The sequence below is a fragment of the Vulpes vulpes genome, unplaced genomic scaffold, assembly GCF_048418805.1.
Source record: "Vulpes vulpes isolate BD-2025 unplaced genomic scaffold, VulVul3 Bu000000683, whole genome shotgun sequence".
Taxonomy (NCBI): Eukaryota; Metazoa; Chordata; class Mammalia; order Carnivora; family Canidae; genus Vulpes; species Vulpes vulpes.
Window position 1 is genome coordinate 121,527 of NW_027325689.1, and position 72,089 is coordinate 193,615.

At 30.4% G+C, this 72,089-nt stretch overlaps 1 protein-coding gene across 6 annotated transcripts; it reads left to right on the top strand.

The window, feature by feature from the left end:
* The first annotated feature begins 6,531 nt into the window (after nucleotides 1-6,531).
* On the top strand, nucleotides 6,532-17,372 carry LOC140596635 (small ribosomal subunit protein uS11). Of its 6 annotated transcripts, XM_072745152.1 has the most exons (4): nucleotides 7,138-7,604; nucleotides 8,092-8,282; nucleotides 8,448-8,573; nucleotides 16,447-17,372. In XM_072745152.1, the coding sequence occupies exons 3-4, from the start codon at nucleotides 8,518-8,520 to the stop codon at nucleotides 16,910-16,912; spliced, it is 522 nt and encodes a 173-aa protein (XP_072601253.1). In that variant the 5' UTR covers nucleotides 7,138-7,604; nucleotides 8,092-8,282; nucleotides 8,448-8,517; the 3' UTR covers nucleotides 16,913-17,372. The 6 variants fall into 6 exon arrangements, with proteins under 6 accessions (XP_072601256.1, XP_072601253.1, XP_072601255.1 ...); XM_072745154.1 differs by lacking the exon at nucleotides 8,448-8,573; XM_072745151.1 differs by lacking the exon at nucleotides 7,138-7,604 and having other exon boundaries at nucleotides 7,974-8,282.
* The last annotated feature ends 54,717 nt before the right edge of the window (nucleotides 17,373-72,089 follow it).

Genomic DNA, 72,089 nt, shown 5'->3' on the forward strand with positions numbered 1-72,089 from the left:
TGCTGCCTTATTCCTAGCACCTAACACCATACCTGATCTGATATATGGTAGATGCTCATTGATAGTTGTTGAATGAGAGATCATTTTTGGAGAAGTGTTCTTGTATTAATTCTTGTTCGCAAAGCTAATGGAAAAGAAACTATCAGGTTAAAAACTGTTTGCTCCTAATAATTATTTTCATCAAATGAAAACACTTCCAGTCATGAGATCAACACAAGAAAGCATTTCATAGAATAAAACATGCAGCCATAAATATATGGAAAAGTTATAGTCATTGTTTATACACATACTAAAAAAATAACTCTATATTGAGTAGTATGTAACCTAAAATTAGAGAAAATAGCTGACATTTTGCTCAACGAATTATTACTTGCAATAGCCCCAATTGGGGAAACATCTATATTTTCTCATATTCTTAGGGCTTTTGACGTGTGTTGCTAAGTTGCCTATTCACCTATTGATATGTCTACAAGCACCTTACCACATATATTCCCGGAACAACTGTAAATTATTGTGCATTAAAAAATCATTTTCAGTTATGACAGCCTAGTGAACGATATCTGGTTATCAGTTGATCACAATTAACATTGGACTACATAAATGCAATTATTGATTACTTGTATTTCCTCCTTTGAAAGTTTCTAGGCATAACAGCTTTTTTCAGTTTCTCTATTACTATTTTTTCAAATGACCATTTTATCTCTTTTTTGTTTAAGGATATCAGATTTTTATTTCACTATTTTTTGGAAAATTATATTCTCTCACATTTTTTTTGCCTAAGTCTTTTGTTTTGAAATTTTATGATTTTTGACATGCAGAAATCTTATATTTATTTAAGCTAATCTTTATATATGGATATATATACACATATATATTCACACCCTTCAAAAATAATTTGTGCATATTATAATTCTTCAAAATATATCTTTGAGTAATATCTTATTTTAAAATATATTTTGAGACACATACATTATCTACATTTTGCAGTAGGAATTTAATCTCTCCAGCATCATTATTGAAACAAATTGATCCTCTACCTACAGGTGTCAACAGCTGAATATTTGCTTCACTTGCATTTCTTCTGAGGCCTTCTTTGGTGTTCCATTGATTCATTTTTTTGAGAATGTATAGTGCATTGCTCTTACTCATTTTTATTTTTCTGATGTTAGAGATAAAAATATTCAATTGTCATTTGTTAAATAAATCATTACATTCAATGGTTCAAAAATGTTTCAAACTAATTGAGAAGCTGTACATTTAGAATTGTTACTTCCACCCAATCCTCACTCATCTTGAGACCACTACATTACTATGTTTTTGTTATTATATTACTTTTTCTTCACACAAATAAAGCAAACAGGAATATGTACTTATATTTCTTCCTCTTACAAAAAGTTGACAATCTATAGAGAGTGTTCTTCAGGTAACGTAGCATTATAGCCTGCAATTTTTCTGTATCTGTGTGTTTAAACCGCAGTTTATTTAACTTGTTTTTATTTGTGGAAGCTTTAATAGTTTCTAGTCTTCTGCTGTTACAAATGATGTAACAGAGAAACACTTTACAAATGGACTTTATTATTGTGCAGATGTATCTTTACTATAAAACATGCAAGGTAGTACTCATATGTCAAAATTTTCATTACTTAGTCTAACGTATTCATGGTTTTACGTCAGAAAATTTGGAGAGCTGGTATTGGGAGGGCAAGTCTTCTTTATCCTGAGAAAATCTGGCCTTAGCTGCGGCTAAGTTAGAGGAAAATAAAGCATGGAGAATTTACTACAGTTCTGAACTGCCTCTGCTTACAAATGATACATGGCACCTCTTATTATAATCTGTTGGCTGGAATCAAGAACATGCCCACCAACCCAACACTAAAGAAGTAGGTTGAGAAACATTTCAAAGTACATGGAAAATGCAAAATTACTTTCTGTACAATGGTTAAACCAAATAGAACCAAATAGTCCTTTGCTTATTTCTTCCCACACATTCTGCCAAACAGAAGCAAATCTCTATCCAGTAATTGTACCCAATGAGAATCTCATGTATTTTTCAAACTACTAGCATAAAACAGGCACACTCAAGAGGTAACTGGAAAAAGTCTAATGAGAGAGAGTTACACAAGGTGGTATTTATACAGGAGTTGGGATGATTAAGGGAAATGTAAAGAACGGTGAAGCGCCTGCCCTGAACATGAAGCAGCAGCAAGCAATCAATGCGTCTTTTACCCCTTAGACGTGAAGGGATAAAGAAGGGAACGGCTATCAGAACGCTCTTAGAAGTACAGTTGTGTAATGCATGACCAGAAGCTGTGGACAGTAGTAGAGAAATACACATGTTTAAAAACAAAACAATACAAAAACACCACCACCAACAATAAAAAACACACAAACCCTCAAACGAGCAGAGAGAAACACAGAGAAATAAGAAACCTGAGTCAGAGACACAGGTAGAGGGAGAATCAGGCTCCATGCAGGGAGCCTGATGTGGCACTCGATGTCGGGTCTCCAGGATCAGGCCCTGGGCCGAAGGTGGTGCTAAACCACTGAGCCACCTGGGCTGCCCTAAGTATTTCAATTTTGAGACTGTTAATGTAAATGTTATTGTGGGTCTTTTTTTTCCAATTTTTTATGTAAATTACAGTTAACCATTCAATATTAGTTTCAGGTTCAGAACCTAGTGATTCATCACTTACATACAATACCCCATGCTCATCAAAAGTGGTCTCCTTAATACCCATCCCCCATGTAATGCATCCCCTGCTCACCTGGGAAGAGTGATCATCAGTTCCTTCTATGTAGCTAAGTGTCTTTTTCCTGGTTTGCCTCTCTTTTACCCCCTGTTCATCTGTTCTGCTTCTTAAGTTCCATATATGAGTGCAATCATAAGGCATTTATCTTACTTGACTGACTTACTTTGCTTAGCATAATACTCCATAGCTCCATCCACGTTGTTGCAAATGGAAAGATTTCATTCTTTTTATGGCTGAGTAATATCCCATTTATTTATATATACACATTTGCTTATCTATTCATCAGTCGATGGCATTTGGGCTCTTTCCATAATTTGGCTATTGTTGATAGTGTTGCTATAAACACTGGGGTGAATGTATCCCTTCGAATTAGTATTTTTATATCCTTTGGGTTAATACACAGTAGTGCAATTCCTTGATCATAAGGTAGTTCTATTTTTAACTTTTTCAGGAAATTCTGTACTATTTTTCAGAGTGGCTATACCGGTTTTCATTTCCACCAACAGTGTGAGAGGTTTCCCCTTAAAATACAACATCCATTCATAATAAAAACCCTCAGCAAAGTAGGGATAGAGGGAATCTATATCAATATCACAAAGGTCATATGTGAAAAACCCGCAGCTAATATCATTGTCTGTGGGGAAAACAGAGCTTTTCCTCTATGGTTAAAAACAAGACAGTGTGGTCCACTCTCACCCATTGTTATTTAACATAGCAGTGGAAGTCCTACCCTCAACAGTCAGACAGCAAAAAGAAATAAAACACATCCAAATTGGCAAGGGAGAAATCAAACTTTCACTATTTACAGATGACATCATACTCTATACGGAAAACCTAAAAGACTCTACCAAAAAGTTGCTAGAACTGGCACGCAAGTTCGGTACAGTCACAGGGTAGAAAATCAATATACAGATATCTGTTGCATTTCTATACATCAATAGTGAAACAGCAGAAAGAGGAATTAAAGAATTGATTCATTTACAGTTGCACTCAAATCCATAAGATATTTGGAGTAAACTCAACGAAAGAGGTGAAAGTCCTGTATTCTGAAAACTATAATATACTGATGAAAGAAACTAAAGAGGATGCAAAGAAATGGAAAAACATTCCATGCTCATGGATCAAAAGAACATATATTGTTAACATATCTATACTACTGAAAGCAATCTACATATTTAATACAATTCCTATCAAAATACCACCAGGATTTTTCACAGTGCTAGAACACACAATCCTAAAATTTGTATGGAACTAGAAGAGACCTTGAATAGCGAAAGCAATCTTGAAAAAGAAAAACAAAGCTGCAGGCATCACAATTCTGGACTTCAAGCTGTATTACAGAGCTGTAGTGATTAAGACAGTGTGGTACTGGCACAAAAACAGACCAAAATCAGTGGAACAGAGTAGAGAACCCGGAAATGGATTCTGACAACTATATGGTCAGCTGATCAACAAAGCAGGAAAGAATACCCACTGGAAAAAAAGTCACTTTAACAAAAAATAGTGCTGGGAAAACTGGACAGCAACATGCAGAAGAATGAAACTGGACCACTTTCTTACGTTCAAATGGATTAAAGATCTAAATGTGAGATCTGAAACCATCAAAATCCAAGAGGAGAACACAGGCAGCAACCTTTTTGACACCAATTGTAGCAACTTCTTATTACATATGTCTCCTGAAGGGAAAGAAAAACAAAAATAGACTATTGGGATTCATCAATGTAAAAAGCTTTTGCACAGTGAAGGAAACAATCAACAAAACTAAAAGGCAACCTTGTAGAATAGGAGAAGATATTTGTTAATGACATATCTGATAAAGGGTTAGTATCCAAAATCTATAAAGAACTTATCAAACTCAACACCCAAAAAATGAATCATCCAGTTAAGAAATGAGGAGAAGACATGAATGGACATTTTTCCAAAGAAGACATAGAGATGGCTAACAGACTCAACATCAATGAAAACATGCTCAACATCAATCATCAGGGAATTACAAATCAAAAGTACAAAAGATCTCATTTCACACCTGTCAGAATGGCTAAAATTAACAACATAGGAGACAAGTGTTGGCTAGGCATTGTGTTTTTAATTTCAAATTCCACTTGTTCATTGCTGGCATGTAGGAAATCAGTTGACCTTTGTATATTAACCTGTCATTCTGTAGCCTCGCTATACTCATTTAATAGTTCCAGAAATATTTTTGTTGAATTTTCAGACTTCTACATAGATAGGTGTGGAGTGAAGAGAAATTAAGAAAAATGGAGTGCTTTGGCATGTTTCAAAATGGTTTCTCTTCCCCTTCCCTGCTGTAAGCCCCAGGGAATTTTTTTAATAGTATTTATTGTGGGAATCTGATGGAGCTCCTAGAAGTGAGTCTAACAGTATTGTGGGAGTTTCTTCTATGACTAGATCCCCTTGGAGTTTTTAATCCCCAGAGTTGCTTGCTCTGAGACTCCAGAAATTCAAGTTTTCAAGTACAAGTACAGTTCAAATTTTCATCTCAGGCCTGGTTCCTACAGGTGTTTCCGCTTGTGAGTGTCTGCTCCAGGTAAGCTATGACTCCCTCCTGTTATTCATTCACCTTTCTATATATCCAATCTTGGGATCAGTGATTTTTCCTGTGTCTTCCCCCTCTTAAAGATCTGAGAAGAGTTGATTTTTAAGTCTATTCAGCTTGTTTACTTGTTGTTAGGACAGAGAGTTGACTTCTCAGCTTCCTATGTGCAGAACTGTAAATCACAGTTCCAGTAATGAAAATGTTCTAAAATCGTGGAGATGGTTGTACATATCTCTGAATAGGAAAAGACCAATGAATTGTACATTTTAAATGGGTGAATAGTGTGGTATGTGAGATATGGCTCAACAAAGTTGTTAAAAAATATTTGGATTCTAAACAATATAAATGTTTTGTATGCCTGTGTCCCTGAGGTGTTATACCAGTCTTTCTAGAGAATATGTGCAAACGTTGTGATTTATGGTGAACACCTGTTCTCCTGGGTTTCTGGAGCCTCAGAAACTGGTCTTGTAGGCAATGGCTATATACCTACGTGGTGGACCACCAATAAAAGCCTTGGTGTTGTAGGCTCAGGTGACCTCACTGGTAGACAATACTTCAAACAGGTTTCCTCATCTTGTTGCTAGGGAAATTAACCATGTCCTCTACTGAGGGAGAACTTTCGGGAGCTTACATCTGGATTCCTTCAGACTTTGCCCCATGTACTATTTTCCTTTAATCATTTTGCTTTATAAAAAATCACTTTGCTTTTTGTCCATTTGCTGTAATAAGCCATAATTATGTGTACAAGAACTTCTGAGCCCTGTGGGTTCTAGCAAATCACTGAATCTGGTGATAGTCTTGGAAACCTCTGACATAGCTGCTTCGGGAAAGTCTTATGTAGAGATCAGCAGCCCTCTTCCTTATCTGGAACACGTAGGAGCAAAGATTGTAAAGATGTGAAAAGGGAGTGTGTAGAAAACTCATGCCTATCTTTAATCCTCACTTGAAAGTGACACAGAGATTGGGAATTATAGGGTTCCTCACTGCTGGACAGGGCATCTTGGCAACGTAAGGTAAAATATGAACTCTGGTGAGTGATGCTGCAGGCAGGCAGGTGCGCCGCTCCCTACACTTAGCCTCCCCCCGCCCCCTGCCCTCTCTCCCTTTGCTGCTGAGAGCGTTGGAGAATGTGCTGCAGCTGGTGCGTGGGCAGGTGCAGCCACCATCTGCTCTCGGAGTCCGCATGCGCACAAGCACCTCGCACCCAGGATCTGGCCCAGGCCCCACGGATCCCAGAACCTGCCGGGGACGTGGCTAACCCCGCCCCCTCGCGGTGGCGATTGGCTGAACCGTTCCTGAGGGCGAGGCGCGGTCAAGGCGGGCGAGGGTCTCCCCTGTGAAGTCGGGGCGAGACGTGTCCAAGGAGGTGAGACCGTGGGAGGGGTGTGGGCGGGGGTCGGGTCCTCCCTGCCCCAAGGGTCCTTGAGAAGCCAGTTGGTTTCTCCCGGCGCTTGTCTCCTCCCACCGCCTCCTCTCATTGGCCAGGCCCGGGAGGCGGGTGCGCTCCCATTGGCCGGGGGCTGTGTCTGTCCCTGCCAGGGTGGGGGCGGGGTCTCCGCCGCGCTGAGCTTGCCCTTGGGTCTGGCGCTGGGTAGAGCTGCTGCCGCCGCCGCCGCCGCCGCCGCCGGTGCCTCTGCTGCTGCTGCAGCTCGAGCATCCGGGAGCCGCCGCCGCCGGTGCCTCTGCTGCTGCTGCTGCTGCAGCTCGAGCATCCGGGAGCCGCCGCCGCCAGCGCTGCGTCCACCGCCGCCGCCTCCCCTGCCAGGACCCCGAGACACCCCGAGCGCGAGCGGCGGCTGCTGCTTGCCTGCGCCCCCTCTGCCCCCCCTCCCTTCCGTGACCTGCCCACCCCTGCAGCCCTCGCCTGCACCTTCTCCAACACCCCGGATTCCTGCACCACCTGCTCGGGCAGCCCCGGCGGGCTCTGGGACTTGCGGTGCGAGCCGAGGGGAAGGCGAGCTCCGACCCGGTGCCTGCCTGACGGGCTGTCGCGGCTGCACCACCACCAGCAGCAGCAGCAGCAGCAGGAGACACTCTTCCGCCCACCGCAACCCCATTCTGCGGGTGCGTCGCAGCTGCCGCTTCTGCTGCCTCCAGTCCGGGTCCGAGGGTTCGAGCACCGCAGCGGGGACCGAGGGTCCAGCCAGGAGGACGCCGGCGGCCCCTGCACTCTGGGGCCCCCGTCACCAGCATCTTCTCGCCCCCTCGTTCCTTCCCAGCCCCTTAGAGAAGGGACCGTGACCTGGAGACGCGGCGCCGTCCTCCGCTTCTACAGCGTCTGCGGGCTCCTCTACCAGGTCATCCCCGCCCCGCCGAGGGAGCATCAGCTTCACGCCCTTCCCCATCACGCCCACTGCACCCCGCATTTCCACTCTGCCCCTTCCAGTCCCCTAGTCCCCGGCGATGTGCACCCCCCCCCCTACTCCCCGGTGCGGCAGGGGCGGCGGCAGTTGGCTCCAGCCCTCGGGTCTCCGGCCCTGGCTCAGCCTTGCGCTCCCAGCAGGCAGCCCCGTGCGCGGCCCCTTCCGCCTCTTCACCCACCTGAGCTGCCTCCATACCTCACTCAGTCCCCGCCAGCAGCACCCCCCACCCCTCCCGCCTTCCGGCGGGCACTTGGCGCCTTCTCTGAACATCACACCCTCCCACCCACCCCCACCGGCCACCTCCTACATCACGCTCCTGACCCGCCCTCTCCACCCTCCTCCTCGCTCTCACCTCCCCCTTTCCGGGTCGCCTTGCTCTTTTCTCTGCTTCCCACCATCACATCCGTGTGTCTTTGAAAAGTGAGTGAGAGCCTGGGAGCGAGCTACGGAGACGGCGAGAACAGCAGCAGCGGCAGCGCCATGTGCACTGCAGTGACATCCCCGGGGGCAGGTGTGTCGTGAGACGTGTCATGCACCTCCGAAAGGAGAGGAGACTGTCTGGGATGTAAAAGAGCGAGAGAAAGGAAGAAGGAAAAGAAAAAGAAAAAGGGGGTAAGGAGAGAGAGAATAAATCAAGAAATAAGGGAAAGGGGAAGGGAAAAGTTAAAAGACTCAAAGCTACTTTATCAACAAGCCTGTTTTTTAAAATTAATCAGCCTGTCTGGTTTTCTTTTCCTCTCTGTTCTTTTTTTTTTTTGTTTTCCTTTTTTCTTTAAGCAAAGAAATCTACGCACCTAAGCAGTTACTTTACTGCGAAGGGATTTCCCCTCGGATTCCCGACCTCTCTATGGCTCTGCTCCTGCCGCTTCTTTCCGTCATTAATATTGTCCTTTCACGTGCAATGTACGAACCCCTGCGACCGCGGTGGGGGGAACCGCACAAAACGCTGTTATGATGCAAATCACTGGGTTTGGATGCAGAGCGGCTGGGGAACCGGGGTGCACTTTTCCTCAGATCCTCCCTCTTGCAGGAGGAGGAGGGGGCCCTGTGGAAGGGGAGGAGGACGCGGGTGATGAAGTGAATGGCCATGTGCGGAGTAGGAGGGCGTGGGGAGAGCGCACTTGGGGGGTGGTGAGGCGGAGGCGGCAGGCCAGGGCTGGGGGGGCCGGGCCGGGGGGAGGAAAGTTGTTGCTTTGAAGAGAGGAGTCATACAGGGATGCGGGAGTGAGATACAGGAAGGATGGATGGGAAATGATGGACTATAGGATTTTCAAAGCTAGGTGACTCTTGATTTCTTGCTAAATCTTTGCCCACCTCTAACCCCTCTGTCGTCATTTCTGTAGTTGTGGGAAGGATAAGTTGATCAAATGTATTTGTCCCTTGGTAAAATGAATCTGGAAGTAAGACACAAGTAGACCGCAGGCGTGCAAAACCCAATTGGCCTTTGGAGGATTTAAATGAGGTCAATGAACCGTCTTTCAGCAAGTCCTTGGAATGCATCCTGCCTCCTATCTTGCAGGATATGGACTGGGATGGATTTTATTTATGCATATTTATGATGTGAAGGAAAACAGAGTGGACAGAGTTTTTCTGAATTAACTAACTGACCTTGCGGAGGTATTTCTTACCATCTTTTTTGTGTTTTATGTTAAATGTAAATTCCAGATATGAAATGTGCCAGCATCCCCGAGAAAGCCGGCAGCCTTCTCCCTGCTTACGCTGCCTCCTCCCATTTCCCACCATTCGCACTCCCACCTTCTCACAAGTACCCCGGGAGGCTGACACATCACTTGGGTCTCTAATCCATGCTGAAACGTGTTCCTAGATGCCCTATTTCACCTCTCAGTAACTTGCATTTCTCAACTCTGCATGTGTGTGTGTGTGTGTGTGTGTGTGTGTGCGCGCGCGCGCTCTCTACGCAGGGTAGTGGGAGTGTGATGTGGGGAAATCAGTTAATTCGGTGATTGCGATGAAAACTCGACACCGCTGGATGTGTTTTCCCTGCCAATCTGTGCGTGCTGGCCCCGGCACGTCATTGCACACACTGCTGGGCTGGTGTGAGATTATTTATTATAGAGCATGTGGGCAAAGGACTGCACTTGGGGGTCGCCTCCTCTGCCTTCAACATTTCCCATGAATTGTCGATTCACTGCAGTGCAAAATAACTGTCTGCTGGTGTCTCATTCTCTCAGCCTGGAGGAGGATTTTCTCTCTCTCTACCCGGAGAGATTCCATCAGCTGCATTCTCTTTTATTAAAAACATGGGTCTCTTGTATTAAGTATGTAAGCCAATTATTTAAAAAGTGCTGCTTTTCACAGCAGATTAGAGGTGGTGGTGCAAGGGGTGTGGGCATGCCAGAGAAAATGCACCACTGCAACCCACAGCAGCACCAGCATCAGGTCCAAGTATATAAATAAATAAGCGTCCTCTACAGCAACCAGGGAGAAAGCACCAGCCCAACAGGGTCTGTGTACTTATGAGCATCTTAGATCAGGCCATGTTAAGACACCAAAGGACAGAAGAGGATTTAAAAGGAAAAAAAAAAAAAACTAGAGGGGGAGGGGGTGCAAAGCACCATTGGATTGTAGTCTCATGTTTATGGCTGCCTCACATTGATCAAACACTGCTCCACAGACACATCGCACTTTGTTGATATTGTCAGTTCCTGCTCAAACAAATTGCTCAGGCCTTCCTTGTTTTACTCTTGGCCAAAAACATTGCTTCAGGGTTGAGGTTGTTTCTCCCAGCATCCTACACTTTTATTAGGACTTGGTTAGGTTGTAAAATGAAAAGCTTTATTTCCTGGACACAGATTAAACACTTAGCAGGTCTTTCCTTTCCATGTGCAGAGAAAGAAGGGTGGCGGCGGAACTAGTGAGCAACTAACTGATTTTGGCTAGAGGGAGTCTGTTCTGCCTGCTGGTAGTTATGACTAGGCAAATGCTATAGGCAGCCTATAGCTTCTTATTTTTAGCTTTATCGGAACTATGGTGGTATCTGTGACTTAAGTAATACTGATCAATTAATTTAGCATTTCTATTATTATCCCCTTTCTTGCACTATGCCTTATTTTAGACAAGAAGACTCATTTGAACGTATCTTCTCTGTGTTTTATATTGTCACCAATATTTTACTCTTTCTGGGAAGCAAAATCAACCTTTTGGCTTGTTAATATGTAAAGTTAATGAGCCAGTGGTGAGAATCAAGTCAATGATAAAATAAGTTAAAAAAAATAGTACTATTCTAAAAATCTACCATTTTGTCTTCAGTGGATTCTTAGGAAATGAAAATGAATCATTAGAAGGAAATAAATATGTTTCTGACCAAAGCACAACTCGCAATGTATAGACTAGATAGACTAGACTAGATAACAAAAATTTGCTTCTGTGTTAGTTTATGGGGCATCCTTGTTTATTTTCCTCCATCACAGGTAGGGGAAAAATCTGGAATGAGGGTACAGAACAGTTTAGAGAAATGAATTTCTTTAGAAGGAGGCGTGCAAAAGCTTGCCACCTGGAACTAAAACCTCTCTTGGTTACAGAGCAGATCCAGTTCAATTGCTAACCCTGGCTGAAGCTGTGTCCCCTTTCCATGCCTGAGGGGGCACTGCAAAGATGGAGACTGTCTTGTTTAGCACAAGAAAACGGTCCTAGAAAGGGCAAAGAAGAAAGGACAAAATACAACCAGAAAATAGACATACATAGAGATTTTGTTGAGAACTTTGTTTCCTTTTTAGAGTTAGTCTTACAGAAAAACACATCCAACACAAATACTGGGATTTTAGTGTTTGGTTTTGTCTTGTTTTATTTTCCATGAGATATTTTGATGAATGATCTGTTATTTTAGAAAGACTTTCAAATTGAAGGTCAATTGGACATGCATAGTACTTGCCTCAGTGAATACACTGAACATAAACTTCCCCTTACATTTTTAGAAAGTGTATTATAAAGTACAAACACACCTACATACACTTAATAAAACACTGATAACTTAATGCTTCTCAAAAGCCTCTCTCTCCCATTCATTTCCTTCTATTTGTAATAGCCTTAGTCTTGTTGAGCTCATTTCTTATGTTGAATGCAAGAACCCTATTCCTCCCTTTCTTGATTAACAACTGAAACTTTAAAGAGTAGAATCTGTACATAAGAGCCAAAGACTATGATTTAAATGGTCAAACCCCAAACACTTAGTAATTAGGAAAATCTCCCTGCAAATATGGGGAGTCTCTGGGCAGATTTTCTATCAAGATATGGAAACTTACTTCATTGTCTTCACCATTTCTACAACTATTAGAACTGTGGGAGCATAACATGACCAAAGTAAGCATTGATTGAGAGGCCTCTTTCTGCTTTCTCCCCTGAAAGATCAGATACTTGAGAACTATTTGCCCCACGTTGAAATAGTGAGATGCCATTTTTTTTTTAATGAAAAAAATTACTTGAATTACTTAAGGAGCAAATGGAAGTACAAAAATGCTGGAAGAAATGTGAGTCATGCATTTTAAAGTGACGTAAAATCAATATCAAATAATATTAATTTTCTTTTTAAAATGAGAAATCTATGGGGTATCAGATGGTTGAGACAAGTAAGGTTTATTTATTATGAAGGATTTGGGGTACATTCATAATATAAATAGACCTATCGTATTGATGTTTTATTTGATAACACTGATGTGCGTTCCACGAGATTTATTGAGAAGGCGTCCTCATTTTAATAGGCTCATTGAATAACCTTGGCAAAACCACCCAATGTGTAACAGCTGGCTTAGTAGGCTGAGGAAGTGGTGAGAAATCACAAACTGAGGAAGCCAAACTCAAAAGCTGAAGTTAGAGTTCTTTGTGGAATTGGCAGGTATTGGTTTTTTGGTCCTCCTAGAACAGCTCTAGTGCCCAATGACTACTAAACTTAAGCTTCCTGAGGGCAAGCCCTGAGCCTTTGTCATCTGTGCAATCTTCTTATTCTCAATTTAGTAGATACATAATAAATAGTGTTGGCATGAATAGGTATGTCCTAATGGACTTAAGTAGCTGCATCTCTTCATAATATGTCAGCACTTAAACTTTTTTAAGTTGTTGGACCCTGGCTCACGGGTGCCAACGTGTCCAGGTGACTCTGACCCCAGACAGGCAGATGCAATTAGCAAGAGGGTTTATTGAACGTTTGTGCAAATGGGCTCTCTGCCTCCCAGGAGGAAGAGAGCCCAATTAGCAATTACAGGCATCTTTTAAAGGTAAAAGAAAAAAAAAAAAAACCTCTTAAAGACAAAAGAACCTTGGCAGTAGCATAGCATTCAGGTTATCGATTTCTCAGGTCAACATGAACCTATTCAGGGACATTCCAATCAGGGAGTGGGGGGAAATGGTTTTCTTATCACAAACAGAATGCTTTTTGTTGCTAAAACTTCAGGAAGGCACCTGGATGGGCTGCCTCTGGATTAGGGCTGGTACTACTTAAAGGGGGGGGGGGGGGGTTTCTTCAGTATCTTTATAATTTGGGAGCTGTCAGGGATGGGAGGTGATGTGAGGAAAAGGCAAGAGTTTGTTTTCTTTGCACTCAGTTATTTTCTCTTACCCTTTTTATGAGGGTTAAAAAGTATATTTTTGAATAAATTTTCTTAGGCTTTAACAATGATTAACGTTTCCCCTTAAAAACACACAAGCAAGATATACATTTCTGAATTTGTGATAGAGCTGAGCATCTATTCTGAATCTTCTTTTGTGCTTATGAAACTAAGTAATGAGACCCTTCCACTACACGAATAGACACAGGGCTGAAGTTGTAAAGGGATCTGCCTTAGAGAGGGCTGGCTACTAATTATTTACATTCTATTTTAGAGGTCTTTGAAGTAAATATTAAGACAGTCATTATTCAACATTTGATATAACTCTAAGTCAACAAATAGTTTTTACTTGAATCTTTAAATTATCTTTCAGCCACTTGAATGCTGAACAGGAAGCTCCAATTTAGCGATAAACAGTCATTCTGGGGGCTAGATGCAGAGGTCATTAGAGATTAGAAAATAAAAATATTTATTTTTAAATAAAATAAATATTTTATCCCATTGTTATTTTGTTTATTTTTAAATAAAATAAATATTTTATCCCACTGTTATTTTGTTTATTTTTAAATAAAATAAATATTTTATCCCACTGTTATTTTGTTTATTTTGTATTATTTTGTATTTTGCTTTGAGAAATAAAAAAATCTCAGAGCTAAGTATGATCAAGTAGTGCAAATCACTTCACATTAAGAAAGCAACAGTTCTTATTGGTCAAATTGATCCCCTAACAATTTTATGTTTTTGATGATGGCTTATTTACAGTAACGGCGCACTCATTGTTTATCTAAAGTCATCTTTGGGAATAGAGCAAGAAAGCACCTTTCCTGACAAGCATGTGCTGCCAACTGTTAAGTGTATAGCTGTTATATTGATTCAGTATGATTTATAAAAAACAATTAATTTGTTCTTATAGAGAAATATTTTTGGCTTCTTTGTTAAAAGTGTTTGCCTTTCAAAATGCAAGTGACTCCCTTAAGGTTTACTTAAACATCCAAACTCAAATTTATGGTGTGTAAAATACATTTTTACTCTCTTAATGAATTCATATTTGATGTTAGCTTGTCCTCTATCCCCTCTGGGGGAAAATGCCCATGACACCTACGTATCTTCCATTCATTCTCATACCTTATATGCCCCCTACTTTCCAATCTTAAGTAGTAGATTTAGGTTGAAATGAGAGATGGTTAGAATATTTGTGTTAAAAAGCAAACAAAAAATATACAATAAGCTTGTCTAATTGTCACTCCTTTGCTGCTCTCTATTTTCTCTTTTTTTTAATTTTTTATTTACTTATGATAGTCACAGAGAGAGAGAGAGAGAGAGAGAGAGAGGCAGAGACACAGGCAGAGGGAGAAGCAGGCTCCATGCACCGGGAGCCTGATGTGGGATTCGATCCCGGGTCTCCAGGATCGTGCCCTGGGCCAAAGGCAGGCCCCAAACCGCTGCGCCACCCAGGGATCCCTGCTCTCTATTTTCTATTTTGAAGTCTGAGTAACACAGTAACTCAGCTTCCTTTGCACTGTCCAGGAATATAATATCCCCCCAGTCCCGACCATACTCCTAACCTGAAAGACCTATTAAAAGTAATTAATGAGGAATGAAGAGTGGTTCAAGAAAGGGAGATTTGCTAAAGCCTATGTGCTGAATACGTACAGTTTGGGTGATTTTCCTTTTGACCTCCACAATGCATACCCCAATGTTTTAGCAAGGATAAAACTCCTATAATGTGCTTTTGCTTGTTTTTGTTATTGCTATTATTGCGTTTTGTGAGAGTTCAAACTCCTTACTTTCATAATGAAATGGCAAAAAGGAGAGGCAAGGAAGGTGAGTCAGCCAGCCAAACACACAGAAACACCTGGCAAAGCTGACTAAATTAGCATATGCTAGGGTGAGTATTTCCCTCTGTTGTTACATAATCCCTTTCTAATAGGAAATCTGTTCTCATACTTAACCCTTTCAGGAGGGTTGACATTCTCCCACTGTTATTTTGTTTATTTTGTATTATTTATTTTCTCATGAATTGTGTAAACCATCTATTGAGGGGCTTTTATGTCAAATTCTTCCCCCCCCCCCCCTTCAGTGTTTCTGTATACAAATGTTCCATTCTGTGCCCAACTTCAGGATTCAAGAATCAACTTTTCTATAGCTTTCACTGAGAGGATCTAATTAGCATTTTGGGCCCTCTTTACTCATGTGCAGCTTCCTTTAGAAAATGTATTAGTTCTATGAGGTTCCCCTAAGGATTCATAATACTCTAGCTTGTTACATGTACTGTGGTATTCACTGTGCCTTAATTATGCACGTGGCCTCATTTCAAAGCCTTTTCAAGGATCATGTGGGATAGAACAGGAGTGTGGCTGTAAGTTCACCGTCATGTATTAATGTGTAGGTGGTATTCAGAGAAGGATGTTTCTGAAGGCAATTATATACCCATGACTCCAGTATAGCAAGCAGCTACATTCTACACTTACTAGTTACCCTGCCAAGGCAGAATGAAATTCACCATTGTGATACATAATACAGTATCTGTTATTTCTAAGTAGTTCTTTGGCCTGGGAATGAAATAAAATAATGAGTGAAAATGTGTATCCCTTATCTTGAATAGGGATTGTCCCTTTCACTCTCTCAAAACAAGAATCAAAAATTGTTCCTAAATCAATACTCTATTCCATAACTAGTCCGTTAACACATTTGCTGTGGTGGGATCTTCAAGTTACGCTGGTTATTATTTGAGGCTATAGATTTTTAGATAGTATTAATTGCCTTCAACTGCATGGGCTGCCAAATGTCAGTGCACTGTCAAATCTGAGACATGATTTTTTCGATTTTTGTTTTGGATGCAATTTGAACAACTGTGAAACTATATAGGGACATTGAACCCAACAGAGGAAGAGGAGAGAAAGAGAAAGAAAGACAGATGTTTTTTAAATAGGGACTTCATTTGTGGAGGGATGGTTATAAGAATTGGCTCATTTAGTACATGTCACCACTTATATGGAGGATATTTTCCTGCATTGCACGAGTTTGAAGGCATACTTATCTTAATTGTACCTTTTGACTTGCATTGGCCTATGTGTCATATCATCAGAAAACTTCAGTTTGACTTGTAAGTACACTTTTTTCTTTTATTTATGACTACTGCAATCAAAAGTATTTTGTATATACTAACTAACTTTGATATATACTAACAATTTTAACCAATTTTTGTTTTGAAGACGCGCAGAAATGGCACCTCGTAAGGGGAAGGAAAAGAAGGAAGAACAGGTCATCAGCCTTGGACCTCAAGTTGCTGAAGGAGAAAATGTGTTTGGTGTCTGCCACATATTTGCATCCTTCAATGACACTTTTGTCCATGTCACTGATCTTTCTGGCAAGGAAACCATCTGTCGTGTAACTGGTGGGATGAAGGTGAAGGCTGACCGAGATGAGTCTTCTCCCTACGCTGCCATGTTGGCTGCCCAGGATGTAGCCCAGAGGTGCAAGGAGCTGGGTATCACTGCTCTCCACATCAAACTCCGAGCCACAGGAGGAAATAGAACCAAGACCCCTGGACCTGGGGCCCAGTCAGCCCTCAGAGCCCTTGCCCGCTCAGGAATGAAGATTGGGCGGATTGAGGATGTCACCCCCATCCCCTCCGATAGCACCCGCAGGAAGGGGGGTCGCCGTGGTCGCCGTCTGTGAACAGGATTCTTCAAACTGAAAATAGTTTGAAAATAGTTTGAAAATAGTTTGAAAATAGTTTAACAGAAAATTGTTAATAAATTGCCTTTGTGTAAGCTAAAAAAAAAAAAAAACTTTGAAACTTTGTAAGCACATTATTTGAGCCACATTATTATTTGAAAGCCACATTATTATTAATGATAGTTTAAAAAAATACTGGTCTCCAGTAACTCACTGGAGTTTTTTATTAAGAAAAATTTTGGCCAACATCTGATGTGTTTAAGTAGACAAAAGAATGCCATCTGCCCTTGATATTTGAAACATTTTATTTTGTCTATGCTGTGATCTATATAACCCCTTTGTGTATTTTTATTATAGTATTTTGAATGTTTGGTATTTATCTGTCTGTTTGTTCTACTGGATTATAAACCCATAAAGTACAGGGTCTTATTCTTCATTTTATTTCAAGTGCTTAATCTAAGGTCTGGTCTGTGTCTTTTTTTTTTTTTTTTTTAATGTTTTCATTCTACTGATTGATTAGTTCTCTTCCAATCCATTTAATCCTGACACATCTCTTTACTTGGATCCAAATAATATTTAAGTATTTATGTTATAACTGCCAAAGTGCCAATACACTATTCTGAATAGAATAAATATTTGCAATGAATGTTTATTCGTATTTAAGGTACAGAGAGAGTACAAAAAAATGGCTACTAAGAAACACAAACAATTCTGAATAATGACATCCTTCACAAAACTATGAGACCATTGCTTTCAATTAGGGCAAGCAATTCGAATTTGCACTGAAAACATTCATCTCATAGCTTTGAATCTCCCTGATTTCTCCGGGCATCATAACCCCTTGTCTTTTTTTTTTTTTTCTTTACTTATTAAAGATTTCTATCTGTAGCCCTCCAAATATTCCTGATGATGGCTTTAGGTAAACATGAAACCAAATCATCTTACTGTTCTACTTAGAGTAACCAGTATTTCCGGATAAATGTATGAACAAAGAGGAATTACAAACTGACCTTGATCTGCCAGATTATCAGTGGGGACTGACCTGCTTTTGTTATTGCCAAAGCTGTGGAGTAGATGTTCTGGGAATCTTCTCTGAAGTATGGATTCAGGGTGCACTTCACTTAATTTGACTTGGGAAGATTACATCCATTTTATTTGAAAGGCCTTTTAAAGAAAATCCTAAATGTTTTGGGGTTTTTCTTGATACTTAGTCATACTTCTGCAATTGAAGACACATGTTTGCTGTGGTTGAATTTGATTTATTTCCCTTTTAGCATTTTGAAAGACCGTGGGTGGTAGGATGGGAATATTAACTGCTTTTTGAAGAGAATTTAAATATACTTACTGGGAGCTGAACACCAAGGGAAAAAAGACTTTCTACAATTCGTAGTGACTTTAATGCCACATAAAGTGTTTTAAGAATGCTTTTTCTTAAAAGTCCCAGGGAAATATAGCTTTTCTTTAAAGCCATAGAATTTTTCTTCAAATTTAGAAAATCAATTTCTTGATATCTTTTGGATTTTTAACTGTTTCATGACTTTGGGCATCTGAAAAGGTATTATTGACTAGGCTAACGTAAGATTTACCTGATGGGGGATCCCTGGGTGGCGCAGCAGTTTGGCGCCTGCCTTTGGCCCAGGGCGCGATCCTGGAGACCTGGGATCGAATCCCACATCGGGCTCCCGGGGCATGGAGCCTGCTTCTCCCTCTGCCTATGTCTCTGCCTCTCTCTCTCTCTCTCTGTGACTATCATAAATAAATAAAAAATTTTAAAAAAAAAGATTTACCTGATGGAAGGTGCTGAAATCACTCTATCATCATTGTGTAGAAATGCACATTCAGTAAATAAAAATATCCCAAGCAGATTAAACTAGTTCAATTTATTAAATGTTGTTACCACTTTATGGAGTTGATATTAAGAATTATATTCACCCATAGCTGCTGTACTTAGAATCTTCTTTATGTTAAACTGTGACTGTCAATGTGATGCAACAGCTGCAGAATAACCTTCTAATGTGGCTTCGGTTCGGCCCTTACTGACTGACTTTACAGAGCCTAGGGAATAAACAGGAAGGTAGATTCAGAAGCAGTTTTTGTTGACTGTTTCCCTGTTATGGTGAAAAAAATATTATAATATGTTACTGAATTTTTATTATATAGAGAATATTCTTGTAAATCCATTTTTAGAAGTGACATGATTTTTTAATGTGTAACCACTTAATATCAGAAACACTGGAAATGTGAGGAAGAGTTATACCTGTTTATTTCTCAAGAGTTTTAGTCATAATGACCCACTCAGAAAATGAATTTTTTTAATTTGATAGAAGGAAAGCATTTCAGGCCAAAGTTTTTGTCCAGAGTCACCAAATTAAAAACAATATCCGTTATATTCTTCAAAAGAATACTGAACAATGTCTTTATGGAAAGACCTGATGCTAACTAGCATGAAAATGAAGTGTGTTCAGTAAAAATTATATATTTTTAATATATAAAGTTATATATCTAGTTTTAATATAAAAAACATATCTTTAAAAGGCCAAGTAAAATTTACATATGATAGTTTCATGCCCATTGGCCTGCATTTTTTTCTTTAAACATAAAAATGCTATGGGTGAGGTAAGACTAATCGTATTCTGAAACTTCAATCCTCCCTATCCTTTCACTTCCGTGGAATAGCTAAGATGAAAGTATTGATACAGTGATAAGTTCATAGTTTTTTAGAGATCTAGTAGAGTTCAGTAAGGTCAGATTTATTTTAAACCTTCACTTTGCTTTACCGAATTTTATTGGCTCCACAAGTACAGACGACCAACAAAGCAGAACATCAAGTTATCCTTGAAGGACAGGACAGCCTGAAAGTGTATTTTGTAATACCACAACTTTGTTTGATGGATGGGTGTGGACAAGTTGGGAAGACAGTCTTCCTATCATTTAATGATGGTCTTATCACAAGCCAGTAGTAAACTTGATCAGGTGTTAGAGATAATTTCCTCTGAAAACTTTCATATCATCTTGGGGGACTGAACAGAGAATGGGAGTAACTTGTGACAGGGGAGGAGGCATGAATCACAGCCCTGATCCTTCAGGAGAACATACGCAGCAGCCATGCCAAACTACTGCTAGCGTGGAGGCACAGTAAAGACTCTGGCCTCGTGGTGGTAGGTTCCATATTCTGTACAGCGAGGAGATATCGCTGGACTAACTCAAACTCTGAATTTTGGAAGTGCCCTGCAGCAGCAAGACATAATGGTAGGAATGAAAAGGCCTCAGTTCTCATCTACACCATGCCACTATTTTAGAGACCTTGGGCGAGTTACTTTCTTTTGCTTTCTTCTTTTCTGTGTGAGGGGGAGGGAGAGGGAGAGAGGAAATCTTAAGTAGGCTCCATCTCCAGCGTTAGCCCAATGGGGGGCTTGATCTCACAACCCTGAAATCATGACCCCAGTCAAAATCGAGAGTCAGATGCTTAACTGACCGAGACACCCAGTAACCAAGCAAGTTACTTCTGCAGTTTCTTCTGTAGACTGAGAAACTGGAATCACACTCATTCTTTGGTCATGGGTTGTAGAAGAATATTATGGATGATTGAAGACTACAGAAATGGCATATCTCTTTTCACTTTCCACCTAAAAATAGTTTGTAACACAGTGTAACATTCACTGTGTAGTCTTAAAAAATACCTTTTACTAAAATTTAATTTTTGATATCTACCCGTGCATTATTCAGTTAAGATTTTACACTGTAAAGAGATTTTTATTCTGATACATATGTCTACATAAATTTCAGAGCTTTCTGTCTCTGTCAATGAGTTTTATGAATTAGTTTTGTAGTCATCAGCCTGAGCTTGGGTCATACATGCCTTTCTCATGAAATTACATCCGTAGATATCAACTTCAAAAATTAGTAAATTTTTGCTGTTAGTCCTTTATTTTATTTTTTTTCTCTTTAAATTTTTTACTTAAATTATAGGTAGTAATACAGCACAACATTGGTTTCAGAAGCAGAATTCAGTGATTCATCACTTTCATACAACACCAGCTCTCATTCCATTAGCCATTTTTATTATAAGAAAATAGACTGTTTCAATTTTAAATTGAATTTTGCTTTTGTGCATTATTCAATGTGTGCATGTGTAAATTTCTATAATCATTTTATTCTTCATAGGCTTTGGTTTTCTTAAGCATAACTTACTCATTCACTGTTTAATTTTTTTAAACCAATATCTACTTGCAGGCACTGTTTTAAATGTTAGATATACACAGTAACAAGGTGGAAAACGGTTTCCACCCTCATGGGGTTAATAGTCTAGTAGCTGAGACACTAGTTACACAAAAATATGTAACACCCTAGCTTATTTTCTAAAATAAAAAATCCATTTTTATAGTAATATGTTTTCAATAGTTACCTAATGTGGATGTATCAATGAAAATATGAAATCACTGATTTAAGAGCATTACTATAAGCCTCACTGAGCTTTTAACATTTTTTTTTTATTTAAGTTTGGCCTAAAGAGCTCTCATTTCCTCCAGTTGTTTATCCTGAAAACATTCTCAGTATGATTCCAGTTTCTTTCTTTTTTTTTATTAATACAACTTGAAAGAAGCTGACAAGTGAACAAGAAATATTCAAGCATGGTCTATTCTAACTGATTTGTTCAAGAGGATGATTCATTTAATTTCATAAAGGCTCAGTGGGCCAGAACAGTAGATGACCAGGTCAGCAGAGGGAATGTAGGGGAGAAGAGGTCTGTGAGAAGAATCTATGTAACAAGCAACAATATTTAGTTTTTTTAGAGCTGAAGTTCTGCTTGAGCAATTCTGATGTTACCAGTGACAGTCATTTAAAGAGCTGCTGATGCCTCAGGGAAAACATTTTTAAGGTGTCCTATCCAGAAACAATGCTCCTTATACTGTGTCATATATATTAAAACTCTGTCCCTTGCTTATATTACAATACTACATTGTGCCTGATTAAAACCTGTGCTACTAGTATATGGCTTCTCGAGACTGCCGATGAAATGTTGTTCTTGAAATATTTCCTCCTGCTCAAGCTGCCCTGAATATGGCTGAAATAAGAATCACCTGATAAATAAAGCTGGAGAATAGATGAGAATACCACTTAAAAACTTTAAAAATAAAATGAATTGTATATACAGTTGTGTGAAATGTTGGAATATGTAAAATAATGAGTGGGATACAAATATTCTCGATATCTTTATATTATTTCTTTTAGTATTTAACTTTGATTGATGACCTCAACATGCACATGAGGTCATATTCCTAACAGGTCATATGGTGTTTTTATATTATTATTTATTGTCCATCGGTGTCCCCGGGGTAGATGATATATATATCTTGTAGTAGATAGAGTAAAAAAAAAAAAAGATATATACTTTTGGAAATCATAATGGTGGTGGTCAAGCATGTACAGTTAGTCTACTTAGAGATTTACTTATCTGGATTACAGAATGCAGTGCCTTGCACAACTAAAAAACCTCAGCTTAACTGTTATCTTTAATTTTGCTTTTTCTTTTAAATGAAACGTTAAAATCAAAGCAATTGAAGTAAATGCTCTGTTGCAGGTAATAATTTGCAAGCATATAGTTTTATATTAAATGACTTATTTTTGAGAGTATATTCAGTTCTCTGAAGTAAGTCAGAGATGCATACATATTTTAAACTTTTATATAGAGAACTAGGTGGTGCTGTTCTGTCACCTTTGTGTCTCAGTGACTTCTTAAAACACTTTCATTCAATAAGTGCATTAGGTAAGATACAGTATTCTAGTAGCATTACTTTTTATTAACCAGCTAAGTTTATAGTGATCTTACATGTTTGTTTTCAGCAGTATTTTCATACAGCAGAAAAAACTTTCTTCTAAGCAGTTAACTTTTATCATACTGTACAACTTCTCTTTTTTTAACATTTAAGATAATATGAAATCTTTATGTTACTATGTGCTTTAAAAGGCTCTGTACCTGGCTTTTTCATTTTCCAAAATTCTTACTATTATTGAGTCAGAATTTAAAGTGGTAAAATTTTGTACAATTTGAGTTGATGTCATATCAAAAAGTCATAAAATACAGAAGCTCAAGGAAAACATTTTAATTATTTGAAATGCTAAAAATTGGGATCCCTGGGTGGCGCAGCGGTTTGGCGCCTGCCTTTGGCCCAGGGCGCGATCCTGGAGACCCGGGATCGAATCCCACATCAGGCTCCCGGTGCATGGGGCCTGCTTCTCCTTCCGCCTGTGTCTCTGCCTCTCTCTCTCTCTCTGTGACTATCATAAATTAAAAAAAAAAAAATTAAAAAAAAAAAAAGAAATGCTAAAAATTGAATTAAGCTTTAACACAAAAGAAATAAGATAGATTTCCTTGAAAAGAAATTGTTTGCTTAATACACTTCTCTGTAAGAAAACTGACATAGGTAGGCTGTCAGTTAGTGTTTTCATGTTTCAGGATATCATTAACGAAAATAATCGAATCGAATCAAAAACAATCGAGTTGAAACGAAAATAATTGAGTTGAAACAAAAATAATCCAATCGAAATGAAAATCGAATCAAAACGAAAATAATCGAATGGAATAAAAAGAATACAGTCAAAAGAAAAATAATCAAATCGAAATGAAAAAAATGGAATGGAATCGAATCGAATTGAAGAAAATCAAATCGCATCGAATCGATAAATATCGAATGGAATGGAATTGAATCGAAACGAAAATAATCGAATCAAAACGAAGATAATCGAATCGAATAAAAACATAATCGAAACGAAAATAAGCGAATCGAAACGAAAAAAATCGCATCAAAACGAAAATAATCGAATCGAAACCAAAATAATCAATCAAAATGAAAATAATCGAATCGAATCGAAAATAATCACATCAAAACGAAAATAAACGAATCGAATCAAAAAATTCGAATCGAAAAGAAACGAATTGAATCGAATCGAAAAAAATCAAATCGAATAGAAAATAATCGAATTGAAATGAAAAAAATCAAGTAGAAGCGAAAATAATCTAATCGAAACCAAAATAATTAAATGGAAATGAAAATAACCGAATCGAATCGAAAATAATCAAATCGAATCGAAAATAATCAAATCGAATCGGAAATAATGGAATCGAAACCAAAATAATCAAATCGATATGAAAATAATCGAATCGAAAATAATCAAATCGAAACCAAAATAATCGAATCGAAATGAAAAAAATCAAGTAGAAGCGAAAATAATTAAATCGAATCGAAAATAATCTAATCGAAATAAAAATAATCAAATCGAAACGAAAATAATCAAATAGAAACGAAAATAATTGAATCAAAAAGAAGCGAATTGAATTGAATCGAAAAAAATCAAATCGAATCGAAAATAATCAAATCGAAATGAGAAAAATCAAATCGAATCAAAAATAATTGAATCGAATCTAAAACAAATCTAACTGAAAATAATCAAATTGAATCGAAAAAATTCGAATAGAAAAGAAACGAATTGAATCGAATCGAAAAAAATCAAATCGAATAGAAAATAATCAAATCGAAACGAAAATAATCAATTGAAATGAAAATAATCGAATCGAAACCAAAATATTCAAATCCACATGAAAATAATTGATCGAATCGAAAATAATCAAGTCGAATAGAAAATAATCGAATCGAAATGAAAATAATCAATCGAAACGAAAATCGAATCAAATTAAAAATAATCAAATCGAAACGAATATAATCTAATTGAACAGAAAATAATCAAATCGAAACGAAAATAACCGAATCGAAATTAAAATAATTGAATCGAAACGAAAATAAATAATCAAAACGACAATGATCGAATTGAAACGAAAAAAAATCAAATTGAAACACAAAAATAATCGAATCGAAAAGAAAAAAATCCAATCGAATAGCATCGAATCGAAAAAATCGATTCGAATTGAATCGAAAATATCGAATCGAAACGAAAATAAATGAATCAAAACAATAATGATTGAATCGAAACGAAAATAAATGAATCGAAACGAAAAAATCATGTAGAAGCGAAAAAAATCAAATCAAAAATAATCAAATCGAAAATAATCAAATAGAAATGAAAATAATCGAATCGAGATGAGAAAAGTCAAATCGAAATGAAAATAATCGAATCGAAACGAAAATAATCGAATCGAAAAGAAAATAAACGGATCGAATCGAAAAAATTCGAATTGAAAAGAAACGAATTGAATCGACATGAAAATAATCGAATCGGATAGAAAATAATCGAATCGAAACGTAAAAATTCGAATCGAAAAGAAACGAATTAAATCGACATGAAAATAATCAAATCGAATAGAAAATAATCGAATCGAAACAAAAATAATGAATCGAAACGAGAAAAATCGAATTGAAAAGAAAATAATCGAATCGAATCGAAAAAATTCGAATACAAAAGAAACAAATTGAATCGACATGAAAATAATCGAATCGAATAGAAAATAATCGAATCAAAACGAAAATAATCAATCGATACAAAAATAATCGAATTGAAACCAAAATAATCAAATCCACATGAAAATAATCGAATCGAATCAAAAATAATCAAATCGAAACTAAAATAATCAAATCGAGTCGAAAATAATCAAATTGAATAGGAAATAATCGAATCGAAATGAAAAAAATCAAGTGGAAGCGAAAATAATCGAGTTGAAACCAAAATAATTAAATCGACATGAAAATAATCGAATCGAAATAATAAAATAGAAACGAAAATAATCGAGTCGCAACCAAAATAATCGAATCGACATGAAAATAATCGAATCGAAACGAAAATAATCGGATGGAATAAAAAGAATAGAATCTAAACAAAAATAATCAAATCGAAATAAAAAAAAGGAATCGAATCGAATCTAAGAAAATCAAATCTCATCGAATCAATAGAAACCGAATGGAATGGAATCGAATCGAATCGAAAAAAATCGAATCGAAATGAAAATAATCGAATTGAAATGAAGATAATCGAGTTGAATAAAAACATAATCGAAACGAAAATAATCGAATCGAAACAAAAAATCGCATCAAAACGAAAATAATCGAAACCAAAATAATCACACAACATGAAAATAATCGAATTGAATCGAAAATAATCACATCGAAACGAAAATAATCAGATAGAATCAAAAGTAATCAAATTGAAACCAAAATAATCGAATCAAATCAACAATAATCGAGTCGAATCGAAAATAATCGAATCGAAATGAAAATAATCGAATCGAATCGAAAATAATTGAATCGAAATGTAAATAATCAAATCGAAGTGAAAATAAACGAATCGATTTAAAAATTCGAATTGAAACGAAAATAATCGAATCGAATCAAAAACAATCGAGTTGAAACGAAAATAATGGAGTTGAAACAAAAATAATCCAATCGAAATGAAAATCGAATCAAAACGAAAATAATCGAATGGAATAAAAAGAATACAGTCAAAAGAAAAATAATCAAATCGAAATGAAAAAAATGGAATGGAATCGAATCGAATTGAAGAAAATCAAATCGCATCGAATCGATAAATATCGAATGGAATGGAATTGAATCGAAACGAAAATAATCGAATCAAAACGAAGATAATCGAATCGAATAAAAACATAATCGAAACGAAAATAATCAATCGAAATGAAAATCAAATCGAAGCCAAAATAATCAAATCCACATGAAAAAAATCAAATCGAATCGAAAATAATCAAATCGAAACTAAAATCATATCGACATGAAAAAAATCAAATCGAATTGAAAATAATCAAATCGAAACTAAAATCAAATTGACATGAAAAAAATCAAATCGAATCAAAAATAATCAAATCGAAACAAAAATAATCAAATTGAATCAAAAATAATCAAATCGAATCGAAAATAATCAATCGAAACGAAAATAATAGAAACGAAACCAAAATAATCAAATCGACATGAAAATAATGGAATCGAATCGAAAGTAATCAAATAGTAACTAAAATAATCGAATAGAATAGAAAATGATGAAATCGAAACGAAAATAATCAATCGAAATGAAAATCTAATCGAAAACAAAATAATCAAATCGACATGAAAAAAATCAAATCGAATAGAAAATAATCGAATCAAAACAAAAATAATGAATCAAAACGAGAAAAATCGAATCGAAAAGAAAATAATCGGATCGAATCGAAAAAATTCGAATAGAAAAGAAACGAATTGAATCGACATGAAAATAATCGAATCGAATAGAAAATAATCGAATTGAAACGAAAATAATCAAATAGAAATGAAAATAATCGAATCGAAAAGAAACAAATTGAATTGAATCGAAAAAAATCAAATCGAATTGAAAATAATCAAATCGAAATGAGAAAAATCGAATCGAATCAAAAATAATTGAATCGAATCTAAAATAAACAAATCTAACTGAAAATAATCAAATCGAATCGAAAAAACTCGAATAGAAAAGAAACGAATTGAATCGACATGAAAATAATCGAATCGAATAGAAAATAATCAAATCGAAACGAAGATAATCAATCGATACAAAAATAATCGAATCGAAACCAAAATAATCAAATCCACATGAAAATAATCGAATCGAAACTAAAATAATCGAATCGAATCGAAAATAATCAAATTGAATAGGAAATAATCGAATCGAAATGAAAAAAATCAAGTAGAAGCGAAAATAATCGAGTTGAAACCAAAATAATTAAATCGACATGAAAATAATCGAATCGAAATAATAAAATAGAAACGAAAATAATCGAATCAAATCGATAATAACCGAATCGAAATGAAAATTATCGAGTCGCAACCAAAATAATCGAATCGACATGAAAATAATCGAATCGAAATGAAAATAATCGAATGGAATAAAAAGAATAGAATCTAAACAAAAATAATCAAATCGAAATGAAAAAAATGGAATCGAATCGAATCGAATCTAAGAAAATCAAATCACATCGAATCGATAGAAATCGAATGGAATGGAATCAAATCGAATCGAAAAAAATCGAATCGAAACAAAAATAATCGAATCGAAATGAAGATAATCGAATCGAATCGAAAATAATTGAATCGAAACGTAAATAATCAAATCGAAGTGAAAATAAACGAATCGATTTAAAAATTCGAATTGAAACGAAAATAATCGAATCGAATCAAAAACAATCGAGTTGAAACGAAAATAATTGAGTTGAAACAAAAATAATCCAATCGAAATGAAAATCGAATCAAAACGAAAATAATCGAATGGAATAAAAAGAATACACTCAAAAGAAAAATAAATCGAAATGAAAAAAATGGAATGGAATCGAATCGAATTGAAGAAAATCAAATCGCATCGAATCGATAAATATCGAATGGAATGGAATTGAATCGAAACGAAAATAATCGAATCAAAACGAAGATAATCGAATCGAATAAAAACAATCGAAACGAAAATAAGCGAATCGAAACGAAAAAAATCGCATCAAAACGAAAATAATCGAATCGAAACCAAAATAATCAATCAAAATGAAAATAATCGAATCGAATCGAAAATAATCACATCAAAACGAAAATAAACGAATCGAATCAAAAAATTCGAATCGAAAAGAAACGAATTGAATCGAATCGAAAAAAATCAAATCGAATAGAAAATAATCGAATTGAAATGAAAAAAATCAAGTAGAAGCGAAAATAATCTAATCGAAACCAAAATAATTAAATGGAAATGAAAATAACCGAATCGAATCGAAAATAATCAAATCGAATCGAAAATAATCAAATCGAATCGGAAATAATGGAATCGAAACCAAAATAATCAAATCGATATGAAAATAATCGAATCGAAAATAATCAAATCGAAACCAAAATAATCGAATCGAAATGAAAAAAATCAAGTAGAAGCGAAAATAATTAAATCGAATCGAAAATAATCTAATCGAAATAAAAATAATCAAATCGAAACGAAAATAATCAAATAGAAACGAAAATAATTGAATCAAAAAGAAGCGAATTGAATTGAATCGAAAAAAATCAAATCGAATCGAAAATAATCAAATCGAAATGAGAAAAATCAAATCGAATCAAAAATAATTGAATCGAATCTAAAACAAATCTAACTGAAAATAATCAAATTGAATCGAAAAAATTCGAATAGAAAAGAAACGAATTGAATCGAATCGAAAAAAATCAAATCGAATAGAAAATAATCAAATCGAAACGAAAATAATCAATTGAAATGAAAATAATCGAATCGAAACCAAAATATTCAAATCCACATGAAAATAATTGATCGAATCGAAAATAATCAAGTCGAATAGAAAATAATCGAATCGAAATGAAAATAATCAATCGAAACGAAAATCGAATCAAATTAAAAATAATCAAATCGAAACGAATATAATCTAATTGAACAGAAAATAATCAAATCGAAACGAAAATAACCGAATCGAAATTAAAATAATTGAATCGAAACGAAAATAAATAATCAAAACGACAATGATCGAATTGAAACGAAAAAAAATCAAATTGAAACACAAAAATAATCGAATCGAAAAGAAAAAAATCCAATCGAATAGCATCGAATCGAAAAAATCGATTCGAATTGAATCGAAAATATCGAATCGAAACGAAAATAAATGAATCAAAACAATAATGATTGAATCGAAACGAAAATAAATGAATCGAAACGAAAAAATCATGTAGAAGCGAAAAAAATCAAATCAAAAATAATCAAATCGAAAATAATCAAATAGAAATGAAAATAATCGAATCGAGATGAGAAAAGTCAAATCGAAATGAAAATAATCGAATCGAAACGAAAATAATCGAATCGAAAAGAAAATAAACGGATCGAATCGAAAAAATTCGAATTGAAAAGAAACGAATTGAATCGACATGAAAATAATCGAATCGGATAGAAAATAATCGAATCGAAACGTAAAAATTCGAATCGAAAAGAAACGAATTAAATCGACATGAAAATAATCAAATCGAATAGAAAATAATCGAATCGAAACAAAAATAATGAATCGAAACGAGAAAAATCGAATTGAAAAGAAAATAATCGAATCGAATCGAAAAAATTCGAATACAAAAGAAACAAATTGAATCGACATGAAAATAATCGAATCGAATAGAAAATAATCGAATCAAAACGAAAATAATCAATCGATACAAAAATAATCGAATTGAAACCAAAATAATCAAATCCACATGAAAATAATCGAATCGAATCAAAAATAATCAAATCGAAACTAAAATAATCAAATCGAGTCGAAAATAATCAAATTGAATAGGAAATAATCGAATCGAAATGAAAAAAATCAAGTGGAAGCGAAAATAATCGAGTTGAAACCAAAATAATTAAATCGACATGAAAATAATCGAATCGAAATAATAAAATAGAAACGAAAATAATCGAGTCGCAACCAAAATAATCGAATCGACATGAAAATAATCGAATCGAAACGAAAATAATCGGATGGAATAAAAAGAATAGAATCTAAACAAAAATAATCAAATCGAAATAAAAAAAAGGAATCGAATCGAATCTAAGAAAATCAAATCTCATCGAATCAATAGAAACCGAATGGAATGGAATCGAATCGAATCGAAAAAAATCGAATCGAAATGAAAATAATCGAATTGAAATGAAGATAATCGAGTTGAATAAAAACATAATCGAAACGAAAATAATCGAATCGAAACAAAAAATCGCATCAAAACGAAAATAATCGAAACCAAAATAATCACACAACATGAAAATAATCGAATTGAATCGAAAATAATCACATCGAAACGAAAATAATCAGATAGAATCAAAAGTAATCAAATTGAAACCAAAATAATCGAATCAAATCAACAATAATCGAGTCGAATCGAAAATAATCGAATCGAAATGAAAATAATCGAATCGAATCGAAAATAATTGAATCGAAATGTAAATAATCAAATCGAAGTGAAAATAAACGAATCGATTTAAAAATTCGAATTGAAACGAAAATAATTGAATCGAATCAAAAACAATCGAGTTGAAACGAAAATAATGGAGTTGAAACAAAAATAATCCAATCGAAATGAAAATCGAATCAAAACGAAAATAATCGAATGGAATAAAAAGAATACAGTCAAAAGAAAAATAATCAAATCGAAATGAAAAAAATGGAATGGAATCGAATCGAATTGAAGAAAATCAAATCGCATCGAATCGATAAATATCGAATGGAATGGAATTGAATCGAAACGAAAATAATCGAATCAAAACGAAGATAATCGAATCGAATAAAAACATAATCGAAACGAAAATAATCAATCGAAATGAAAATCAAATCGAAGCCAAAATAATCAAATCCACATGAAAAAAATCAAATCGAATCGAAAATAATCAAATCGAAACTAAAATCATATCGACATGAAAAAAATCAAATCGAATTGAAAATAATCAAATCGAAACTAAAATCAAATTGACATGAAAAAAATCAAATCGAATCAAAAATAATCAAATCGAAACAAAAATAATCAAATTGAATCAAAAATAATCAAATCGAATCGAAAATAATCAATCGAAACGAAAATAATAGAAACGAAACCAAAATAATCAAATCGACATGAAAATAATGGAATCGAATCGAAAGTAATCAAATAGTAACTAAAATAATCGAATAGAATAGAAAATGATGAAATCGAAACGAAAATAATCAATCGAAATGAAAATCTAATCGAAAACAAAATAATCAAATCGACATGAAAAAAATCAAATCGAATAGAAAATAATCGAATCAAAACAAAAATAATGAATCAAAACGAGAAAAATCGAATCGAAAAGAAAATAATCGGATCGAATCGAAAAAATTCGAATAGAAAAGAAACGAATTGAATCGACATGAAAATAATCGAATCGAATAGAAAATAATCGAATTGAAACGAAAATAATCAAATAGAAATGAAAATAATCGAATCGAAAAGAAACAAATTGAATTGAATCGAAAAAAATCAAATCGAATTGAAAATAATGAAATCGAAATGAGAAAAATCGAATCGAATCAAAAATAATTGAATCGAATCTAAAATAAACAAATCTAACTGAAAATAATCAAATCGAATCGAAAAAACTCGAATAGAAAAGAAACGAATTGAATCGACATGAAAATAATCGAATCGAATAGAAAATAATCAAATCGAAACGAAGATAATCAATCGATACAAAAATAATCGAATCGAAACCAAAATAATCAAATCCACATGAAAATAATCGAATCGAAACTAAAATAATCGAATCGAATCGAAAATAATCAAATTGAATAGGAAATAATCGAATCGAAATGAAAAAAATCAAGTAGAAGCGAAAATAATCGAGTTGAAACCAAAATAATTAAATCGACATGAAAATAATCGAATCGAAATAATAAAATAGAAACGAAAATAATCGAATCAAATCGATAATAACCGAATCGAAATGAAAATTATCGAGTCGCAACCAAAATAATCGAATCGACATGAAAATAATCGAATCGAAATGAAAATAATCGAATGGAATAAAAAGAATAGAATCTAAACAAAAATAATCAAATCGAAATGAAAAAAATGGAATCGAATCGAATCGAATCTAAGAAAATCAAATCACATCGAATCGATAGAAATCGAATGGAATGGAATCAAATCGAATCGAAAAAAATCGAATCGAAACAAAAATAATCGAATCGAAATGAAGATAATCGAATCGAATCGAAAATAATTGAATCGAAACGTAAATAATCAAATCGAAGTGAAAATAAACGAATCGATTTAAAAATTCGAATTGAAACGAAAATAATCGAATCGAATCAAAAACAATCGAGTTGAAACGAAAATAATTGAGTTGAAACAAAAATAATCCAATCGAAATGAAAATCGAATCAAAACGAAAATAATCGAATGGAATAAAAAGAATACACTCAAAAGAAAAATAAATCGAAATGAAAAAAATGGAATGGAATCGAATCGAATTGAAGAAAATCAAATCGCATCGAATCGATAAATATCGAATGGAATGGAATTGAATCGAAACGAAAATAATCGAATCAAAACGAAGATAATCGAATCGAATAAAAACATAATCGAAACGAAAATAAGCGAATCGAAACGAAAAAAATCGCATCAAAACGAAAATAATCGAATCGAAACCAAAATAATCAATCAAAATGAAAATAATCGAATCGAATCGAAAATAATCACATCAAAACGAAAATAAACGAATCGAATCAAAAAATTCGAATCGAAAAGAAACGAATTGAATCGAATCGAAAAAAATCAAATCGAATAGAAAATAATCGAATTGAAATGAAAAAAATCAAGTAGAAGCGAAAATAATCTAATCGAAACCAAAATAATTAAATGGAAATGAAAATAACCGAATCGAATCGAAAATAATCAAATCGAATCGAAAATAATCAAATCGAATCGGAAATAATGGAATCGAAACCAAAATAATCAAATCGATATGAAAATAATCGAATCGAAAATAATCAAATCGAAACCAAAATAATCGAATCGAAATGAAAAAAATCAAGTAGAAGCGAAAATAATTAAATCGAATCGAAAATAATCTAATCGAAATAAAAATAATCAAATCGAAACGAAAATAATCAAATAGAAACGAAAATAATTGAATCAAAAAGAAGCGAATTGAATTGAATCGAAAAAAATCAAATCGAATCGAAAATAATCAAATCGAAATGAGAAAAATCAAATCGAATCAAAAATAATTGAATCGAATCTAAAACAAATCTAACTGAAAATAATCAAATTGAATCGAAAAAATTCGAATAGAAAAGAAACGAATTGAATCGAATCGAAAAAAATCAAATCGAATAGAAAATAATCAAATCGAAACGAAAATAATCAATTGAAATGAAAATAATCGAATCGAAACCAAAATATTCAAATCCACATGAAAATAATTGATCGAATCGAAAATAATCAAGTCGAATAGAAAATAATCGAATCGAAATGAAAATAATCAATCGAAACGAAAATCGAATCAAATTAAAAATAATCAAATCGAAACGAATATAATCTAATTGAACAGAAAATAATCAAATCGAAACGAAAATAACCGAATCGAAATTAAAATAATTGAATCGAAACGAAAATAAATAATCAAAACGACAATGATCGAATTGAAACGAAAAAAAATCAAATTGAAACACAAAAATAATCGAATCGAAAAGAAAAAAATCCAATCGAATAGCATCGAATCGAAAAAATCGATTCGAATTGAATCGAAAATATCGAATCGAAACGAAAATAAATGAATCAAAACAATAATGATTGAATCGAAACGAAAATAAATGAATCGAAACGAAAAAATCATGTAGAAGCGAAAAAAATCAAATCAAAAATAATCAAATCGAAAATAATCAAATAGAAATGAAAATAATCGAATCGAGATGAGAAAAGTCAAATCGAAATGAAAATAATCGACTCGAAACGAAAATAATCGAATCGAAAAGAAAATAAACGGATCGAATCGAAAAAATTCGAATTGAAAAGAAACGAATTGAATCGACATGAAAATAATCGAATCGGATAGAAAATAATCGAATCGAAACGTAAAAATTCGAATCGAAAAGAAACGAATTAAATCGACATGAAAATAATCAAATCGAATAGAAAATAATCGAATCGAAACAAAAATAATGAATCGAAACGAGAAAAATCGAATTGAAAAGAAAATAATCGAATCGAATCGAAAAAATTCGAATACAAAAGAAACAAATTGAATCGACATGAAAATAATCGAATCGAATAGAAAATAATCGAATCAAAACGAAAATAATCAATCGATACAAAAATAATCGAATTGAAACCAAAATAATCAAATCCACATGAAAATAATCGAATCGAATCAAAAATAATCAAATCGAAACTAAAATAATCAAATCGAGTCGAAAATAATCAAATTGAATAGGAAATAATCGAATCGAAATGAAAAAAATCAAGTGGAAGCGAAAATAATCGAGTTGAAACCAAAATAATTAAATCGACATGAAAATAATCGAATCGAAATAATAAAATAGAAACGAAAATAATCGAGTCGCAACCAAAATAATCGAATCGACATGAAAATAATCGAATCGAAACGAAAATAATCGGATGGAATAAAAAGAATAGAATCTAAACAAAAATAATCAAATCGAAATAAAAAAAAGGAATCGAATCGAATCTAAGAAAATCAAATCTCATCGAATCAATAGAAACCGAATGGAATGGAATCGAATCGAATCGAAAAAAATCGAATCGAAATGAAAATAATCGAATTGAAATGAAGATAATCGAGTTGAATAAAAACATAATCGAAACGAAAATAATCGAATCGAAACAAAAAATCGCATCAAAACGAAAATAATCGAAACCAAAATAATCACACAACATGAAAATAATCGAATTGAATCGAAAATAATCACATCGAAACGAAAATAATCAGATAGAATCAAAAGTAATCAAATTGAAACCAAAATAATCGAATCAAATCAACAATAATCGAGTCGAATCGAAAATAATCGAATCGAAATGAAAATAATCGAATCGAATCGAAAATAATTGAATCGAAATGTAAATAATCAAATCGAAGTGAAAATAAACGAATCGATTTAAAAATTCGAATTGAAACGAAAATAATTGAATCGAATCAAAAACAATCGAGTTGAAACGAAAATAATGGAGTTGAAACAAAAATAATCCAATCGAAATGAAAATCGAATCAAAACGAAAATAATCGAATGGAATAAAAAGAATACAGTCAAAAGAAAAATAATCAAATCGAAATGAAAAAAATGGAATGGAATCGAATCGAATTGAAGAAAATCAAATCGCATCGAATCGATAAATATCGAATGGAATGGAATTGAATCGAAACGAAAATAATCGAATCAAAACGAAGATAATCGAATCGAATAAAAACATAATCGAAACGAAAATAATCAATCGAAATGAAAATCAAATCGAAGCCAAAATAATCAAATCCACATGAAAAAAATCAAATCGAATCGAAAATAATCAAATCGAAACTAAAATCATATCGACATGAAAAAAATCAAATCGAATTGAAAATAATCAAATCGAAACTAAAATCAAATTGACATGAAAAAAATCAAATCGAATCAAAAATAATCAAATCGAAACAAAAATAATCAAATTGAATCAAAAATAATCAAATCGAATCGAAAATAATCAATCGAAACGAAAATAATAGAAACGAAACCAAAATAATCAAATCGACATGAAAATAATGGAATCGAATCGAAAGTAATCAAATAGTAACTAAAATAATCGAATAGAATAGAAAATGATGAAATCGAAACGAAAATAATCAATCGAAATGAAAATCTAATCGAAAACAAAATAATCAAATCGACATGAAAAAAATCAAATCGAATAGAAAATAATCGAATCAAAACAAAAATAATGAATCAAAACGAGAAAAATCGAATCGAAAAGAAAATAATCGGATCGAATCGACAAAATTCGAATAGAAAAGAAACGAATTGAATCGACATGAAAATAATCGAATCGAATAGAAAATAATCGAATTGAAACGAAAATAATCAAATAGAAATGAAAATAATCGAATCGAAAAGAAACAAATTGAATTGAATCGAAAAAAATCAAATCGAATTGAAAATAATGAAATCGAAATGAGAAAAATCGAATCGAATCAAAAATAATTGAATCGAATCTAAAATAAACAAATCTAACTGAAAATAATCAAATCGAATCGAAAAAACTCGAATAGAAAAGAAACGAATTGAATCGACATGAAAATAATCGAATCGAATAGAAAATAATCAAATCGAAACGAAGATAATCAATCGATACAAAAATAATCGAATCGAAACCAAAATAATCAAATCCACATGAAAATAATCGAATCGAAACTAAAATAATCGAATCGAATCGAAAATAATCAAATTGAATAGGAAATAATCGAATCGAAATGAAAAAAATCAAGTAGAAGCGAAAATAATCGAGTTGAAACCAAAATAATTAAATCGACATGAAAATAATCGAATCGAAATAATAAAATAGAAACGAAAATAATCGAATCAAATCGATAATAACCGAATCGAAATGAAAATTATCGAGTCGCAACCAAAATAATCGAATCGACATGAAAATAATCGAATCGAAATGAAAATAATCGAATGGAATAAAAAGAATAGAATCTAAACAAAAATAATCAAATCGAAATGAAAAAAATGGAATCGAATCGAATCGAATCTAAGAAAATCAAATCACATCGAATCGATAGAAATCGAATGGAATGGAATCAAATCGAATCGAAAAAAATCGAATCGAAACAAAAATAATCGAATCGAAATGAAGATAATCGAATCGAATCGAAAATAATTGAATCGAAACGTAAATAATCAAATCGAAGTGAAAATAAACGAATCGATTTAAAAATTCGAATTGAAACGAAAATAATCGAATCGAATCAAAAACAATCGAGTTGAAACGAAAATAATTGAGTTGAAACAAAAATAATCCAATCGAAATGAAAATCGAATCAAAACGAAAATAATCGAATGGAATAAAAAGAATACACTCAAAAGAAAAATAAATCGAAATGAAAAAAATGGAATGGAATCGAATCGAATTGAAGAAAATCAAATCGCATCGAATCGATAAATATCGAATGGAATGGAATTGAATCGAAACGAAAATAATCGAATCAAAACGAAGATAATCGAATCGAATAAAAACAATCGAAACGAAAATAAGCGAATCGAAACGAAAAAAATCGCATCAAAACGAAAATAATCGAATCGAAACCAAAATAATCAATCAAAATGAAAATAATCGAATCGAATCGAAAATAATCACATCAAAACGAAAATAAACGAATCGAATCAAAAAATTCGAATCGAAAAGAAACGAATTGAATCGAATCGAAAAAAATCAAATCGAATAGAAAATAATCGAATTGAAATGAAAAAAATCAAGTAGAAGCGAAAATAATCTAATCGAAACCAAAATAATTAAATGGAAATGAAAATAACCGAATCGAATCGAAAATAATCAAATCGAATCGAAAATAATCAAATCGAATCGGAAATAATGGAATCGAAACCAAAATAATCAAATCGATATGAAAATAATCGAATCGAAAATAATCAAATCGAAACCAAAATAATCGAATCGAAATGAAAAAAATCAAGTAGAAGCGAAAATAATTAAATCGAATCGAAAATAATCTAATCGAAATAAAAATAATCAAATCGAAACGAAAATAATCAAATAGAAACGAAAATAATTGAATCAAAAAGAAGCGAATTGAATTGAATCGAAAAAAATCAAATCGAATCGAAAATAATCAAATCGAAATGAGAAAAATCAAATCGAATCAAAAATAATTGAATCGAATCTAAAACAAATCTAACTGAAAATAATCAAATTGAATCGAAAAAATTCGAATAGAAAAGAAACGAATTGAATCGAATCGAAAAAAATCAAATCGAATAGAAAATAATCAAATCGAAACGAAAATAATCAATTGAAATGAAAATAATCGAATCGAAACCAATATATTCAAATCCACATGAAAATAATTGATCGAATCGAAAATAATCAAGTCGAATAGAAAATAATCGAATCGAAATGAAAATAATCAATCGAAACGAAAATCGAATCAAATTAAAAATAATCAAATCGAAACGAATATAATCTAATTGAACAGAAAATAATCAAATCGAAACGAAAATAACCGAATCGAAATTAAAATAATTGAATCGAAACGAAAATAAATAATCAAAACGACAATGATCGAATTGAAACGAAAAAAAATCAAATTGAAACACAAAAATAATCGAATCGAAAAGAAAAAAATCCAATCGAATAGCATCGAATCGAAAAAATCGATTCGAATTGAATCGAAAATATCGAATCGAAACGAAAATAAATGAATCAAAACAATAATGATTGAATCGAAACGAAAATAAATGAATCGAAACGAAAAAATCATGTAGAAGCGAAAAAAATCAAATCAAAAATAATCAAATCGAAAATAATCAAATAGAAATGAAAATAATCGAATCGAGATGAGAAAAGTCAAATCGAAACGAAAATAATCGACTCGAAACGAAAATAATCGAATCGAAAAGAAAATAAACGGATCGAATCGAAAAAATTCGAATTGAAAAGAAACGAATTGAATCGACATGAAAATAATCGAATCGGATAGAAAATAATCGAATCGAAACGTAAAAATTCGAATCGAAAAGAAACGAATTAAATCGACATGAAAATAATCAAATCGAATAGAAAATAATCGAATCGAAACAAAAATAATGAATCGAAACGAGAAAAATCGAATTGAAAAGAAAATAATCGAATCGAATCGAAAAAATTCGAATACAAAAGAAACAAATTGAATCGACATGAAAATAATCGAATCGAATAGAACATAATCGAATCAAAACGAAAATAATCAATCGATACAAAAATAATCGAATTGAAACCAAAATAATCAAATCCACATGAAAATAATCGAATCGAATCGAAAATAATCAAATCGAAACTAAAATAATCAAATCGAATCGAAAATAATCAAATTGAATAGGAAATAATCGAATCGAAATGAAAAAAATCAAGTAGAAGCGAAAATAATCGAGTTGAAACCAAAATAATTAAATCGACATGAAAATAATCGAATCGAAATAATAAAATAGAAACGAAAATAATCGAGTCGCAACCAAAATAATCGAATCGACATGAAAATAATCGAATCGAAACGAAAATAATCGGATGGAATAAAAAGAATAGAATCTAAACAAAAATAATCAAATCGAAATAAAAAAAAGGAATCGAATCGAATCTAAGAAAATCAAATCTCATCGAATCAATAGAAACCGAATGGAATGGAATCGAATCGAATCGAAAAAAATCGAATCGAAATGAAAATAATCGAACCGAAATGAAGATAATCGAGTTGAATAAAAACATAATCGAAACGAAAATAATCGAATCGAAACAAAAAATCGCATCAAAACGAAAATAATCGAAACCAAAATAATCACACAACATGAAAATAATCGAATTGAATCGAAAATAATCACATCGAAACGAAAATAATCAGATAGAATCAAAAGTAATCAAATTGAAACCAAAATAATCGAATCAAATCAACAATAATCGAGTCGAATCGAAAATAATCGAATCGAAATGAAAATAATCGAATCGAATCGAAAATAATTGAATCGAAATGTAAATAATCAAATCGAAGTGAAAATAAACGAATCGATTTAAAAATTCGAATTGAAACGAAAATAATCGAATCGAATCAAAAACAATCGAGTTGAAACGAAAATAATGGAGTTGAAACAAAAATAATCCAATCGAAATGAAAATCGAATCAAAACGAAAATAATCGAATGGAATAAAAAGAATACAGTCAAAAGAAAAATAATCAAATCGAAATGAAAAAAATGGAATGGAATCGAATCGAATTGAAGAAAATCAAATCGCATCGAATCGATAAATATCGAATGGAATGGAATTGAATCGAAACGAAAATAATCGAATCAAAACGAAGATAATCGAATCGAATAAAAACATAATCGAAACGAAAATAATCAATCGAAATGAAAATCAAATCGAAGCCAAAATAATCAAATCCACATGAAAAAAATCAAATCGAATCGAAAATAATCAAATCGAAACTAAAATCATATCGACATGAAAAAAATCAAATCGAATTGAAAATAATCAAATCGAAACTAAAATCAAATTGACATGAAAAAAATCAAATCGAATCAAAAATAATCAAATCGAAACAAAAATAATCAAATTGAATCAAAAATAATCAAATCGAATCGAAAATAATCAATCGAAACGAAAATAATAGAAACGAAACCAAAATAATCAAATCGACATGAAAATAATGGAATCGAATCGAAAGTAATCAAATAGTAACTAAAATAATCGAATAGAATAGAAAATGATGAAATCGAAACGAAAATAATCAATCGAAATGAAAATCTAATCGAAAACAAAATAATCAAATCGACATGAAAAAAATCAAATCGAATAGAAAATAATCGAATCAAAACAAAAATAATGAATCAAAACGAGAAAAATCGAATCGAAAAGAAAATAATCGGATCGAATCGAAAAAATTCGAATTGAAAAGAAACGAATTGAATCGACATGAAAATAATCGAATCGAATAGAAAATAATCGAATTGAAACGAAAATAATCAAATAGAAATGAAAATAATCGAATCGAAAAGAAACAAATTGAATTGAACCGAAAAAAATCAAATCGAATTGAAAATAATCAAATCGAAATGAGAAAAATCGAATCGAATCAAAAATAATTGAATCGAATCTAAAATAAACAAATCTAACTGAAAATAATCAAATCGAATCGAAAAAATTCGAATAGAAAAGAAACGAATTGAATCGACATGAAAATAATCGAATCGAATAGAAAATAATCAAATCGAAACGAAGATAATCAATCGATACAAAAATAATCGAATCGAAACCAAAATAATCAAATCCACATGAAAATAAGCGAATCGAAACGAAAATAACCGAATCGAAACGAAAATAATCGAATCGAATCGAAAATAATCAAATTGAATAGGAAATAATCGAATCGAAATGAAAAAAATCAAGTAGAAGCGAAAATAATCGAGTTGAAACCAAAATAATTAAATCGACATGAAAATAATCGAATCGAAATAATAAAATAGAAACGAAAATAATCGAATCAAATCGATAATAACCGAATCGAAATGAAAATTATCGAGTCGCAACCAAAATAATCGAATCGACATGAAAATAATCGAATCGAAATGAAAATAATCGAATGGAATAAAAAGAATAGAATCTAAACAAAAATAATCAAATCGAAATGAAAAAAATGGAATCGAATCGAATCGAATCTAAGAAAATCAAATCACATCGAATCGATAGAAATCGAATGGAATGGAATCAAATCGAATCGAAAAAAATCGAATCGAGACGAAAATAATCGAATCGAAATGAAGATAATCGAATCGAATCGAAAATAATTGAATCGAAACGTAAATAATCAAATCGAAGTGAAAATAAACGAATCGATTTAAAAATTCGAATTGAAACGAAAATAATCGAATCGAATCAAAAACAATCGAGTTGAAACGAAAATAATTGAGTTGAAACAAAAATAATCCAATCGAAATGAAAATCGAATCAAAACGAAAATAATCGAATGGAATAAAAAGAATACAGTCAAAAGAAAAATAATCAAATCGAAATGAAATAAATGGAATGGAATCCAATCGAATTGAAGAAAATCAAATCGCATCGAATCGATAAATATCGAATGGAATGGAATTGAATCGAAACGAAAATAATCGAATCAAAACGAAGATAATCGAATCGAATAAAAACATAATCGAAACGAAAATAAGCGAATCGAAACGAAAAAAATCGCATCAAAACGAAAATAATCGAATCGAAACCAAAATAATCAATCAAAATGAAAATAATCGAATCGAATCGAAAATAATCACATCAAAACGAAAATAAACGAATCGAATCAAAAAATTCGAATCGAAAAGAAACGAATTGAATCGAATCGAAAAAAATCAAATCGAATAGAAAATAATCGAATTGAAATGAAAAAAATCAAGTAGAAGCGAAAATAATCTAATCGAAACCAAAATAATTAAATGGAAATGAAAATAACCGAATCGAATCGAAAATAATCAAATCGAATCGAAAATAATCAAATCGAATCGGAAATAATGGAATCGAAACCAAAATAATCAAATCGATATGAAAATAATCGAATCGAAAATAATCAAATCGAAACCAAAATAATCGAATCGAAATGAAAAAAATCAAGTAGAAGCGAAAATAATTAAATCGAATCGAAAATAATCTAATCGAAATAAAAATAATCAAATCGAAACGAAAATAATCAAATAGAAACGAAAATAATTGAATCAAAAAGAAGCGAATTGAATTGAATCGAAAAAAATCAAATCGAATCGAAAATAATCAAATCGAAATGAGAAAAATCAAATCGAATCAAAAATAATTGAATCGAATCTAAAACAAATCTAACTGAAAATAATCAAATTGAATCGAAAAAATTCGAATAGAAAAGAAACGAATTGAATCGAATCGAAAAAAATCAAATCGAATAGAAAATAATCAAATCGAAACGAAAATAATCAATTGAAATGAAAATAATCGAATCGAAACCAAAATATTCAAATCCACATGAAAATAATTGATCGAATCGAAAATAATCAAGTCGAATAGAAAATAATCGAATCGAAATGAAAATAATCAATCGAAACGAAAATCGAATCAAATTAAAAATAATCAAATCGAAACGAATATAATCTAATTGAATAGAAAATAATCAAATCGAAACGAAAATAACCGAATCGAAATTAAAATAATTGAATCGAAACGAAAATAAATAATCAAAACGACAATGATCGAATTGAAACGAAAAAAAATCAAATTGAAACACAAAAATATCGAATCGAAAAGAAAAAAATCCAATCGAATAGCATCGAATCGAAAAAATCGATTCGAATTGAATCGAAAATATCGAATCGAAACGAAAATAAATGAATCAAAACAATAATGATTGAATCGAAACGAAAATAAATGAATCGAAACGAAAAAATCATGTAGAAGCGAAAAAAATCAAATCAAAAATAATCAAATCGAAAATAATCAAATAGAAATGAAAATAATCGAATCGAGATGAGAAAAGTCAAATCGAAATGAAAATAATCGAATCGAAACGAAAATAATCGAATCGAAAAGAAAATAAACGGATCGAATCGAAAAAATTCGAATTGAAAAGAAACGAATTGAATCGACATGAAAATAATCGAATCGGATAGAAAATAATCGAATCGAAACGTAAAAATTCGAATCGAAAAGAAACGAATTAAATCGACATGAAAATAATCAAATCGAATAGAAAATAATCGAATCGAAACAAAAATAATGAATCGAAACGAGAAAAATCGAATTGAAAAGAAAATAATCGAATCGAATCGAAAAAATTCGAATACAAAAGAAACAAATTGAATCGACATGAAAATAATCGAATCGAATAGAAAATAATCGAATCAAAACGAAAATAATCAATCGATACAAAAATAATCGAATTGAAACCAAAATAATCAAATCCACATGAAAATAATCGAATCGAATCAAAAATAATCAAATCGAAACTAAAATAATCAAATCGAATCGAAAATAATCAAATTGAATAGGAAATAATCGAATCGAAATGAAAAAAATCAAGTAGAAGCGAAAATAATCGAGTTGAAACCAAAATAATTAAATCGACATGAAAATAATCGAATCGAAATAATAAAATAGAAACGAAAATAATCGAGTCGCAACCAAAATAATCGAATCGACATGAAAATAATCGAATCGAAACGAAAATAATCGGATGGAATAAAAAGAATAGAATCTAAACAAAAATAATCAAATCGAAATAAAAAAAAGGAATCGAATCGAATCTAAGAAAATCAAATCTCATCGAATCAATAGAAACCGAATGGAATGGAATCGAATCGAATCGAAAAAAATCGAATCGAAATGAAAATAATCGAACCGAAATGAAGATAATCGAGTTGAATAAAAACATAATCGAAACGAAAATAATCGAATCGAAACAAAAAATCGCATCAAAACGAAAATAATCGAAACCAAAATAATCACACAACATGAAAATAATCGAATTGAATCGAAAATAATCACATCGAAACGAAAATAATCAGATAGAATCAAAAGTAATCAAATTGAAACCAAAATAATCGAATCAAATCAACAATAATCGAGTCGAATCGAAAATAATCGAATCGAAATGAAAATAATCGAATCGAATCGAAAATAATTGAATCGAAATGTAAATAATCAAATCGAAGTGAAAATAAACGAATCGATTTAAAAATTCGAATTGAAACGAAAATAATCGAATCGAATCAAAAACAATCGAGTTGAAACGAAAATAATGGAGTTGAAACAAAAATAATCCAATCGAAATGAAAATCGAATCAAAACGAAAATAATCGAATGGAATAAAAAGAATACAGTCAAAAGAAAAATAATCAAATCGAAATGAAAAAAATGGAATGGAATCGAATCGAATTGAAGAAAATCAAATCGCATCGAATCGATAAATATCGAATGGAATGGAATTGAATCGAAACGAAAATAATCGAATCAAAACGAAGATAATCGAATCGAATAAAAACATAATCGAAACGAAAATAATCAATCGAAATGAAAATCAAATCGAAGCCAAAATAATCAAATCCACATGAAAAAAATCAAATCGAATCGAAAATAATCAAATCGAAACTAAAATCATATCGACATGAAAAAAATCAAATCGAATTGAAAATAATCAAATCGAAACTAAAATCAAATTGACATGAAAAAAATCAAATCGAATCAAAAATAATCAAATCGAAACAAAAATAATCAAATTGAATCAAAAATAATCAAATCGAATCGAAAATAATCAATCGAAACGAAAATAATAGAAACGAAACCAAAATAATCAAATCGACATGAAAATAATGGAATCGAATCGAAAGTAATCAAATAGTAACTAAAATAATCGAATAGAATAGAAAATGATGAAATCGAAACGAAAATAATCAATCGAAATGAAAATCAAATCGAAAACAAAATAATCAAATCGACATGAAAAAAATCAAATCGAATAGAAAATAATCGAATCAAAACAAAAATAATGAATCAAAACGAGAAAAATCGAATCGAAAAGAAAATAACCGGATCGAATCGAAAAAATTCGAATTGAAAAGAAACGAATTGAATCGACATGAAAATAATCGAATCGAATAGAAAATAATCGAATTGAAACGAAAATAACCAAATAGAAATGAAAATAATCGAATCGAAAAGAAACAAATTGAATTGAATCGAAAAAAATCAAATCGAATTGAAAATAATCAAATCGAAATGAGAAAAATCGAATCGAATCAAAAATAATTGAATCGAATCTAAAATAAACAAATCTAACTGAAAATAATCAAATCGAATCGAAAAAACTCGAATAGAAAAGAAACGAATTGAATCGACATGAAAATAATCGAATCGAATAGAAAATAATCAAATCGAAACGAAGATAATCAATCGATACAAAAATAATCGAATCGAAACCAAAATAATCAAATCCACATGAAAATAATCGAATCGAAACTAAAATAATCGAATCGAATCGAAAATAATCAAATTGAATAGGAAATAATCGAATCGAAATGAAAAAAATCAAGTAGAAGCGAAAATAATCGAGTTGAAACCAAAATAATTAAATCGACATGAAAATAATCGAATCGAAATAATAAAATAGAAACGAAAATAATCGAATCAAATCGATAATAACCGAATCGAAATGAAAATTATCGAGTCGCAACCAAAATAATCGAATCGACATGAAAATAATCGAATCGAAATGAAAATAATCGAATGGAATAAAAAGAATAGAATCTAAACAAAAATAATCAAATCGAAATGAAAAAAATGGAATCGAATCGAATCGAATCTAAGAAAATCAAATCACATCGAATCGATAGAAATCGAATGGAATGGAATCAAATCGAATCGAAAAAAATCGAATCGAAACAAAAATAATCGAATCGAAATGAAGATAATCGAATCGAATCGAAAATAATTGAATCGAAACGTAAATAATCAAATCGAAGTGAAAATAAACGAATCGATTTAAAAATTCGAATTGAAACGAAAATAATCGAATCGAATCAAAAACAATCGAGTTGAAACGAAAATAATTGAGTTGAAACAAAAATAATCCAATCGAAATGAAAATCGAATCAAAACGAAAATAATCGAATGGAATAAAAAGAATACACTCAAAAGAAAAATAAATCGAAATGAAAAAAATGGAATGGAATCGAATCGAATTGAAGAAAATCAAATCGCATCGAATCGATAAATATCGAATGGAATGGAATTGAATCGAAACGAAAATAATCGAATCAAAACGAAGATAATCGAATCGAATAAAAACAATCGAAACGAAAATAAGCGAATCGAAATGAAAAAAATCGCATCAAAACGAAAATAATCGAATCGAAACCAAAATAATCAATCAAAATGAAAATAATCGAATCGAATCGAAAATAATCACATCAAAACGAAAATAAACGAATCGAATCAAAAAATTCGAATCGAAAAGAAACGAATTGAATCGAATCGAAAAAAATCAAATCGAATAGAAAATAATCGAATTGAAATGAAAAAAATCAAGTAGAAGCGAAAATAATCTAATCGAAACCAAAATAATTAAATGGAAATGAAAATAACCGAATCGAATCGAAAATAATCAAATCGAATCGAAAATAATCAAATCGAATCGGAAATAATGGAATCGAAACCAAAATAATCAAATCGATATGAAAATAATCGAATCGAAAATAATCAAATCGAAACCAAAATAATCGAATCGAAATGAAAAAAATCAAGTAGAAGCGAAAATAATTAAATCGAATCGAAAATAATCTAATCGAAATAAAAATAATCAAATCGAAACGAAAATAATCAAATAGAAACGAAAATAATTGAATCAAAAAGAAGCGAATTGAATTGAATCGAAAAAAATCAAATCGAATCGAAAATAATCAAATCGAAATGAGAAAAATCAAATCGAATCAAAAATAATTGAATCGAATCTAAAACAAATCTAACTGAAAATAATCAAATTGAATCGAAAAAATTCGAATAGAAAAGAAACGAATTGAATCGAATCGAAAAAAATCAAATCGAATAGAAAATAATCAAATCGAAACGAAAATAATCAATTGAAATGAAAATAATCGAATCGAAACCAATATATTCAAATCCACATGAAAATAATTGATCGAATCGAAAATAATCAAGTCGAATAGAAAATAATCGAATCGAAATGAAAATAATCAATCGAAACGAAAATCGAATCAAATTAAAAATAATCAAATCGAAACGAATATAATCTAATTGAACAGAAAATAATCAAATCGAAACGAAAATAACCGAATCGAAATTAAAATAATTGAATCGAAACGAAAATAAATAATCAAAACGACAATGATCGAATTGAAACGAAAAAAAATCAAATTGAAACACAAAAATAATCGAATCGAAAAGAAAAAAATCCAATCGAATAGCATCGAATCGAAAAAATCGATTCGAATTGAATCGAAAATATCGAATCGAAACGAAAATAAATGAATCAAAACAATAATGATTGAATCGAAACGAAAATAAATGAATCGAAACGAAAAAATCATGTAGAAGCGAAAAAAATCAAATCAAAAATAATCAAATCGAAAATAATCAAATAGAAATGAAAATAATCGAATCGAGATGAGAAAAGTCAAATCGAAACGAAAATAATCGAATCGAAACGAAAATAATCGAATCGAAAAGAAAATAAACGGATCGAATCGAAAAAATTCGAATTGAAAAGAAACGAATTGAATCGACATGAAAATAATCGAATCGGATAGAAAATAATCGAATCGAAACGTAAAAATTCGAATCGAAAAGAAACGAATTAAATCGACATGAAAATAATCAAATCGAATAGAAAATAATCGAATCGAAACAAAAATAATGAATCGAAACGAGAAAAATCGAATTGAAAAGAAAATAATCGAATCGAATCGAAAAAATTCGAATACAAAAGAAACAAATTGAATCGACATGAAAATAATCGAATCGAATAGAAAATAATCGAATCAAAACGAAAATAATCAATCGATACAAAAATAATCGAATTGAAACCAAAATAATCAAATCCACATGAAAATAATCGAATCGAATCAAAAATAATCAAATCGAAACTAAAATAATCAAATCGAGTCGAAAATAATCAAATTGAATAGGAAATAATCGAATCGAAATGAAAAAAATCAAGTGGAAGCGAAAATAATCGAGTTGAAACCAAAATAATTAAATCGACATGAAAATAATCGAATCGAAATAATAAAATAGAAACGAAAATAATCGAGTCGCAACCAAAATAATCGAATCGACATGAAAATAATCGAATCGAAACGAAAATAATCGGATGGAATAAAAAGAATAGAATCTAAACAAAAATAATCAAATCGAAATAAAAAAAAGGAATCGAATCGAATCTAAGAAAATCAAATCTCATCGAATCAATAGAAACCGAATGGAATGGAATCGAATCGAATCGAAAAAAATCGAATCGAAATGAAAATAATCGAATTGAAATGAAGATAATCGAGTTGAATAAAAACATAATCGAAACGAAAATAATCGAATCGAAACAAAAAATCGCATCAAAACGAAAATAATCGAAACCAAAATAATCACACAACATGAAAATAATCGAATTGAATCGAAAATAATCACATCGAAACGAAAATAATCAGATAGAATCAAAAGTAATCAAATTGAAACCAAAATAATCGAATCAAATCAACAATAATCGAGTCGAATCGAAAATAATCGAATCGAAATGAAAATAATCGAATCGAATCGAAAATAATTGAATCGAAATGTAAATAATCAAATCGAAGTGAAAATAAACGAATCGATTTAAAAATTCGAATTGAAACGAAAATAATCGAATCGAATCAAAAACAATCGAGTTGAAACGAAAATAATGGAGTTGAAACAAAAATAATCCAATCGAAATGAAAATCGAATCAAAACGAAAATAATCGAATGGAATAAAAAGAATACAGTCAAAAGAAAAATAATCAAATCGAAATGAAAAAAATGGAATGGAATCGAATCGAATTGAAGAAAATCAAATCGCATCGAATCGATAAATATCGAATGGAATGGAATTGAATCGAAACGAAAATAATCGAATCAAAACGAAGATAATCGAATCGAATAAAAACATAATCGAAACGAAAATAATCAATCGAAATGAAAATCAAATCGAAGCCAAAATAATCAAATCCACATGAAAAAAATCAAATCGAATCGAAAATAATCAAATCGAAACTAAAATCATATCGACATGAAAAAAATCAAATCGAATTGAAAATAATCAAATCGAAACTAAAATCAAATTGACATGAAAAAAATCAAATCGAATCAAAAATAATCAAATCGAAACAAAAATAATCAAATTGAATCAAAAATAATCAAATCGAATCGAAAATAATCAATCGAAACGAAAATAATAGAAACGAAACCAAAATAATCAAATCGACATGAAAATAATGGAATCGAATCGAAAGTAATCAAATAGTAACTAAAATAATCGAATAGAATAGAAAATGATGAAATCGAAACGAAAATAATCAATCGAAATGAAAATCTAATCGAAAACAAAATAATCAAATCGACATGAAAAAAATCAAATCGAATAGAAAATAATCGAATCAAAACAAAAATAATGAATCAAAACGAGAAAAATCGAATCGAAAAGAAAATAATCGGATCGAATCGAAAAAATTCGAATAGAAAAGAAACGAATTGAATCGACATGAAAATAATCGAATCGAATAGAAAATAATCGAATTGAAACGAAAATAATCAAATAGAAATGAAAATAATCGAATCGAAAAGAAACAAATTGAATTGAATCGAAAAAAATCAAATCGAATTGAAAATAATCAAATCGAAATGAGAAAAATCGAATCGAATCAAAAATAATTGAATCGAATCTAAAATAAACAAATCTAACTGAAAATAATCAAATCGAATCGAAAAAACTCGAATAGAAAAGAAACGAATTGAATCGACATGAAAATAATCGAATCGAATAGAAAATAATCAAATCGAAACGAAGATAATCAATCGATACAAAAATAATCGAATCGAAACCAAAATAATCAAATCCACATGAAAATAATCGAATCGAAACTAAAATAATCGAATCGAATCGAAAATAATCAAATTGAATAGGAAATAATCGAATCGAAATGAAAAAAATCAAGTAGAAGCGAAAATAATCGAGTTGAAACCAAAATAATTAAATCGACATGAAAATAATCGAATCGAAATAATAAAATAGAAACGAAAATAATCGAATCAAATCGATAATAACCGAATCGAAATGAAAATTATCGAGTCGCAACCAAAATAATCGAATCGACATGAAAATAATCGAATCGAAATGAAAATAATCGAATGGAATAAAAAGAATAGAATCTAAACAAAAATAATCAAATCGAAATGAAAAAAATGGAATCGAATCGAATCGAATCTAAGAAAATCAAATCACATCGAATCGATAGAAATCGAATGGAATGGAATCAAATCGAATCGAAAAAAATCGAATCGAAACGAAAATAATCGAATCGAAATGAAGATAATCGAATCGAATCGAAAATAATTGAATCGAAACGTAAATAATCAAATCGAAGTGAAAATAAACGAATCGATTTAAAAATTCGAATTGAAACGAAAATAATCGAATCGAATCAAAAACAATCGAGTTGAAACGAAAATAATTGAGTTGAAACAAAAATAATCCAATCGAAATGAAAATCGAATCAAAACGAAAATAATCGAATGGAATAAAAAGAATACACTCAAAAGAAAAATAATCAAATCGAAATGAAAAAAATGGAATGGAATCGAATCGAATTGAAGAAAATCAAATCGCATCGAATCGATAAATATCGAATGGAATGGAATTGAATCGAAACGAAAATAATCGAATCAAAACGAAGATAATCGAATCGAATAAAAACATAATCGAAACGAAAATAAGCGAATCGAAACGAAAAAAATCGCATCAAAACGAAAATAATCGAATCGAAACCAAAATAATCAATCAAAATGAAAATAATCGAATCGAATCGAAAATAATCACATCAAAACGAAAATAAACGAATCGAATCAAAAAATTCGAATCGAAAAGAAACGAATTGAATCGAATCGAAAAAAATCAAATCGAATAGAAAATAATCGAATTGAAATGAAAAAAATCAAGTAGAAGCGAAAATAATCTAATCGAAACCAAAATAATTAAATGGAAATGAAAATAACCGAATCGAATCGAAAATAATCAAATCGAATCGAAAATAATCAAATCGAATCGGAAATAATGGAATCGAAACCAAAATAATCAAATCGATATGAAAATAATCGAATCGAAAATAATCAAATCGAAACCAAAATAATCGAATCGAAATGAAAAAAATCAAGTAGAAGCGAAAATAATTAAATTGAATCGAAAATAATCTAATCGAAATAAAAATAATCAAATCGAAACGAAAATAATCAAATAGAAACGAAAATAATTGAATCAAAAAGAAGCGAATTGAATTGAATCGAAAAAATCAAATCGAATCGAAAATAATCAAATCGAAATGAGAAAAATCAAATCGAATCAAAAATAATTGAATCGAATCTAAAACAAATCTAACTGAAAATAATCAAATTGAATCGAAAAAATTCGAATAGAAAAGAAACGAATTGAATCGAATCGAAAAAAATCAAATCGAATAGAAAATAATCAAATCGAAACGAAAATAATCAATTGAAATGAAAATAATCGAATCGAAACCAAAATATTCAAATCCACATGAAAATAATTGATCGAATCGAAAATAATCAAGTCGAATAGAAAATAATCGAATCGAAATGAAAATAATCAATCGAAACGAAAATCGAATCAAATTAAAAATAATCAAATCGAAACGAATATAATCTAATTGAACAGAAAATAATCAAATCGAGACGAAAATAACCGAATCGAAATTAAAATAATTGAATCGAAACGAAAATAAATAATCAAAACGACAATGATCGAATTGAAACGAAAAAAAATCAAATTGAAACACAAAAATAATCGAATCGAAAAGAAAAAAATCCAATCGAATAGCATCGAATCGAAAAAATCGATTCGAATTGAATCGAAAATATCGAATCGAAACGAAAATAAATGAATCAAAACAATAATGATTGAATCGAAACGAAAATAAATGAATCGAAACGAAAAAATCATGTAGAAGCGAAAAAAATCAAATCAAAAATAATCAAATCGAAAATAATCAAATAGAAATGAAAATAATCGAATCGAGATGAGAAAAGTCAAATCGAAACGAAAATAATCGACTCGAAACGAAAATAATCGAATCGAAAAGAAAATAAACGGATCGAATCGAAAAAATTCGAATTGAAAAGAAACGAATTGAATCGACATGAAAATAATCGAATCGGATAGAAAATAATCGAATCGAAACGTAAAAATTCGAATCGAAAAGAAACGAATTAAATCGACATGAAAATAATCAAATCGAATAGAAAATAATCGAATCGAAACAAAAATAATGAATCGAAACGAGAAAAATCGAATTGAAAAGAAAATAATCGAATCGAATCGAAAAAATTCGAATACAAAAGAAACAAATTGAATCGACATGAAAATAATCGAATCGAATAGAACATAATCGAATCAAAACGAAAATAATCAATCGATACAAAAATAATCGAATTGAAACCAAAATAATCAAATCCACATGAAAATAATCGAATCGAATCGAAAATAATCAAATCGAAACTAAAATAATCAAATCGAATCGAAAATAATCAAATTGAATAGGAAATAATCGAATCGAAATAAAAAAATCAAGTAGAAGCGAAAATAATCGAGTTGAAACCAAAATAATTAAATCGACATGAAAATAATCGAATCGAAATAATAAAATAGAAACGAAAATAATCGAGTCGCAACCAAAATAATCGAATCGACATGAAAATAATCGAATCGAAACGAAAATAATCGGATGGAATAAAAAGAATAGAATCTAAACAAAAATAATCAAATCGAAATAAAAAAAAGGAATCGAATCGAATCTAAGAAAATCAAATCTCATCGAATCAATAGAAACCGAATGGAATGGAATCGAATCGAATCGAAAAAAATCGAATCGAAATGAAAATAATCGAACCGAAATGAAGATAATCGAGTTGAATAAAAACATAATCGAAACGAAAATAATCGAATCGAAACAAAAAATCGCATCAAAACGAAAATAATCGAAACCAAAATAATCACACAACATGAAAATAATCGAATTGAATCGAAAATAATCACATCGAAACGAAAATAATCAGATAGAATCAAAAGTAATCAAATTGAAACCAAAATAATCGAATCAAATCAACAATAATCGAGTCGAATCGAAAATAATCGAATCGAAATGAAAATAATCGAATCGAATCGAAAATAATTGAATCGAAATGTAAATAATCAAATCGAAGTGAAAATAAACGAATCGATTTAAAAATTCGAATTGAAACGAAAATAATCGAATCGAATCAAAAACAATCGAGTTGAAACGAAAATAATGGAGTTGAAACAAAAATAATCCAATCGAAATGAAAATCGAATCAAAACGAAAATAATCGAATGGAATAAAAAGAATACAGTCAAAAGAAAAATAATCAAATCGAAATGAAAAAAATGGAATGGAATCGAATCGAATTGAAGAAAATCAAATCGCATCGAATCGATAAATATCGAATGGAATGGAATTGAATCGAAACGAAAATAATCGAATCAAAACGAAGATAATCGAATCGAATAAAAACATAATCGAAACGAAAATAATCAATCGAAATGAAAATCAAATCGAAGCCAAAATAATCAAATCCACATGAAAAAAATCAAATCGAATCGAAAATAATCAAATCGAAACTAAAATCATATCGACATGAAAAAAATCAAATCGAATTGAAAATAATCAAATCGAAACTAAAATCAAATTGACATGAAAAAAATCAAATCGAATCAAAAATAATCAAATCGAAACAAAAATAATCAAATTGAATCAAAAATAATCAAATCGAATCGAAAATAATCAATCGAAACGAAAATAATAGAAACGAAACCAAAATAATCAAATCGACATGAAAATAATGGAATCGAATCGAAAGTAATCAAATAGTAACTAAAATAATCGAATAGAATAGAAAATGATGAAATCGAAACGAAAATAATCAATCGAAATGAAAATCTAATCGAAAACAAAATAATCAAATCGACATGAAAAAAATCAAATCGAATAGAAAATAATCGAATCAAAACAAAAATAATGAATCAAAACGAGAAAAATCGAATCGAAAAGAAAATAATCGGATCGAATCGAAAAAATTCGAATTGAAAAGAAACGAATTGAATCGACATGAAAATAATCGAATCGAATAGAAAATAATCGAATTGAAACGAAAATAATCAAATAGAAATGAAAATAATCGAATCGAAAAGAAACAAATTGAATTGAACCGAAAAAAATCAAATCGAATTGAAAATAATCAAATCGAAATGAGAAAAATCGAATCGAATCAAAAATAATTGAATCGAATCTAAAATAAACAAATCTAACTGAAAATAATCAAATCGAATCGAAAAAATTCGAATAGAAAAGAAACGAATTGAATCGACATGAAAATAATCGAATCGAATAGAAAATAATCAAATCGAAACGAAGATAATCAATCGATACAAAAATAATCGAATCGAAACCAAAATAATCAAATCCACATGAAAATAACCGAATCGAATCAAAAATAATCAAATCGAAACTAAAATAATCGAATCGAATCGAAAATAATCAAATTGAATAGGAAATAATCGAATCGAAATGAAAAAAATCAAGTAGAAGCGAAAATAATCGAGTTGAAACCAAAATAATTAAATCGACATGAAAATAATCGAATCGAAATAATAAAATAGAAACGAAAATAATCGAGTCGCAACCAAAATAATCGAATCGACATGAAAATAATCGAATCGAAACGAAAATAATCGGATGGAATAAAAAGAATAGAATCTAAACAAAAATAATCAAATCGAAATAAAAAAAAGGAATCGAATCGAATCTAAGAAAATCAAATCTCATCGAATCAATAGAAACCGAATGGAATGGAATCGAATCGAATCGAAAAAAATCGAATCGAAATGAAAATAATCGAACCGAAATGAAGATAACCGAGTTGAATAAAAACATAATCGAAACGAAAATAATTGAATCGAAACAAAAAATCGCATCAAAACGAAAATAATCGAAACCAAAATAATCACACAACATGAAAATAATCGAATTGAATCGAAAATAATCACATCGAAACGAAAATAATCAGATAGAATCAAAAGTAATCAAATTGAAACCAAAATAATCGAATCAAATCAACAATAATCGAGTCGAATCGAAAATAATCGAATCGAAATGAAAATAATCGAATCGAATCGAAAATAATTGAATCGAAATGTAAATAATCAAATCGAAGTGAAAATAAACGAATCGATTTAAAAATTCGAATTGAAACGAAAATAATCGAATCGAATCAAAAACAATCGAGTTGAAACGAAAATAATGGAGTTGAAACAAAAATAATCCAATCGAAATGAAAATCGAATCAAAACGAAAATAATCGAATGGAATAAAAAGAATACAGTCAAAAGAAAAATAATCAAATCGAAATGAAAAAAATGGAATGGAATCGAATCGAATTGAAGAAAATCAAATCGCATCGAATCGATAAATATCGAATGGAATGGAATTGAATCGAAACGAAAATAATCGAATCAAAACGAAGATAATCGAATCGAAAAAAACATAATCGAAACGAAAATAAGCGAATCGAAACGAAAATAAGCGAATCGAAACGAAAATAATCGAATCGAATCGAAAATAATCAAATTGAATAGGAAATAATCGAATCGAAATGAAAAAAATCAAGTAGAAGCGAAAATAATCGAGTTGAAACCAAAATAATTAAATCGACATGAAAATAATCGAATCGAAATAATAAAATAGAAACGAAAATAATCGAATCAAATCGATAATAACCGAATCGAAATGAAAATTATCGAGTCGCAACCAAAATAATCGAATCGACATGAAAATAATCGAATCGAAATGAAAATAATCGAATGGAATAAAAAGAATAGAATCTAAACAAAAATAATCAAATCGAAATGAAAAAAATGGAATCGAATCGAATCGAATCTAAGAAAATCAAATCACATCGAATCGATAGAAATCGAATGGAATGGAATCAAATCGAATCGAAAAAAATCGAATCGAAACGAAAATAATCGAATCGAAATGAAGATAATCGAATCGAATCGAAAATAATTGAATCGAAACGTAAATAATCAAATCGAAGTGAAAATAAACGAATCGATTTAAAAATTCGAATTGAAACGAAAATAATCGAATCGAATCAAAAACAATCGAGTTGAAACGAAAATAATTGAGTTGAAACAAAAATAATCCAATCGAAATGAAAATCGAATCAAAACGAAAATAATCGAATGGAATAAAAAGAATACAGTCAAAAGAAAAATAATCAAATCGAAATGAAAAAAATGGAATGGAATCGAATCGAATTGAAGAAAATCAAATCGCATCGAATTGATAAATATCGAATGGAATGGAATTGAATCGAAACGAAAATAATCGAATCAAAACGAAGATAACCGAATCGAATAAAAACATAATCGAAACGAAAATAAGCGAATCGAAACGAAAAAAATCGCATCAAAACGAAAATAATCGAATCGAAACCAAAATAATCAATCAAAATGAAAATAATCGAATCGAATCGAAAATAATCACATCAAAACGAAAATAAACGAATCGAATCAAAAAATTCGAATCGAAAAGAAACGAATTGAATCGAATCGAAAAAAATCAAATCGAATAGAAAATAATCGAATTGAAATGAAAAAAATCAAGTAGAAGCGAAAATAATCTAATCGAAACCAAAATAATTAAATGGAAATGAAAATAACCGAATCGAATCGAAAATAATCAAATCGAATCGAAAATAATCAAATCGAATCGGAAATAATGGAATCGAAACCAAAATAATCAAATCGATATGAAAATAATCGAATCGAAAATAATCAAATCGAAACCAAAATAATCGAATCGAAATGAAAAAAATCAAGTAGAAGCGAAAATAATTAAATTGAATCGAAAATAATCTAATCGAAATAAAAATAATCAAATCGAAACGAAAATAATCAAATAGAAACGAAAATAATTGAATCAAAAAGAAGCGAATTGAATTGAATCGAAAAAATCAAATCGAATCGAAAATAATCAAATCGAAATGAGAAAAATCAAATCGAATCAAAAATAATTGAATCGAATCTAAAACAAATCTAACTGAAAATAATCAAATTGAATCGAAAAAATTCGAATAGAAAAGAAACGAATTGAATCGAATCGAAAAAAATCAAATCGAATAGAAAATAATCAAATCGAAACGAAAATAATCAATTGAAATGAAAATAATCGAATCGAAACCAAAATATTCAAATCCACATGAAAATAATTGATCGAATCGAAAATAATCAAGTCGAATAGAAAATAATCGAATCGAAATGAAAATAATCAATCGAAACGAAAATCGAATCAAATTAAAAATAATCAAATCGAAACGAATATAATCTAATTGAACAGAAAATAATCAAATCGAAACGAAAATAACCGAATCGAAATTAAAATAATTGAATCGAAACGAAAATAAATAATCAAAACGACAATGATCGAATTGAAACGAAAAAAAATCAAATTGAAACACAAAAATAATCGAATCGAAAAGAAAAAAATCCAATCGAATAGCATCGAATCGAAAAAATCGATTCGAATTGAATCGAAAATATCGAATCGAAACGAAAATAAATGAATCAAAACAATAATGATTGAATCGAAACGAAAATAAATGAATCGAAACGAAAAAATCATGTAGAAGCGAAAAAAATCAAATCAAAAATAATCAAATCGAAAATAATCAAATAGAAATGAAAATAATCGAATCGAGATGAGAAAAGTCAAATCGAAACGAAAATAATCGACTCGAAACGAAAATAATCGAATCGAAAAGAAAATAAACGGATCGAATCGAAAAAATTCGAATTGAAAAGAAACGAATTGAATCGACATGAAAATAATCGAATCGGATAGAAAATAATCGAATCGAAACGTAAAAATTCGAATCGAAAAGAAACGAATTAAATCGACATGAAAATAATCAAATCGAATAGAAAATAATCGAATCGAAACAAAAATAATGAATCGAAACGAGAAAAATCGAATTGAAAAGAAAATAATCGAATCGAATCGAAAAAATTCGAATACAAAAGAAACAAATTGAATCGACATGAAAATAATCGAATCGAATAGAACATAATCGAATCAAAACGAAAATAATCAATCGATACAAAAATAATCGAATTGAAACCAAAATAATCAAATCCACATGAAAATAATTGAATCGAATCAAAAATAATCAAATCGAAACTAAAATAATCAAATCGAATCGAAAATAATCAAATTGAATAGGAAATAATCGAATCGAAATGAAAAAAATCAAGTAGAAGCGAAAATAATCGAGTTGAAACCAAAATAATTAAATCGACATGAAAATAATCGAATCGAAATAATAAAATAGAAACGAAAATAATCGAGTCGCAACCAAAATAATCGAATCGACATGAAAATAATCGAATCGAAACGAAAATAATCGGATGGAATAAAAAGAATAGAATCTAAACAAAAATAATCAAATCGAAATAAAAAAAAGGAATCGAATCGAATCTAAGAAAATCAAATCTCATCGAATCAATAGAAACCGAATGGAATGGAATCGAATCGAATCGAAAAAAATCGAATCGAAATGAAAATAATCGAACCGAAATGAAGATAATCGAGTTGAATAAAAACATAATCGAAACGAAAATAATCGAATCGAAACAAAAAATCGCATCAAAACGAAAATAATCGAAACCAAAATAATCACACAACATGAAAATAATCGAATTGAATCGAAAATAATCACATCGAAACGAAAATAATCAGATAGAATCAAAAGTAATCAAATTGAAACCAAAATAATCGAATCAAATCAACAATAATCGAGTCGAATCGAAAATAATCGAATCGAAATGAAAATAATCGAATCGAATCGAAAATAATTGAATCGAAATGTAAATAATCAAATCGAAGTGAAAATAAACGAATCGATTTAAAAATTCGAATTGAAACGAAAATAATCGAATCGAATCAAAAACAATCGAGTTGAAACGAAAATAATTGAGTTGAAACAAAAATAATCCAATCGAAATGAAAATCGAATCAAAACGAAAATAATCGAATGGAATAAAAAGAATACAGTCAAAAGAAAAATAATCAAATCGAAATGAAAAAAATGGAATGGAATCGAATCGAATTGAAGAAAATCAAATCGCATCGAATCGATAAATATCGAATGGAATGGAATTGAATCGAAACGAAAATAATCGAATCAAAACGAAGATAATCGAATCGAATAAAAACATAATCGAAACGAAAATAATCAATCGAAATGAAAATCAAATCGAAGCCAAAATAATCAAATCCACATGAAAAAAAATCAAATCGAATCGAAAATAATCAAATCGAAACTAAAATCATATCGACATGAAAAAAATCAAATCGAATTGAAAATAATCAAATCGAAACTAAAATCAAATTGACATGAAAAAAATCAAATCGAATCAAAAATAATCAAATCGAAACAAAAATAATCAAATTGAATCAAAAATAATCAAATCGAATCGAAAATAATCAATCGAAACGAAAATAATAGAAACGAAACCAAAATAATCAAATCGACATGAAAATAATGGAATCGAATCGAAAGTAATCAAATAGTAACTAAAATAATCGAATAGAATAGAAAATGATGAAATCGAAACGAAGATAATCAATCGAAATGAAAATCAAATCGAAAACAAAATAATCAAATCGACATGAAAAAAATCAAATCGAATAGAAAATAATCGAATCAAAACAAAAATAATGAATCAAAACGAGAAAAATCGAATCGAAAAAATAATCGGATCGAATCGAAAAAATTCGAATTGAAAAGAAACGAATTGAATCGACATGAAAATAATCGAATCGAATAGAAAATAATCGAATTGAAACGAAAATAACCAAATAGAAATGAAAATAATCGAATCGAAAAGAAACAAATTGAATTGAACCGAAAAAAATCAAATCGAATTGAAAATAATCAAATCGAAATGAGAAAAATCGAATCGAATCAAAAATAATTGAATCGAATCTAAAATAAACAAATCTAACTGAAAATAATCAAATCGAATCGAAAAAATTCGAATAGAAAAGAAACGAATTGAATCGACATAAAATAATCGAATCGAATAGAAAATAATCAAATCGAAACGAAGATAATCAATCGATACAAAAATAATCGAATCGAAACCAAAATAATCAAATCCACATGAAAATAACCGAATCGAATCGAAAATAATCAAATCGAAACTAAAATAATCGAATCGAATCGAAAATAATCAAATTGAATAGGAAATAATCGAATCGAAATGAAAAAAATCAAGTAGAAGCGAAAATAATCGAGTTGAAACCAAAATAATTAAATCGACATGAAAATAATCGAATCGAAACAATAAAATAGAAACGAAAATAATCGAATCAAATCGATAATAACCGAATCGAAATGAAAATTATCGAGTCGCAACCAAAATAATCGAATCGACATGAAAATAATCGAATCGAAATGAAAATAATCGAATGGAATAAAAAGAATAGAATCTAAACAAAAATAATCAAATCGAAATGAAAAAAATGGAATCGAATCGAATCGAATCTAAGAAAATCAAATCACATCGAATCGATAGAAATCGAATGGAATGGAATCAAATCGAATCGAAAAAAATCGAATCGAGACGAAAATAATCGAATCGAAATGAAGATAATCGAATCGAATCGAAAATAATTGAATCGAAACGTAAATAATCAAATCGAAGTGAAAATAAACGAATCGATTTAAAAATTCGAATTGAAACGAAAATAATCGAATCGAATCAAAAACAATCGAGTTGAAACGAAAATAATTGAGTTGAAACAAAAATAATCCAATCGAAATGAAAATCGAATCAAAACGAAAATAATCGAATGGAATAAAAAGAATACAGTCAAAAGAAAAATAATCAAATCGAAATGAAATAAATGGAATGGAATCCAATCGAATTGAAGAAAATCAAATCGCATCGAATCGATAAATATCGAATGGAATGGAATTGAATCGAAACGAAAATAATCGAATCAAAACGAAGATAATCGAATCGAATAAAAACATAATCGAAATGAAAATAAGCGAATCGAAACGAAAAAAATCGCATCAAAACGAAAATAATCGAATCGAAACCAAAATAATCAATCAAAATGAAAATAATCGAATCGAATCGAAAATAATCACATCAAAACGAAAATAAACGAATCGAATCAAAAAATTCGAATCGAAAAGAAACGAATTGAATCGAATCGAAAAAAATCAAATCGAATAGAAAATAATCGAATTGAAATGAAAAAAATCAAGTAGAAGCGAAAATAATCTAATCGAAACCAAAATAATTAAATGGAAATGAAAATAACCGAATCGAATCGAAAATAATCAAATCGAATCGAAAATAATCAAATCGAATCGGAAATAATGGAATCGAAACCAAAATAATCAAATCGATATGAAAATAATCGAATCGAAAATAATCAAATCGAAACCAAAATAATCGAATCGAAATGAAAAAAATCAAGTAGAAGCGAAAATAATTAAATCGAATCGAAAATAATCTAATCGAAATAAAAATAATCAAATCGAAACGAAAATAATCAAATAGAAACGAAAATAATTGAATCAAAAAGAAGCGAATTGAATTGAATCGAAAAAAATCAAATCGAATCGAAAATAATCAAATCGAAATGAGAAAAATCAAATCGAATCAAAAATAATTGAATCGAATCTAAAACAAATCTAACTGAAAATAATCAAATTGAATCGAAAAAATTCGAATAGAAAAGAAACGAATTGAATCGAATCGAAAAAAATCAAATCGAATAGAAAATAATCAAATCGAAACGAAAATAATCAATTGAAATGAAAATAATCGAATCGAAACCAAAATATTCAAATCCACATGAAAATAATTGATCGAATCGAAAATAATCAAGTCGAATAGAAAATAATCGAATCGAAATGAAAATAATCAATCGAAACGAAAATCGAATCAAATTAAAAATAATCAAATCGAAACGAATATAATCTAATTGAATAGAAAATAATCAAATCGAAACGAAAATAACCGAATCGAAATTAAAATAATTGAATCGAAACGAAAATAAATAATCAAAACGACAATGATCGAATTGAAACGAAAAAAAATCAAATTGAAACACAAAAATATCGAATCGAAAAGAAAAAAATCCAATCGAATAGCATCGAATCGAAAAAATCGATTCGAATTGAATCGAAAATATCGAATCGAAACGAAAATAAATGAATCAAAACAATAATGATTGAATCGAAACGAAAATAAATGAATCGAAACGAAAAAATCATGTAGAAGCGAAAAAATCAAATCAAAAATAATCAAATCGAAAATAATCAAATAGAAATGAAAATAATCGAATCGAGATGAGAAAAGTCAAATCGAAATGAAAATAATCGAATCGAAACGAAAATAATCGAATCGAAAAGAAAATAAACGGATCGAATCGAAAAAATTCGAATTGAAAAGAAACGAATTGAATCGACATGAAAATAATCGAATCGGATAGAAAATAATCGAATCGAAACGTAAAAATTCGAATCGAAAAGAAACGAATTAAATCGACATGAAAATAATCAAATCGAATAGAAAATAATCGAATCGAAACAAAAATAATGAATCGAAACGAGAAAAATCGAATTGAAAAGAAAATAATCGAATCGAATCGAAAAAATTCGAATACAAAAGAAACAAATTGAATCGACATGAAAATAATCGAATCGAATAGAAAATAATCGAATCAAAACGAAAATAATCAATCGATACAAAAATAATCGAATTGAAACCAAAATAATCAAATCCACATGAAAATAATCGAATCGAATCAAAAATAATCAAATCGAAACTAAAATAATCAAATCGAATCGAAAATAATCAAATTGAATAGGAAATAATCGAATCGAAATGAAAAAAATCAAGTAGAAGCGAAAATAATCGAGTTGAAACCAAAATAATTAAATCGACATGAAAATAATCGAATCGAAATAATAAAATAGAAACGAAAATAATCGAGTCGCAACCAAAATAATCGAATCGACATGAAAATAATCGAATCGAAACGAAAATAATCGGATGGAATAAAAAGAATAGAATCTAAACAAAAATAATCAAATCGAAATAAAAAAAAGGAATCGAATCGAATCTAAGAAAATCAAATCTCATCGAATCAATAGAAACCGAATGGAATGGAATCGAATCGAATCGAAAAAAATCGAATCGAAATGAAAATAATCGAATCGAAATGAAGATAATCGAGTTGAATAAAAACATAATCGAAACGAAAATAATCGAATCGAAACAAAAAATCGCATCAAAACGAAAATAATCGAAACCAAAATAATCACACAACATGAAAATAATCGAATTGAATCGAAAATAATCACATCGAAACGAAAATAATCAGATAGAATCAAAAGTAATCAAATTGAAACCAAAATAATCGAATCAAATCAACAATAATCGAGTCGAATCGAAAATAATCGAATCGAAATGAAAATAATCGAATCGAATCGAAAATAATTGAATCGAAATGTAAATAATCAAATCGAAGTGAAAATAAACGAATCGATTTAAAAATTCGAATTGAAACGAAAATAATCGAATCGAATCAAAAACAATCGAGTTGAAACGAAAATAATTGAGTTGAAACAAAAATAATCCAATCGAAATGAAAATCGAATCAAAACGAAAATAATCGAATGGAATAAAAAGAATACAGTCAAAAGAAAAATAATCAAATCGAAATGAAAAAAATGGAATGGAATCGAATCGAATTGAAGAAAATCAAATCGCATCGAATTGATAAATATCGAATGGAATGGAATTGAATCGAAACGAAAATAATCGAATCAAAACGAAGATAATCGAATCGAATAAAAACATAATCGAAACGAAAATAATCAATCGAAATGAAAATCAAATCGAAGCCAAAATAATCAAATCCACATGAAAAAAATCAAATCGAATCGAAAATAATCAAATCGAAACTAAAATCATATCGACATGAAAAAAATCAAATCGAATTGAAAATAATCAAATCGAAACTAAAATCAAATTGACATGAAAAAAATCAAATCGAATCAAAAATAATCAAATCGAAACAAAAATAATCAAATTGAATCAAAAATAATCAAATCGAATCGAAAATAATCAATCGAAACGAAAATAATAGAAACGAAACCAAAATAATCAAATCGACATGAAAATAATGGAATCGAATCGAAAGTAATCAAATAGTAACTAAAATAATCGAATAGAATAGAAAATGATGAAATCGAAACGAAAATAATCAATCGAAATGAAAATCTAATCGAAAACAAAATAATCAAATCGACATGAAAAAAATCAAATCGAATAGAAAATAATCGAATCAAAACAAAAATAATGAATCAAAACGAGAAAAATCGAATCGAAAAGAAAATAATCGGATCGAATCGAAAAAATTCGAATTGAAAAGAAACGAATTGAATCGACATGAAAATAATCGAATCGAATAGAAAATAATCGAATTGAAACGAAAATAATCAAATAGAAATGAAAATAATCGAATCGAAAAGAAACAAATTGAATTGAACCGAAAAAAATCAAATCGAATTGAAAATAATCAAATCGAAATGAGAAAAATCGAATCGAATCAAAAATAATTGAATCGAATCTAAAATAAACAAATCTAACTGAAAATAATCAAATCGAATCGAAAAAATTCGAATAGAAAAGAAACGAATTGAATCGACATGAAAATAATCGAATCGAATAGAAAATAATCAAATCGAAACGAAGATAATCAATCGATACAAAAATAATCGAATCGAAACCAAAATAATCAAATCCACATGAAAATAACCGAATCGAATCAAAAATAATCAAATCGAAACTAAAATAATCGAATCGAATCGAAAATAATCAAATTGAATAGGAAATAATCGAATCGAAATGAAAAAAATCAAGTAGAAGCGAAAATAATCGAGTTGAAACCAAAATAATTAAATCGACATGAAAATAATCGAATCGAAATAATAAAATAGAAACGAAAATAATCGAGTCGCAACCAAAATAATCGAATCGACATGAAAATAATCGAATCGAAACGAAAATAATCGGATGGAATAAAAAGAATAGAATCTAAACAAAAATAATCAAATCGAAATAAAAAAAAGGAATCGAATCGAATCTAAGAAAATCAAATCTCATCGAATCAATAGAAACCGAATGGAATGGAATCGAATCGAATCGAAAAAAATCGAATCGAAATGAAAATAATCGAACCGAAATGAAGATAACCGAGTTGAATAAAAACATAATCGAAACGAAAATAATTGAATCGAAACAAAAAATCGCATCAAAACGAAAATAATCGAAACCAAAATAATCACACAACATGAAAATAATCGAATTGAATCGAAAATAATCACATCGAAACGAAAATAATCAGATAGAATCAAAAGTAATCAAATTGAAACCAAAATAATCGAATCAAATCAACAATAATCGAGTCGAATCGAAAATAATCGAATCGAAATGAAAATAATCGAATCGAATCGAAAATAATTGAATCGAAATGTAAATAATCAAATCGAAGTGAAAATAAACGAATCGATTTAAAAATTCGAATTGAAACGAAAATAATCGAATCGAATCAAAAACAATCGAGTTGAAACGAAAATAATGGAGTTGAAACAAAAATAATCCAATCGAAATGAAAATCGAATCAAAACGAAAATAATCGAATGGAATAAAAAGAATACAGTCAAAAGAAAAATAATCAAATCGAAATGAAAAAAATGGAATGGAATCGAATCGAATTGAAGAAAATCAAATCGCATCGAATCGATAAATATCGAATGGAATGGAATTGAATCGAAACGAAAATAATCGAATCAAAACGAAGATAATCGAATCGAAAAAAACATAATCGAAACGAAAATAAGCGAATCGAAACGAAAATAAGCGAATCGAAACGAAAATAATCGAATCGAATCGAAAATAATCAAATTGAATAGGAAATAATCGAATCGAAATGAAAAAAATCAAGTAGAAGCGAAAATAATCGAGTTGAAACCAAAATAATTAAATCGACATGAAAATAATCGAATCGAAATAATAAAATAGAAACGAAAATAATCGAATCAAATCGATAATAACCGAATCGAAATGAAAATTATCGAGTCGCAACCAAAATAATCGAATCGACATGAAAATAATCGAATCGAAATGAAAATAATCGAATGGAATAAAAAGAATAGAATCTAAACAAAAATAATCAAATCGAAATGAAAAAAATGGAATCGAATCGAATCGAATCTAAGAAAATCAAATCACATCGAATCGATAGAAATCGAATGGAATGGAATCAAATCGAATCGAAAAAAATCGAATCGAAACGAAAATAATCGAATCGAAATGAAGATAATCGAATCGAATCGAAAATAATTGAATCGAAACGTAAATAATCAAATCGAAGTGAAAATAAACGAATCGATTTAAAAATTCGAATTGAAACGAAAATAATCGAATCGAATCAAAAACAATCGAGTTGAAACGAAAATAATTGAGTTGAAACAAAAATAATCCAATCGAAATGAAAATCGAATCAAAACGAAAATAATCGAATGGAATAAAAAGAATACAGTCAAAAGAAAAATAATCAAATCGAAATGAAAAAAATGGAATGGAATCGAATCGAATTGAAGAAAATCAAATCGCATCGAATTGATAAATATCGAATGGAATGGAATTGAATCGAAACGAAAATAATCGAATCAAAACGAAGATAACCGAATCGAATAAAAACATAATCGAAACGAAAATAAGCGAATCGAAACGAAAAAAATCGCATCAAAACGAAAATAATCGAATCGAAACCAAAATAATCAATCAAAATGAAAATAATCGAATCGAATCGAAAATAATCACATCAAAACGAAAATAAACGAATCGAATCAAAAAATTCGAATCGAAAAGAAACGAATTGAATCGAATCGAAAAAAATCAAATCGAATAGAAAATAATCGAATTGAAATGAAAAAAATCAAGTAGAAGCGAAAATAATCTAATCGAAACCAAAATAATTAAATGGAAATGAAAATAACCGAATCGAATCGAAAATAATCAAATCGAATCGAAAATAATCAAATCGAATCGGAAATAATGGAATCGAAACCAAAATAATCAAATCGATATGAAAATAATCGAATCGAAAATAATCAAATCGAAACCAAAATAATCGAATCGAAATGAAAAAAATCAAGTAGAAGCGAAAATAATTAAATTGAATCGAAAATAATCTAATCGAAATAAAAATAATCAAATCGAAACGAAAATAATCAAATAGAAACGAAAATAATTGAATCAAAAAGAAGCGAATTGAATTGAATCGAAAAAATCAAATCGAATCGAAAATAATCAAATCGAAATGAGAAAAATCAAATCGAATCAAAAATAATTGAATCGAATCTAAAACAAATCTAACTGAAAATAATCAAATTGAATCGAAAAAATTCGAATAGAAAAGAAACGAATTGAATCGAATCGAAAAAAATCAAATCGAATAGAAAATAATCAAATCGAAACGAAAATAATCAATTGAAATGAAAATAATCGAATCGAAACCAAAATATTCAAATCCACATGAAAATAATTGATCGAATCGAAAATAATCAAGTCGAATAGAAAATAATCGAATCGAAATGAAAATAATCAATCGAAACGAAAATCGAATCAAATTAAAAATAATCAAATCGAAACGAATATAATCTAATTGAACAGAAAATAATCAAATCGAAACGAAAATAACCGAATCGAAATTAAAATAATTGAATCGAAACGAAAATAAATAATCAAAACGACAATGATCGAATTGAAACGAAAAAAAATCAAATTGAAACACAAAAATAATCGAATCGAAAAGAAAAAAATCCAATCGAATAGCATCGAATCGAAAAAATCGATTCGAATTGAATCGAAAATATCGAATCGAAACGAAAATAAATGAATCAAAACAATAATGATTGAATCGAAACGAAAATAAATGAATCGAAACGAAAAAATCATGTAGAAGCGAAAAAAATCAAATCAAAAATAATCAAATCGAAAATAATCAAATAGAAATGAAAATAATCGAATCGAGATGAGAAAAGTCAAATCGAAACGAAAATAATCGACTCGAAACGAAAATAATCGAATCGAAAAGAAAATAAACGGATCGAATCGAAAAAATTCGAATTGAAAAGAAACGAATTGAATCGACATGAAAATAATCGAATCGGATAGAAAATAATCGAATCGAAACGTAAAAATTCGAATCGAAAAGAAACGAATTAAATCGACATGAAAATAATCAAATCGAATAGAAAATAATCGAATCGAAACAAAAATAATGAATCGAAACGAGAAAAATCGAATTGAAAAGAAAATAATCGAATCGAATCGAAAAAATTCGAATACAAAAGAAACAAATTGAATCGACATGAAAATAATCGAATCGAATAGAACATAATCGAATCAAAACGAAAATAATCAATCGATACAAAAATAATCGAATTGAAACCAAAATAATCAAATCCACATGAAAATAATTGAATCGAATCAAAAATAATCAAATCGAAACTAAAATAATCAAATCGAATCGAAAATAATCAAATTGAATAGGAAATAATCGAATCGAAATGAAAAAAATCAAGTAGAAGCGAAAATAATCGAGTTGAAACCAAAATAATTAAATCGACATGAAAATAATCGAATCGAAATAATAAAATAGAAACGAAAATAATCGAGTCGCAACCAAAATAATCGAATCGACATGAAAATAATCGAATCGAAACGAAAATAATCGGATGGAATAAAAAGAATAGAATCTAAACAAAAATAATCAAATCGAAATAAAAAAAAGGAATCGAATCGAATCTAAGAAAATCAAATCTCATCGAATCAATAGAAACCGAATGGAATGGAATCGAATCGAATCGAAAAAAATCGAATCGAAATGAAAATAATCGAACCGAAATGAAGATAATCGAGTTGAATAAAAACATAATCGAAACGAAAATAATCGAATCGAAACAAAAAATCGCATCAAAACGAAAATAATCGAAACCAAAATAATCACACAACATGAAAATAATCGAATTGAATCGAAAATAATCACATCGAAACGAAAATAATCAGATAGAATCAAAAGTAATCAAATTGAAACCAAAATAATCGAATCAAATCAACAATAATCGAGTCGAATCGAAAATAATCGAATCGAAATGAAAATAATCGAATCGAATCGAAAATAATTGAATCGAAATGTAAATAATCAAATCGAAGTGAAAATAAACGAATCGATTTAAAAATTCGAATTGAAACGAAAATAATCGAATCGAATCAAAAACAATCGAGTTGAAACGAAAATAATTGAGTTGAAACAAAAATAATCCAATCGAAATGAAAATCGAATCAAAACGAAAATAATCGAATGGAATAAAAAGAATACAGTCAAAAGAAAAATAATCAAATCGAAATGAAAAAAATGGAATGGAATCGAATCGAATTGAAGAAAATCAAATCGCATCGAATCGATAAATATCGAATGGAATGGAATTGAATCGAAACGAAAATAATCGAATCAAAACGAAGATAATCGAATCGAATAAAAACATAATCGAAACGAAAATAATCAATCGAAATGAAAATCAAATCGAAGCCAAAATAATCAAATCCACATGAAAAAAAATCAAATCGAATCGAAAATAATCAAATCGAAACTAAAATCATATCGACATGAAAAAAATCAAATCGAATTGAAAATAATCAAATCGAAACTAAAATCAAATTGACATGAAAAAAATCAAATCGAATCAAAAATAATCAAATCGAAACAAAAATAATCAAATTGAATCAAAAATAATCAAATCGAATCGAAAATAATCAATCGAAACGAAAATAATAGAAACGAAACCAAAATAATCAAATCGACATGAAAATAATGGAATCGAATCGAAAGTAATCAAATAGTAACTAAAATAATCGAATAGAATAGAAAATGATGAAATCGAAACGAAGATAATCAATCGAAATGAAAATCAAATCGAAAACAAAATAATCAAATCGACATGAAAAAAATCAAATCGAATAGAAAATAATCGAATCAAAACAAAAATAATGAATCAAAACGAGAAAAATCGAATCGAAAAAATAATCGGATCGAATCGAAAAAATTCGAATTGAAAAGAAACGAATTGAATCGACATGAAAATAATCGAATCGAATAGAAAATAATCGAATTGAAACGAAAATAACCAAATAGAAATGAAAATAATCGAATCGAAAAGAAACAAATTGAATTGAACCGAAAAAAATCAAATCGAATTGAAAATAATCAAATCGAAATGAGAAAAATCGAATCGAATCAAAAATAATTGAATCGAATCTAAAATAAACAAATCTAACTGAAAATAATCAAATCGAATCGAAAAAATTCGAATAGAAAAGAAACGAATTGAATCGACATAAAATAATCGAATCGAATAGAAAATAATCAAATCGAAACGAAGATAATCAATCGATACAAAAATAATCGAATCGAAACCAAAATAATCAAATCCACATGAAAATAACCGAATCGAATCGAAAATAATCAAATCGAAACTAAAATAATCGAATCGAATCGAAAATAATCAAATTGAATAGGAAATAATCGAATCGAAATGAAAAAAATCAAGTAGAAGCGAAAATAATCGAGTTGAAACCAAAATAATTAAATCGACATGAAAATAATCGAATCGAAACAATAAAATAGAAACGAAAATAATCGAATCAAATCGATAATAACCGAATCGAAATGAAAATTATCGAGTCGCAACCAAAATAATCGAATCGACATGAAAATAATCGAATCGAAATGAAAATAATCGAATGGAATAAAAAGAATAGAATCTAAACAAAAATAATCAAATCGAAATGAAAAAAATGGAATCGAATCGAATCGAATCTAAGAAAATCAAATCACATCGAATCGATAGAAATCGAATGGAATGGAATCAAATCGAATCGAAAAAAATCGAATCGAGACGAAAATAATCGAATCGAAATGAAGATAATCGAA

Coding starts and splice junctions, on each gene's coding strand:
- LOC140596635 (XM_072745150.1), top strand. CDS start 16,183: ATGGTTATAAGAATTGGCTCATTTAGTACATGTCACCACTTATATGGA. Junction 16,338..16,446: donor AGAAAACTTCAGTTTGACTT/GTAAGTACACTT, acceptor TTTGTTTTGAAG/ACGCGCAGAAATGGCACCTC.